The following is a 72,089-nucleotide window of genomic DNA, read 5'->3' on the forward strand; positions in this document are numbered from 1 at the left end:
AGATTATAATGAGATGAATAGTATTTTTTTGAAAAAAGAGTGGTTGAAAATTTTTTGATTTACGTGTAATATTATTTTATTGAAAATTGTGTGGTTAAAAGAAGGAAAGAGAAAAATTTAATTTAATGTAATGAGAAATAATGGGGTTCAAACGAGGGCTGAGTAATATCCAATATTTTAATAAGTTTAGTAACCAAAACTCAACGTCTGAAACTTTAATGAGCAATCAAAGATGCAAATACAAGTTTAGCCCTATTTGAGAGGTATTACTTTCTCATTTTAAGAAGAAATCCAACCGTTATTGGACCCCACACAACCATTATTTTTTTCCTGCATCTCACCAAATCTTGAAAGTTTGTACACCAACGGTCAAAAAAGCCATTTTTATGAGGAAATAATGCCCCTCAAACAAAAGAAAATTTTCCATGGGACAATTGCACCGCCACGGGGTGCAACCGTCATATCATGGTGCGCCACCTCGTCGGGTGGCTCACCACACACCCTTGAGGTGTGTGGGTCATCCACCGAGGTGGCACCTCGACATTGGACAATCGCACTACCCACGTGGTGCCATCGCTCCATGAAAGATTTTCTCCTCAAAGATGAACATAGTGATAATTAGTATAATTAACTCTTCATTCTATGAAAGCTCATTTTTCTCCGAACTTATTTTCAATCAAACATTCTAACAAAATAATTTTACACGAAAATCAAAAAATGAGGCTCAAACACACTCTAGATACGGTTAATCATTTTTTGTATGTGTTTTCCATTGTGCATTTGTTGCATATATTTCTTTGGTTATCAATCTCAAGTCGGAAGAAAATTTTGAGTATAGTTAAAACTTAAAAGTGATCGATAATTTCAGAGAACAAAACTCGATTTGGTAATTGCAATTTTCACCTTCGAAGTCCGCCAATCAATTCCTTAAGATGGAGTCGATACAAGATTAACCCCTGATCCCTCGAAAAACTTCAAAATATGTCCCCCCAACATGTACAAGTAGAACCCAAAATCATACTGATGTAAACAGAATCATTCATCAGAATAAGCCTCGTCCAATCTGTCAAGAAATCCTTTTTCAGCAGTCTTTTGGAGAACATCCTCCCTGAAACGAATCCCATGGGTCGATGCTGCTTCAAACTTCGTCCACAATTCTTTCTTTAATGTATTCTCACCTGGATGCTTTCTCACTCGGATGCTGCTCTCCGGCTCCTTCACCACAGGAGTGCTTTCGTCTATTTCCAATCTACTGCCCACTTCTGTAGGAATACAATGAGGAGTTCACTTTTATCAGTGAACAAATTCGATCCGAAATTTATTAAAACAGAAAGAAAATGTACCTTTTTGGCATATTTTTCCGGCTGCGTAATGGCCATCCTGATGATTGATTTCCTTCGTAGAAGACAAGAGTGCTTCTCGACCATGCAGTAAAGGAGTTTTTGGCGGCAGGCATTTACTGGATATATTTGTCAACAATTTGTCATCAGGAGGCTCCATAATAACACAGGTTTTAGGAGGGGACATGACCAAATTTGGCAATTCTTCTACTCCCTTTGTTCTGTTTCCGAAGTTATGAGCTAGTTTTATTCCAAAGAGTTCCGGGTATTTGAAAGCCAGATTATGCGACATTGGACTGCTGGCGGATTCTGAATCTGCAGATGCAATAGAATCTTGAACTCCAATAGGATAAGGTGTTGATCTTTGGACCCTCTGATTATCCTTTTTCGAAAATTCAGATGCCGGCTCAAGCAATACACAGGACTTGGGGGGTGATACTTTCAAGGATGGAGTCATGACAAGCACAGAGCAATTCATTCTAGAAAACTTTGTGGGAGAAGCGCACTCGCACTCGCACTCAAAATTGTACCCTGTTTTAGTCATTTCAGAATCCAAAACCAGTATTGGAGTTTGCTCCACACATCCTACTTTATGAGAAAGAGATGATGGGTAGGCAATTGCATCAGATGTAATATTTTCAAAAGCAGATTTAGAGGATGCCTGACATTTGGCTGAGAATGCCTTTGGTTGAGGCAGAGGTGTGAGTAGAAACAATTGCCTACCACCCTCAGTATTGCAATCAGTTCGCCAGGACACGAGGGGTGAAGGAGAGATGAGTGACTCCCACTTGGTTTGTTCTGGGCTTTCAACTTCAGCATTTATATCTTCTTTAACGACAGAAACCTCATTTCTTGCCAATGGCTGTTCCAACTTATTCTCAGGCCCTGTCAATTGACCCGAAAGTACCTTTTGGAATCTTGGAACCCATGGCTGCAGATTTATAGATTTCACTTAAAACAAATAAAGAGATATCGAAGGTGTTCTAAATCAGAAAAATCAAACACAGCACCAACCTTCAATGAAGTGTGCATTTCAGACAAGATATCAGCAAGAGGTTCCAACTCTTTCTTCCCTTTCTTGCTCTTCAATTGGAGAGCTTGGACGACTAGTTCATCAATCTGCAAAACAATGCACTAATATTTATGAATTGAAGTAAATCACTATAGTCTTAACACATAAAAGACAATGATAAAAAGTTAGGATTTCAAGTGAGAAAAAGGGTGGTTCTGTTAATTCGAGAGCACTAATAAATGATTCGTTAAAAGTAAGAAATTTCTTAAACTGATACCACTATCTGGTTGGAGGAGGTCCTAATAAAAGCTATTGTTCAGTAAAATTATGTTTAACATCTAAAATTGAACTCTTCAGAAGAGTCGAGAAGAAACACCCTATACCCCTACCCTCGTCCACACGCCAAGAAAAGGAGAAAAAATAGAGAAACAGTCATCATCTCCAAAAATATTACTCATGTAAAATCAAGACAAGTTCAAGTTCTAGTTATTTTTGGGGGTAGTGACAAATCTGTTCAGGCAGAAACAAGAAAATATGAAGAATAGAGCTTTAAGCAAAGGGAATTGGGATGTGGAAATGAAGTGGAATAAGGCAGATGACTCCATTCAAAACAGCCAGGGAAGTATTAGAAGAATCTAAGTGATTTGACAATCTCATGCGGAAGTATATAAGAAGTTGGGGGAGAAAGCTATTTACAATATATTTCAACAAGGGGTAAGGGAAGTAGAAATCTAAATCAAGTAAAGCATTTCAAAAATAAAAACCACAGAGTTCTGTTTCCAAGCGATAAGATAACAGAAAGGTGGAGGAATTATGATAAATTATCTAGTGAAAATGAAACATGGGATTTATCGAACTTCACTAAAGAAATGTTAACTATAGTTTCGGAAAAACAATGAAGAGAAGAAAAACACTTGGTTCGAGTGGAATCTATAGAACTCTGCAAGTGTTCAGGCAAGGTGGGTATGCATGGTTGACATAATTGTTTAATGAGATTTAAAGAGATAAAAAATGTCGAGTGAACAGAGAATAAGAATTATGTTCTCCACTTACAAGAATAAAAGAAATTTTAATATTGTGTGAATTATTGAAATACTAGGTTCATAAGCCATGTTATGGGAATATAGAAGAGGATGACTAAACCTAGCAAAAAACAAATTATGCCTTCAATGAAACAAATAAAACATGCAAGGGTCGAAGAGACAAAGGCACTTTAGCAATGAGAAGTGACATCCAACCAATCAATTCAAACCATCGTGTTGAGGTCACTTGATGCTAAAATTATTAGGTTGTGAAAGTATACCAAATTGGCAGCCAAGGCAATGTGCTTTGTCACCCTCAAACTATTATGCTTTCGAAGCAAGCCATGTGATAAAATTACCGAAGAGGGTGATTGAACCTCGCAAAAACTAAATTATGCTTTCAAAGAAACAAATAAAACATGCAAGGGTTGCAAAGATAAAACAACTTTAGCGTTGAGATTTATTAAGACTTGAGGTTTCATCTAAAAAATCAACAATATTAAGAGGAGTAGTTCAAGCCCTTATATGTTAATCTATATTTTGATAATTAACCGAGATTTCTTGAAACTTTGCTAGGAAACAGGTTGATTATTTAGGTAGATCCATCAGGGATATGTTTTTAGATACCGCTATACAATTACAACCCATTTTTGCTCAATGGATACAAAACATCTTAACACAGACAACAAATTCAGACCACCATGTTGAGGTCATTTGATGCTCCAATTATCAGATTGTGAAAGAATTCCAAATTGGCAGCCAAGGCAGTGCGCTTTATCACCCTCGAACTATTGAATTCTATCTTTTACCCTTCCTCTACAACATGTCAGTAGCACATCTATGAGGCATTTCACTTACTTAATTATTAGCATCATCATACTCCAATACTACTTTTTATTCTTTTCTTTTTTTATTATACTTTAATCTTGACCTCCATACAACATTTAATCTCAATGTCTTATCCCTGATCTCACATTTTTCTTTTTAATGGAAAGGAATGACATGGTATGAAATGCCAATTAGTTTCGGAAGTACAGTCACTTGAACTTTGCATTAGCCGCCTTCAAAATTTCATTAGGAAAATAAGAGGCATGCCATAGATCAGAAATTCTTACTCAGCAACACAAACTCAATTGTAATTTGTAACAAAAAAAAGTGTGTGTGTGTGTGTATATATATTACAATTTGTTGGTAATTTGAATGAAGCTACGATTTTTCCTTATTTTTTTCTGCGCCTTCATTTATTCTTGTACAGATGGCTTCAATCTAAAACAAGCAATAAAAAACACTCAAAATTTCAAAATACTTTAATCCTCATGAGTGTTACTACAATTGTGGTGTATTAATTAAATCGAAACATAATTCCCAAAACAATTAACGCCATATCATCAAACTACCAGACTTGTATTAAAAACAGAAACACCAGGTTCTTGGTATAAAGTCTCAGAGTAAAAAATAAGTTCCAATTTAGTTTATTGTAACTTTGAATTAGTGATTACCTGATGCATGAGGGAGGATAGATCGGAGTGAACGAGAAGTAGGCGATCGAGTGAATCGTCTCCTATTTGTTGTCCGTTTCCCTCTAGGGTTTTCTTGCAATTCTTCGTAGACTTAACGGAGAGCAATGTATTCGTAGTTTTAGCATTGGATACATCTTGCAGAGGCTTCCTAGATGACTTCGATCTCATTTTCGATTTCTCTCTGTTGTTTGGCATCGTCTTCTCTGCGCCACCAACGGTAACTAGGAAAACCTCTTCTCTCTCTCTATATTTGAATTTTTCTTCTGCCAGGCGGGCCATTGTATTGTTTTTCACGGAGAATTTTGCATCCACGGTCCCCAAACGTCACCCTTAGTAGTACGTGGGTCCTCATCCAATTTTTAGCATTCAGCTCCCTAAGTTATCGTTTTTGGTGCACGCCTACTAATTAGATAAATTATCCGTCAACTTGCTTTTGGCCTCTTTTTTTTATGAGTAATGCGATTCAACATATGTATTAAGCATTAGTTTAGATGACAATTACATGACATTAAATTATAAATTCAAATGCAATGAGTCTCATAATTCATTTAATTGAATCTATTAATTGTGGCCACCTAAACTAGTGTTAGATAACATTATTATTTTTTCAATGGTATTTTAGTTTACTTAAATTTATTATTGTTAACCCAACTAATAAAAAAGGAAAGACGAGGCGAGATAGAAGTAGGATTGGACATGGTCTAGTTCGATTCGATTATAACGAAAATCAAATCGAACTCGAAATTTTCGAGTATTTAATAAGTGAAATGGTTGGATCCAAATTTAATTATGGAACGTTCAAATTCGGTTACATTCGGTTTGGTTCCCAAGTTCCGTATTACAATTAATTTTAAAATTTTTACAAAGTGACATTAATTCAACTAATCATATATTCAATCTTAGTTCTTACAAAATAACGTAGTCCAATCTTATGTGCCTTTTACTTCTCTCTTTGCTAAATTCTCACAAATTTGATTGTTAAAATCACGAGAAAATGAAGATAAATAACTCAAAATAATTAAGAAATGCATTGTCAAGCTTTAATTTAATTTCTCCAGGACGATATAAACGACACTACGGTAGAGTAACAAATTTGAATAAAACTTATTTCAATTTAATTAAATTGGCTTTGAACTGAAAAATAGAAATAGGAAAATCATATTTTTGGGGTTTGAATTAAATTATCTAGTTATCAAATTTATTTAGAAAAAATAAAATAATTTGGCTTATTTAAAATAACTTAATTAAAAAAAATTATAATTTGGCTTATTTAAAATAACTTAATTAAAAAAAATTAGTGAGATTTGATTCTTCAATTTTTGATTTTGGATCGAGTACTGAACTGAACCCGTCGATTTTCGATTGAGAGACCCGTTTGAGTATTTAACACAAGAAGAACTGTTCGATTCGATCAGTTTGAGAGTTTTGTCCATCCCTAGAGAGAAGAAATGAATGGATGCATATGCTTTGTCATGCCAAGAGCGAGCAATAGCATAAGATATTGTCCATTGCCTTCTGGCTCCTTTTTGGAAGTTGATTTTCTTGCAAAATACGTTCTGCCGCCAAACAGATCTGGCTTAGAAAGAGGTGACCTGCACTGCACCAAACCAAAGCCATGAGGAACCTCAAAGGCATAGCCTCTCACTGTACAAACCTTTATAAACAGCTTTCACAAGCAAGAAGCAATGCTTATCATACGTTATTCTAAAGATAAGGAAGGGGCCAAAGGTCCCTCCAATTTCTTACCTCACATGAACGTGTAAGGCAAGACGAGCCGACCTAATGTGGTTAGCAAAAGGTAACAATAGGGATGTTAATTCAGCTCGTCGACTTTGATAACTCGATCAATAAAAAGCTCGAGTCAAGCGACTCATGGCTCGATGGAACAGAGCTAAGGCTTGAGCCAAACCTCTTTTTTGGATGACAACTTGAGCCCAAGCCAACTTGTGTGGTTCGACGAGCCTAATGGGTCTCCCCACATGGAAGGCCGAATATACGGCCCGTGTAATAGGGACAACTACCTGCTTGAAGCAATTGCCCAATGCTTGAAGCTGCACAATAGATGCCTACGAGCATACTGGGCCTGTCTGAAGTAGGATGCTTTAGACAGCAGCTACTTGCCGCTTGTCTTAGAGAGAATAATCAAACCAGCTTGACAATCCCCGAACTTAAAGCTCGAGCTAAGCCTCAATTTTTTGACTAAACTTTGGCTTGGCTTGGGCAAAAAATGTTCGGGCCGTTTTTTGCCCAAGCCATGCTCGAGCAGCGATCTTCGGCTCGAACCCACTCGTTTACCTTCCTAACAGAAATTGAAAATAAAGTTTCCCTTTCAAAATAGTAGTCTAAAGGAGGCACATTGTAAAAAAGACGAAGCTTGTTCAAGTAACTGCACGTAAAATTCTACATATATAGAAGTAATATATTAAAAGCTCAAAAAGAATCGACAAGTCGAAGGAAGAATTTTTTTGAACTAATCACACATAAGCTCAAAAAGAATAGTTTATTCTACATAAATATGATTCAAGACGACTACAAAAATATCAAATTCTTAGAATTAAGTATTAACGAAGAAAAAGTTAATTATAGATCATGCAAAATTACGATCTATTGACCCATGAACCGAAAAGTAAAATTAAGAAATAAATACAAGATGGTTCGCTATACTAGCCATGAACCCCAAGACGCAAAATTTTCGTTCGCCAAAATTTGCTATACTCTATTGATCATTAATATCGCTTAATCTTTTAAAATTTAGAACCCCATGAAAATTGGAGAGTGAACTCATTGAAATAGAATGAATTGATATGCATGATAAATTGAGAGAGAGGGCGAGAGTAAAGGTAAATTAGGTAAGTGAAAAGTCTCTTAAATCAAATTACCATAATAACCTCAACACATTTACATGCTACAATGCACCTTCTTTTGTGTGGTGATTAGCTTTCCCCAGATGCTTCATATCATTATATTTATTGAGATTGAGAGTTTACCTCGAGCTTTAGCCATTGTGAGTTCTATAACATGTTAATTATAATATTATTTAGGTTTTATTCTATTCATGCCAATCATGATTGTGAATTCGATATTTGTATATTAACAATAAAAACAATGTAGACTTAAGGATTAGTCCCAAATCGAGCTTTACAGGCTAAGATAGGCCTTACTATGACTTGTAATCATAGATGAGCTAGTCGAAGTCCACATTTAGACATCTTTAAGTTCGACTCATTTCATACCTCCATTTAACAAGAGTATTGCTATTAAGCCGCATTGACCCCAGTTTAAGTGACATTGGGTAATATGCTAAATGAAATGTGATCATTTAATTTCATATTTCATTTAACCTAATGGGGCTAATTAATGTCATTCATTTAAAATTGATGTTCGTCACATCTTTATTTCTCAAGTTGGCTAATCTGAAGAATAAGATAAGGCGAGGGAGCTTCAAAATTCAAGCAATAATTGAGCGTGTACACACACACGTATAGCCTTTGGTTGATTCCCATATTTTTTTAAATACATTTTTCCCCATATTTTTTTCTACCATATATTTTTCAATAAAATAATATTATACACAAATCAAAAACTTTTTCTTCATTTTTAACCACGCATTCTCCATCAATTTACTATTTCAAAATGCATTATACACAAAAATGGGGCTCAAACAGGGCCATAGTGCGAGTTTGGCAAACTTTATTTATTTATTTTTGTCTTTTTGAGGAAAAGCATATCTAAAAAATTAAACACCTCTTTGACAAGGATCAAAAGCAATTTTTTAGTAAAGTTTGATTAAAGTTGTGAAATATATAAAATTTGTGATTAAAATTGATTGTTGAGCTTGGCTTAAATTAAAATCTAAGGCCTTGTTTGAGCCCTATTATTTCCTCATTAAAATGAAAAATAAGATCGGTATCCATCACATTAAGCCACTATATTTGACTTTTTATCTCTTGTGCGGGGCCTATAACGACTATATTTTTCATTCTCATTTTTACAATAATGTGGCTCAAACAAAGGCTAAATTTCAAACATACTAAGGCCCTGTTTGATATACATTAATGTAAAAATAAGAATGAAAAATATAGCCATTACGGGCTTCGCACAAGAGATAGAAAGTCAAATATGTTGGCTTGATGTGATGGATAATTGTCATATTTTTCATTTTAATGGGCAAATAATAAGAAACAGACGGGGGCTAAATATGGGCCAATGTAGAGTTTAGAATGAATCAAGAAGTTGGGAAAAATTCATAAATAAGTTGTTTGCCGAATACAATTTCATTTTGGGTTAATAGCACAAAGCGTCCCTATGTTTGGCACTTGTTACAGAAAACGTCCTTACGTTTCATTTTTTTTACATTTTCGCCCTTATTTCAACGTTTCATTGCGAAATAGTCCTTCCATCCATCTGCCGTCTATTTCACAGTTAAATGCACACTTGACTTACTTTTAATTTCAAGCTTGAAGGGTAAAATGATCAAACACTCCAACAAACTCTGCTTCCCACAATAAAATGGTTATTCCCAAAAAAGAAAAAGAACAAATTATTCTCCACAAACCATTGTGCTGAAGCCTACTGTTCATCATCACCGTGGTTGATGCATTTTTGAAAATTCACTGTTCATCATCACCATGCTGATGCGTTTTCAAAAATCCAGTGTTCATCATCACCCATGTCTAATGCATTTCGAAAATGGAATGATCATCGTCACCATGGTTGATGCGTTTTTGGAAAACAAATTTTGGTTTTCATACCAGCTATCATTCGTCATTACCAAAAACTCACTAAGCTTAGTCCTAGAAATCTGTACCATAAACTAAAGTCGTAAACATGCTTTCCTCAAATTTGGACAATGTTTGCGTAAAATGTCCCTACGTTTTACAATTTTTGCGTATAACATCCCTACGTTTGACAATGTTTGCGTTAACCGTCCCCATGTTTCATTTTGTATTGTATAGAACGTCTCTACGTTTGTTACCTATTTGCGCATAACGTCCCAATGTTTCAATTTTTTGTGAAAATCGTCCCTGTACATCCTGTTTGAAATCCTTTTCGTTCACGGCATCAGCAACTCACAGCAAACTCAACAAGCAACCCCACACACTAATCAAACCACCAACTCCATTTACTGGTCAAACTTCAAATTAAAAAAGCAGCAGAATATACTGAATAAATAGGTCTGTAATGGCACAATAAAAGGCTTAATATCATAGTTAATATTTATAGCGAAATTTGCATCTAATGTAGGCAAAATAAAGATGTCCATTGACATAGCATTCATATGTTTAAACAAAAGAAATTTACAGTTCAACAATTACTTCAAGAGAGTCTCAAACTACATTCTACAGAAACCAAAAAAATGATCTGATTGTCCTTATGGTGCCCCCTTTGCAGCTCCTACTGTTGTGCCTGATTCTCCACATTTTTGACAGCTCTTAGTTTGGCCTGCTCTTTTTTTCACACCAGATATGCCTACTGAAGTTGTCTCCAAAGGGGTTTCATTTTGCGAAGACATTCTAGATTTCTTTGCTTGACTAGAAGACTCCATCTCATTCGGTTGTTTTTTTCTATTCTTTTTTGGCCTCCCGAACTTCTTTGTGTATGCAGGTGGTCTAAGTGGGTTGAGACCTGGACTAGGCCATGAGTCTAGTCCCGTGATTGGAGAGATTGAAGGCGTATACGTAATCAAATAACAGTCCTTTTTGTAGATGGCATGTACATAATCAACAACAATAATGCCTCTTGATACCAATGAGGCAATCACATGGATACAAGGAATTTTCGATAACTGCCACCCACGACATGTACAAGTCCTTGCCCTGAGGTCAACAGAATGTACTATAATGCCTGCATTGTGCCGAACTTGGAACTTCTCATTCCCTACATATTCAGCCCATTCAAACTTTGACAGCTTACAGTTCTTTTCGAGAATTTTTTGGATTTTAGGGCCCACTATTGATGTCCATCTATCAGCTGCCTCCCTACGAGCTACAATTCTCTTCATCAAGTGTACCCTAATCTCCTCAAGCTTAGTTAGAATGGGCTTCTCTTTTGTAGTGACAATTGTGCTATTGAATGGTTCACACAAATTGTTCAGCAGCATGTCACACTGTGTCCACTCTAGAAAGTGGGATTTGCTCCAATGAGAGGTCGATTTTTGTTCTAGCCATCCACACGTAGTCGGGTCGAGGTCCAACATTTTTTACATATGTGAAAGTCATCGTGGCACAATAGTGGCTCTAGCCGCATCCCAAAGGCAATTCTTCATAGCCAGCCCCTTATACGTCATGCTGAAATTATTGTACAAATGTCGAACACATGTTCTGTGCTCCGCACTCTCAAACAACAACTCAATCACATTAACCAACCCTTCTGCTTATCTGAAATGAATGTCTAGTGCATGCCATTGTGTATATGCAAATCATCCTTCAACAACTCTAAAAACCACCGCCAATTGTCTCCATTTTCCACCTTAACAACTGACATACCATTGTTTGCATTCACTCCAATTGCAGACAATAACTGCCCACCATACTCCGTCTTTATAAAGCAACCATCCAGACAATCACCCTTTTACACCCCTAATGAAACGCTCCTTACAATAATCCCATAGTATTTTGTAATGGTCCACCACAGTCCCTCTAATCTTCTCCAGTGCTTTCTCCTTAGTTCTATACACTTGCCAGAGTGATATATCACCTAAACCGTCCCTTTTAACCCTCTCCGTGAATGTGCTGACCGACATAATTGGTTCGGACCTCCAATCAGATAAATATCTATCTTCTAAATACGTGGAAGTTACTCGAAAATTCTTATACACCATCGGGCATGTATGCCCGATCACATATGTTTTAATCACCTAAGTTGTCTTGAAATGCTCATTGGTAGCATACAATACCCAGAGACACTCTCTCTTGCACTTGACTCTCAATCTCGATGGATCGTCCTTCTTGTATTTAATCTCTCTGTTGCTCATAACTGAGTATAAAGTGATGGCAGCCTTCAACACAAATTTGGACTCAAATACCAACCCTAACGATAAGAAAATACAATCATGTTAGTCATCCATAGAGAATGGGCTACAAGTGAGGTAAACAATGTGTTGAAGTTACTTTGTCTGAACTTTGGGTCGCCCTTATCAGTCCTTGAATTGAAAGCATCAGTCGAAGCCCTTCTTCTTGAAGTTGTATCATCCTCATCTGTACTATCCATGCTTCGCAACTCATCAGAGTCTCCATGGTCGGTATCCGAATCCCTAACTTAATGCTCATCTCCCATACCTAATCCAAAATCAAAATTTACCCTTTCACGCTCAATTTCAGCAGTAGATACTGGCTGATCCTCCATCTCATAATCAAATTCTACCAAATTTTCAACCTCAGCTTCAACCCTAACTTCATCATCTTCAACACCCATATGACCCACATTTTGATCTTCTTCGTAATGGTATCGGAGGGTTTCCTCGTACTGTGACCACAACTCTTTAGCATTGTTGTGAAAAACCTGATTCGACCAATCAATTTCAGGCTCCACACCTTCAGTTTCTTCCACAGAAGGTACATAGCAACCTTTAAAAGTTTGTGGTTCATCGCATTGTGCATCATCTTTTGGGATCGATGCATGCAATTGCAATGGGGCGACAACATATATCTACACGACTAGACGGTCACATCTATCCCTAAGCATTTCCTTTATATCTTTCTCACTCTCCAATAACCCCTTCCCTAAACTCATTTTTTGTTTTCTGTAGTAAAACTCCAACATTGAGTCATTGCCAATCGCATCTAAAAACGTCGTTAAATTACCTTTCGTAAACATTTTGGCATGGACGAAGTCGAAGAACACCGCAAATCCATTTTCCTATGACAGATTGTTTAGCTTATCATAGAAGTGGCCTCTATAATGCAATTTAATAGTGAAGTAACCTGAGTTTGCACCTGCATGCAAAACAATATGGAGATGAGGGAATGGAGAGTGAAAGATGCTATGGAAATGAACAAATACACACTGATCAAATTTGGAGAAGAATGGACTACACAGCATAAATGCTTAAAACCTAGCCAAAACCACGAAAATTTGAGCTTCCAACCAATACCGATAATCTCTAATTCATACGTAAAACCCTCCTAAAAATTGCTCCCAAAACATCTGGTTCTCTTCCTATTTCCCATTTTCGATTTTAATCAAGTTCCAAACTTGAACTACACATAAAAATTAAGATTAATGGAGAGAAAACAATTACCAACCCCCACCAATGTTCATACCGTATGTGGGTGTGACATCGTTGAGCCCTCTAATAAATAGAGGAGGCATTTCACTTTCAACAGAAAACCTTGCGAAAAAAAATGAGAACACCCATAAAAAAATAACAACCAAGCGTTGATCAATTAATGTTTGAAATTTTGAACAGTAACGTAAAAAATAACAGCTTCACTGCGACCGACGTGCCTTCTCTTAGTTTGTCTCGACTGCGTGCAGAGAACTGCCCACCCTTCGTTTTGAAATTGCTGATGACATGTGAAAGGGTTAAAGTCGGATGGACGGTAGGGGACGTGAAGAGTTCTGAGTATGAAGACTAACGTGCGTATTTATCGTGGGAAGAAGAGTTTGTTGGAGTGTCTGACCATTTTATCTTTCAAGCTTGAAATTAAAAGTGAGCCAGGTGTATATTTAACTGTGAAATAGACAGCAGATGGACGGAAGGACGTTTTTCACAACGATACGTTGAAATAAGGGCAAAAATGCAAAAAAATGAAACATAAAGACTTTTTCCTGAACAAGTGCCAAACGTATAAACATTTTGTACTATTAACCCATTTCATTTTTAACAAATTTCTTTCAACTTTTCAAAAATCATGTTGTAATTCGGATTCTTTAAATTAATTATATAAAAATAATAATTTTGGTCACAACTACATATCACAATTACGTACTTACAAGTCACAACTTACTGGTCACATTTTTCATCAATTACATATTATACCGATCACATATTACTTATTTGTCACATATTTTATCGGTCATATATGATTTATTGATTACAAATTAGTCAACTTATTGGTCATAATCATCCAAATATTGGTCACAAACAACTTCACCATCGTGCCCCTACCCTACCCATACCCCTACCCCACTCCATCACCACTACCACAACCACCACCATCGTCGCGCCACACCCTAAACCCAATCCACTACAACCAACGCCCCCGTCACTAATATACCACACCTCAAATCACCGTACACCATTACTCTCTGCGCCACCACCACGACCTATAGAATCACTACCTCACTGTCATATCAGCAGCGCTCCTGGCAACCACAGATCAATCTGAAAATGTCACCACCACCCCCATGCAACACCACTGTCATTCACCATTAATTATGCACTACCATGAAATAAACACAAATCTCATAGCTACCTCTGTGTGGCACTATCACTATCAATACCAACGCGATGCCTCTACCATCACCAAGTCACACTTCCCTGTACACATAGATCTGGATCTGATCGCGACCGGAGTTGTAACAGCTACGGATCGGCACTATGCGATGTGTACACATCCAAGCAACTCCATTGCTGCAACTCTATCTCTATATACATTGTTGCACACATCGCTGCTACACGACACTGTGTTGCACACATGCCTGCTACACAGCATCGATCGAAACTTTTTACAAGTGACGATGCGCCATCACCGCTGTGCGGATCGACGTGCACACAGCCATGCCACCTGCGAGCGACGCTGCACACGACGGCAAGGCCGTGAGCATTGCGACGCTCTTCTATCGATAGAGCTCTCTTGGTGACGTAGTGGTTCTCCGTTGATGGTGAGAGAGAGAAACGAGATAAGGGAGAGGGATAGAGATAGAGAGAAGAAAGGGATTAGGGTTTGAAATTGTGGTGGGTAGGTAATATATGGGTTAGGTATATAATTTTTGTGCATGTGGCTCATATAGAGTGGAACATATGTTCTGGATCAAATGGGCCGATGTCGACGCGGAGCGGAGCGACGGCATTGGCCTTGTGCGGGTTTAATTCACAGTCTGGTTGTTAGGGACGTTGAATGGTACGGTACATGGATATTTCCTATATGGGCCTTAAATTTTATATGGGATTAAGCTAGGGTTTGTATAAATAATATGTTGTAACCCTATTTTTCACTACTGAATAAAGATATCTCCGCTTCGCTCTCGTGGATATAGGTACACCGCTGAACCATGTAAATTCTTGTGTTGATTTTCTTTTTCATCTCTTTAATATTGCGCATAAAATCCAACAACTGGTATCAAAACAAGGTTCAGATGGCGAGTTCTTCGATTGCAAAATTCGATGTGATAAAGTTTAACGGATTTGGGAATTTCGAATTATGGCAGCAAAGGGTGAAGGATTTGTTAGCTCAACAAGGGATGGTGAAGGCACTATCTGGGAAGAAACCAGAGGGTACGTTAGATGCCGATTGGGAAGAGCTCGAGGCTCGAACAGTTGGTACAATTCGGCTTTATTTGCGGATGAGATCATGTATCACCTCATGGACGTTGAGTCTCCGACGGAGGTTTGAGAAAAATTGGAGATTCGTTATATGTCGAAGTCTCTCACGAACAAGCTGCATCTGAAGCAGCGGCTGTACAGGCTGAAGATGTTGGAGGGTACGGATCTGATTCAACACACCGATGTGTTCAATCAAATCATCAGTGATATATTGCGACTTGAAATCAAGTTTGATGATGAAGACAAGTCAATGATTTTGTTGTGCTCATTTCCTCCTTCGTACGACCATCTGTTGACGTGGGGTAAAGAGACTCTCGAAATGGAGGAAGTCACATCAGCCCTGTTAGCCTACAACCAGCGAAAACTGCGTACTGGTGAAACTTCACAAGATGAAGGGTTGATCGTAAAGGTCTACCAGAATCGTGGGAGAAAGAATAACAGGGTGGTTCTTATAGAGGGAACACAAGATCAAAATCTAGGAATCAAAATAAAAAAAACGTCAAGTGCTACAAATGCCATCAGATGGGCCACTTTAAGAGAGACTGTCCCAATAAGAAGCAGGGTGATGAAAGAAAAGGTGATGGGTCCTTAAACTTAGCTAGTGTTGCAGAAGGAGACTCAGATTCTGGAGATGGAGACACGCTATCAATCTCTGCAGGTAATTTTGAAAAATTAATGACTGTTACTTGATTCAGCCTATTCATATCACATGTGTCCTCACCGGGATTGGTTTCATTCATACCGTTCTGGTAATTTTGGATCTATGCATCATATAAGGTCATTAGAATGGGGTCCATAAAATTTAAAATGTTCGATGGTGTGGTAAGGACCTTGAAAAATGTTAGGCATGTACTTGAGTTGAAAAAGAATCTAATTTCTTTAGGCACTTTAGACACAAATGGTTACTCTTATAAGTCAGAGTATGGGGCTCTAACAGTGAAGAAAGGGGCTATGATTGTGATACAAGGTCAGAATTAGCAGGGAATATCTACAAACTACTTGGGGATACAGTTGTAGATGGAGTTGCTACAGTAGAATCTGAGTCAAATGACACTCTTCTATGGCATAAGTGAATGGGGCATATAGGAGAACGTTGCATGGTTGAGCTTCACAAGAGGAATTTATTGAAGGGGTAAAATCATGCAAGCTGGATTTCTGCAAGTTCGGTGTGCTTGGAAAACAGTCCAGAGTACAGTTTAAGATGGGAAAGCACAAGATAGGGAGCATTCTTGATTACTTACACTCAGATGTTTGGGAACCAATGAATTAGTTGTCCAAAGGTGGATCTTAGTATTTCATTACTTTCATTGATGATTTCTCTAGAAAAGTTTGGGTATATTTCATGAAGCACAAGTCTGAAGCTTTTGTCAAGTTCAAATTATGGAAAGTAGAAGTAGAGAATCAGACAGGCAGAAAAATTAAGTATCTGAGGACAGACAACGGTACAGAGTATACAGATTCACAGTTTCTGAAATTTTGTAAGGAGCATAGTATTCAGCGGCACTATACAGTTTGCAAGACACCACAGCAAAATGATGTGGTGAAAAGGATGAACAAAACAATTGCAGAACAAACAAGATATTTGAGGTTGAATATAGGGCTCTCGAAGAGTTTTTGGGTGGAAGCAGTGAACATGGCATGTTATGTCATAAACAGATCACCACGAGCAGCACTAGATGGGAAAGTTGCAGAGGAAGTTTGGACAGGTAATGAAGTTGATTATTCTGAATTGAGAGTATTTGGTTGTCTGGCTTATGTGCATGTATCTAGTGATCAGCGATTCGAACTTAATCCGAAATCAAGAAAATGCATTTTTCTGGGCTATGTAAAATGTGTAAAGGGATACAAGTTTTGGGATCCAGAAGTAAGGAAGATGGTGATAAGTAGGGATGCAGTATTTGATGAAGCATTCATGCTTAAAACTTCTCCAGATAAAGAAAAGCTCAATTCAGACGAGGGAAGAGGTAAGAGCCAAGTGGTGCAAGTAGAGCCAGACAACGTTAACACAGAAATTAATGCTTAGGGAGCAGATAGTTCTGGGTCAGAGGTGAAGTAATATCATAGTGTTGCCTTATATAGACCATGTCGCACTACCAAGCCACCAACAAAGTATGGATTCGAGGATTCGATTTCTTATGCACTCATTACCAGCAATAACGATCCTATAACTTTTCAGGATGCCATTGGTAGTCAGGAGAAAGGTAAATGGATAGAGACTATGACGGAGGAAATTGAGTCACTGCATAAAAATATTACTTGGGATTTGGTAAAGCTTCCAGAGGGGAAGAAACAGACATGGTGTAAGTGGGTGTATAGAAAGAAAGAATCAATGTCAAAAAATGAAGGAGAAAGATACAAGACTCGATTAGTAACAAAGGGATACTCACAGAGAAAGGGAGTAGATTATGATGATATTTTCTCCCTGGTCGTCAGACACACCTCCATCAGGATTGTTTTGACAATGGTGGCTAATTTTGATTTGGAGTTAGAGCAGCTAGATGTGAAGACGGCTTTCCTTCATAGTGATTTGGAGGAACAAATTTTCATGGAGCAGTCAGAAGGGTTTTTCGAACCAGGAATAGAGAATCTTGTGTGTAAACTGAAGAAGTCTTTATACGGGCTTAAGCAGTCTCCACGGCAATGGTACAAGAAGTTCGATTCTCATATGATTCAAATTGGCTACAGTCGTTATGAGTATGATTGTTGTGTTTATTACAGAGTTCTTGAGAATAACTCATATATTTTCTTGATGTTGTATGTGGACGACATGCTAATTGCTGCTAAGAACATGGATGAGGTAAACAAATTGAAATCTTTGTTGAGCAGTAAATTTGATATGAAAGACTTGGGACCGGCTAAGAAAATTCTTGGCATGGAGATCAACAGAGATAAGAAAGCCAAAAAATTATGGATATTTTAGAAAAAATATTTGAAGAAAATGTTAGAGAGGTTTAACATGTCAGATGCAAAACCAGTTGCTACGCTACTGGCAAATAACTTCAGATTGTCTAAAAATCAGTGCCCAAAGAATGAAGAAAAAGTTGTAGAGATGTCAAAGGTACCTTATGCCAGCGCAGTTGGATGTTTGATGTATGCAATGGTGCATACCAGACCAGATTTAGCACGTGCAGTCAGTGTGGTTAGTAAGTATATGGCTAATCATGGTAGAGAGCATTAGAGAGTTGTAAAGTGGATTTTCAAGTACTTGAAAGGTACAATGGAGTGCGGGATCATGTTTGAGACACAACATGGTGATATTTCAGTTCAAGGATATGTAGATGCAGATTATGCAGGGGACTTGGATGACAGAAGGTCCCATACATGTTATGTTTTCACACTCGCAGGTGGGCCCATATGTTGGCGATCAATGGTGCAGTCACTAGTGGCATTATCTACAATTGAAGCAGAGTACATGGCGTCAACTGAGGCAGCCAAGGAATTATTATGGTTGAAAGGGCTTGTCAGGGAACTTGGGATCAAGCAAGATGGAATGAAGCTGTACTGTGATAGTCAGAGCGCCATCTTCCTAGCGAAAAATCAGATTTATCATGAAAGAACCAAGCACATTGATGTGAGATTTCACAAGATAAGAGAGTTGGTTACTTCAGGAGAGCTATCGTTAGAGAAAATGCATATTTCAGAAAATGCAACAGACATGATGACAAAGCCAATCATAATGGATTGGTTCAAGCACTGCTTGAACTTGATTAACTTCTCTAGGTGTTAGAGAGGATGTGTCCCAACCCATTGGTCCTAGATGGTGTGGTTTTTCCAAGTTATGTTTTTTTTCTCCTAAGGGGTATTGTGCATAGCTCATATAGAGTGAAACATAGATCTTGGATCAAATGGGCCGATGCCGACGTGGAGCGGAGTGACGGCATCGGCCTTGTGTGAGTTTAATTCACCGTCTGGTTGTTAGGGATGTTGAATGGGTTGGGGGTACGGTACAGGGGTATTTCCCTGTACGGGTCTTAAAGTCTTATATGGGTCCAAGTCAGGGTTAGTATAAATAATATGTTGTAACTCTATTTTTCACTACTGAATAAAGATATCTTCATTTCGCTATCGTGGACGTAAGCACACCGTCCAACCACGTAAATTCTTGTGTTGATTTTCTTTTTCATCTCTTTAATATTACGCATAAAATCCAACAACAATTAATTTAATTTTAAAATTATTATAAATTTAGCCCCCGTTTGGCTCCCATTTGTGGTAATGAAAATTGGTGGAATAATATTTTTTTTTTAAATGAGTGGTTGAAAAAGAAGGAAATTTTTTTGATTTACGTATAATATTATTTTATAGATGATTGTGTAGTTGAAAATAGGAGAGAAAAAATTGAAATGTAATAGAATGAAAATTGATGGGGACCAATCGGGGGCTTAGTTTTTCACCTGATTTTGTTAAAAAAAAAAAAGTTTTATACCTTATGTTTGAATTTGAAAGTTTAATGGTAGGATTTTGTGTAATTTTCCTAAGAAGTTTGAATAGGAGAGAAAAAATTGAAATGTAATAGAATGAAAATTAATGGGGACCAATCGGGGGCCTAGTTTTTCACCTGATTTTGTTAAAAAAAAAAAAAAAAGTTTTAGGGGGGTGTATTCAATTGAAATTTTTAAAGACATTTGGAGACTTTTTTAAGTGGGTGACTTTTGTGGACTTTGTGAAATTTTAAGTAATTTTTATGGATTTGGTAGGAATTAGTAAAAGTTTTTCCTGGATTTGTGGAGACTTTTACTAAAGACTTTTGAGGATTTTTTTTTTTTAAAGGAAATATGCTTTTCATAGTGTTAAATGTGAGATATCGAGAAATATTTATGAGAATTCACAACATTCACTTAAAAATGAATCTTTGAAATTAGAGGGAGAGATAGAGATCAATTAGTGAAAATTTACCATAACCTGATTTGAAGAAAACTCATAGCAAAGATTCAAAGAAATACCTAATTGGAAGAGATAGAGGAAAAACTTAGAGAGAAATAAGAATAGCAAACTCTTTTTAGAAATCTCTCTATGGATGAGAGATTTTGGGAGAAAAATCCTATTTATATTTTCTATTAAAAAGTCTCTGAAAGTCTAAAAAATTTTAAATTTCTTGAAAGTCCCTCTAAATTGAATACCTCAAAACTTGTAGAGACTTCTAAAAAGTTTCAATTGAATACCCCGTAACTTCTGGAGACTTTTTAAAAGTCTATTAAAGTCTCTATTGAATACACCCAAACTTTTAGAGAGTCTCTAAAAGTTTCAATTGAATACACCCAAATTTTTTAAATCTCTAAAAGTTTTTAAAAGTCTCAATTAAATACACTCCCCTTATACCTTATGTTTGAATTTGAATGTTTAATGGTAGGATTTTGTGTAATTTTCCTAAGAAGTTTGAAGGTGTGAAGCTAAGTCGGTGAATCGACTAAAAGGAATTCATGCCCTGGAAATCTCGTCACATCTAAATGGAAGGCTGAGATTTGACTCATTAAAATCTAACGGCTTACAGCAATTAGCTATATCACGTATAAAAGTGAAAAACCCTAGGGCTCCTCAATTACACCCTTGCTTCGGCGCTCGATCGATCTCCTGTACAGGACTTTCTGCATCTGCTCCATTCTCATCAATTCCAAGATGGTGGGGTTACATGGAGATGTGATTACTTTAACAAAATTTGTTTCGATTCTGTGTATAATTAACTATAAATTAATTTGTGGTTAAAGGTTCTTCCAAACGATGTTGATTTGCTGAATCCACCGGCTGAGCTTGAGAAGAGAAAGCATAAGCTCAAGCGTCTCGTTCAGTCTCCCAACTCATTCTTCATGGTATGCTTACCTCTCTAATTAATTTTCATTTTTTAAGCTATTCTCTCTCTTTTTACGCCCTGTTTCTTTTATTTATTTGTTTTTTTTATTGTAGGATGTCAAGTGTCAAGGTTGCTTTAATATGTAAGTGTTTTATGTTTTCTAAATCAAGTCCAGTTTTTATTCTTCTAGGCAGAGATAATTGTTTTTTATATGTATTTGTGTGTCTATTTGCAGAACCACCGTGTTCAGCCACTCGCAAACGGTGGTGGTGTGTGGGAATTGCCAGACCGTGCTGTGTCAGCCAACTGGTGGTCGTGCCCGGCTTACAGAAGGCTGCTCATTCAGGAGAAAGGGTGACTGATTTGTTAGTATTTGTGATACACTCCCTGTTTGCATTCTTGGATTGGTCTAAAGATAGAACCAGAGTTTGGTTTTTGAGGGCAGGGTTTTGTTTTAATTAATATGTTTTCTTGTTAAGAATTATGGAGTGAATTTCGAAAGCGACATTCATGATATTCTTCAATGTTGAGATGCAGTATTACTCAGTATCTAAGTATTGTTTGTTTGGTTATCTTTATTTACCAAGGTTGAGATGTGGGATATTATGATATAATTCTTGCTTATTTTTTTATCCATGTATAAGTATTGGCAGTGTGGTTATTCAGGCATTGTGTGGATATAATGTTAATTTTCCTTGGAGTCTTGACTCTTGTCACAAAATGAACTTCCAATCCTGAGCTTTGATTCAATATGAAAACTCTTAAGAGTTTATGTTTGTGGTGCGCTACATGTAAAATGTTTTGTAGTTGATTTTAATGTAGCAATAGCAATAGCAATAGCATTACAGGATATTGATAATATGACGGTTGAGGTTAAGATGTTCTTGAAAATAGCTGAAATTGTGTTTAGAAAAAGAAAAAAAAAATGATGTTTGTTGTGTTGAATGTATGCAGGTCCAGTGTTCTAATGATGAGAATGGTCGATTTCAAACTAAAAAGTCCATTCTTGGAGAAACTGATTAAAATGAAAGTTGATTTAGAGTTTCTTGGAGTTTTTGATTAACTATAATTTGATATATAGTTTTGATATTTTAGAAATTCATGAAACGAGAATCTAATTTTCGATTTAGACGGTATTTAATGGTTATGCTTGCAATTACATAGATTTTCATCTTCTATGTTCTCATCTTATGTCTCCTCTCTGTCTTATTTGGGCTTCCGTTCTCTTCCCGTCAGGTTGGTAACATATTTATGTGATATACATGGGATAAGATCATAAGAAGTTGCTCTTGATATGATAAAAATACTTGATTTTATTCTGAAAAATTTAATCTCTTGGCATTTACATCATCTGGTCTGGATGAGATGTTGTTAGACATTGGAGTGCCCGAAAACGAAGACGAGTCACAGCTTTGAAAGGTATTTAGTTATTTGGTCGAGTAGATTTTATCGACTTGCTCTAGCTTATGAAACAGACATGGCCTTCTTGTATGACGTGACAGATCACATATTTCCGATAGAGACTACGCAAATCTTGTTCACCTAAAAGCACTCTAAGTCTTGTATGGCTATACCCAAAAAATTCAGTGTCGAAAGTCTTTAGCCACCCGCTCCTCGTTGTTCAGTAGTGGTGGTGGGTCTTATTTTAGAATTTTGGTAGGTGCCGGAGTGCACAGAATTGATCAGGATCTCTCAACATATTCTGGTTTGGTTCAAATGTCGTATTGCAAATGACGGGATTCCTAAAACTGAAATTTCTTTCTCTTGCAGTGTGTTTTGGGGCTTTTCCCAGCTCTCTTCTCGATTCTTCTGTGACTTTCTTCTCGTGTAGTAGAAATGGGGAAATTGAATCCTTCTCATATTGCACTTTTAGTAGTGTTTCGTCAAAAATGAAAGTAACGATAGGGTTATCTGATATTTTCTTTTTTTCAATAGCTTAAAAAAAAATAAAAATGGTTTGAATCCCAACCTTGAGGGCCGTCACGGTCTCGTCCCTAAAGCTTTGTGAGGGAGGTAAATCGCTAGATGTGTCCCAGCAGGTCGGGGAATAAGAAATGTCTCTACACTGCGCCTACAAAGAGTTCAATTCCATGTCTCAGGGATTGAATTTCTACACTGCGGTTGGCAGTAAGGTGTGAGATAATTTCAATCATATCCTTTGTACTACTGGGTTATGTCTCGGAGGGCCTTTTTTTCAATAACTTTGTTATACACTCGATGGTTATTTTACAACTTTAGATTCTTGTTAAATTTTTGGATGAAAATTGTCTGGGAATTGTTAATTTCGACCTAGATTTTTTGTAACACTCGAATTTGTTGAGTTATTTTCTGTTTTCTTTGTTCTGAATTTTTTTTCCTTCTTCCATTTTTCAGGGCGATTCGATGTTTTATGTGCAACAATATTTTGTTCTTTTCGATTTTTTTTAGGTCAATTTCTGAGGACTGTTCTTTTCATTGTAATAGAACAAACGGGTGTGAGAAAAAAGCTATTGCAATAATAGAAGATCTGGCCGATTTTTTATATCGTCAACCCGAAATTGAAAAAAAAATAAATTGAGGATTCCAAGGAGAATGCTCGGTTTCCGAGCACATCCCAGTCGGGGGGAAATGTCGTGATGTCCATAATAATTCAAGAAAGAGGCAATCAGTTCCAAGAGAAAGGCTAAAGTAATCCAAACTAAAGATTTCAATACAAGCCTATCCCTTTCAATAGTTTGGGGGTTTTTTGAATTCCTATTTTTGGATATTATCATATTAAAGTAGATTAATTGAGTGAAGATTGGATTATAAAATAGGGGATCAAAAGTGAATCTAATAAGATACGAGAGATGAATCCAATCATGGTTGATATCACAATAGTCATGTCCTCGAGAAAATTTTTTGTACTCATCATTGGCTAAAGCAAAATTTTGTAACGTACTAGGGTATCCCATTAGTAAGCCGGTTCGGGTTGATAAGTATGAAAATTCAATTGTTTATAACAGGGTGATGATTGGTGTACAGATTAAGGGTTTATAGAACTTTTACCAACACCTCACATAGGAGGGTGGGGGAGGAAAGGGGGTTAATTTTTTAACATTATTTATTCACGTGAAACCCATATCGGTATGAGAGTTTGTACACATTGTGTAAGAAAAAAAAATTCTTAATTGTTTATAATATTACTTAATTGACATGAACCTATCATTGAGTCCTTAAAGTGTGTAATAATAATTGGATCATGCTACATGTACTTACACTTTTGTACAAAAAGTTTTACTTACACTCATAATAGGGGTGGGGACCACACAGTCGGCATTTTTGAATTCATGTGGGGTCCGCATTTTTTATGAGTGTGTGTAACCCATTTTATCAAAGTTTGTAAGTATATATATATTAATCCATAATAATTAATTAATACTTGGCAAGGAGCCATCCGTTCGTAGGGAGCTGAGGACGAAAAGGCGTCCAAGTTATAACAAATCAAGACGTACCCAGGCATAATGAAGAAAAATCAAAGTGATTGAACATTTTGCTTTGTCAGATAATCCCAATAAATAATCCAACGAAACACTGTAATATAAGAAGAAGAAGATAAGTGTAACAAATCTTAATCAAATAAAAATGGCTCAAAATTTCTTTACAGAAATCAAAATTCCGCAGCAAAAAATCTTCAAAGGGCTTGTTTTCCCCAAAATATTATCTCCCAACGCAAGAAATTCAGTAGAATTTCACAGTTTAACTGACGCCATTAAAGATCAGAAGTCATGGCTGGATTCTGTTCTGCATCAACACGGGGCTATTCTTTTCAGGGGTTTTTCTGTATCCACTGCTGTTGGCTTCAACGACGTTGTTGAAGCGTTTGGGTACGAGGAACTGCCGTATGTGGGCGGTGCTGCTCCTAGGACTAACGTCGTTGGCCGGGTCTTCACTGCCAATGAGTCCCCGCCCGATCAGAAAATCCCTTTTCATCACGAGATGGCTCAGGTCTGTTTTGCTTAATATTGCTCTTGTAATTGGGATTACGGCCGAGAAATTATAATCTTGCTTGTGATTTGATGCTGTTTCTTCGTTCTGCCTATGCGTATGCTAGTGGGGTTACTCCATAATCTCATAATTCTTGAATTCTTACGTAGTATGTAGTTGAATTTTCACAATTAATGTATAAAATTTTGAGAATTTGGCTGCACTTAATCAACATCTGTAAACTTATCTGCAGTATTCATAAAATATCACAATTTTTTTTCCCAATTAAAGGCTCCTCCCGCTGTTTGTTCATTGATTGGTAGTGGTTGTAAATGCGTTGGAAAATAAATAATTTAAGTTTTAAATTTTCAAATTAATACTTTTAAATTTGTTGTTTCAATTTTAATATCAATTTAATGCAAAATTAAATTAATATTATTATAGTATAACATATATGTTAAATTGCTTAATTCTCGTAAGTGTGGGGGTTAAATTTATTTATACCCATAGTGTAACATACATGTAAAATAACTTAATTCTCATATATGTGGGGGGTTAAAATTAATTTATCCTTGTGAAAGGGGAATGATTTTCATTGAGATGAAAAAAAAAATAATATTAAAAGAAAGCTTGAGAACTAGAATATAATAACTTGAAGTATTATACTCTCTACACTTTTACAATATACTATTTTGGCAATTCGATAAGAAGCTCGTTCACTTATCTCCCTATGATCGTGTCCATAGAAGGAGAACCGGCTGTGAACCACATGAGTTTTATCTTGGAGTAGTGTAACGTCGAAAGTACACGCACGAAAGGGAGACAACACGACTTTAGAATAGCGTCATTGATGTGACTCCCTAAAACTTACATTTTAACCCTCTTCTTATTGTTGAATTATAATGTTTAAATTGTTATAATATTGTTGTGTTCATACAATTATTGAATTATGTTATTTATATTTTTTAGTTGATATGTTAATTTACGCACAAATCACCCAATTTTCCCAACACTATTTGATAGAATTTATTTCGCTTTGCTGTTTGCTCCGAGTTTCATGGTGGATTCCTACATGCTAGCTATGAGTTGTTAAATTGAAGGTATAGATATTCGGTCATAAGTTTTGATTTTAGGCATGGGTTATAGACACACACAGACTAATATTAATTATGTTCCAAAGATGTTTAGATAAATTTCACGATATATATTAGTTATAGAAGTAGTTTGTTTGAAGCCGTCTATTATCTATAGCCACTGAATTCATTGGGAAATTAGTTGGTAAAATTCGTGCATTGGTGATGACTCTGCAACAGGTTCCCGAATATCCTTCCAAACTGTTTTTCTTTTGTGAAGTGGAGCCTTTAAACGGGGGAGAAACTCCTATTGTTCTAAGTCATGTTGTATATGAGAGGATGAAAGAGAAGTACCCAGACTTTGTTCAAAACTTGGAAGAGCATGGATTAATATATACACGAGTTCTGGGAGAAGACGACGATCCTTCATCTCCCATTGGTCGTGGGTGGAAATCGACATTTTTGACTAAAGAAAAGAGTGTGGCCGAGGAAAGGTTTGTAATCTTCATCTATTTGTCTTCTTAGAAATTGTTCAATTTTTGTGACTTGTACTTTTGCAGTGTTCAGCTTAGTTTCAGTAAAAGCCTTTCCGATGGTAAAACCTGTTGGAATTTTCGTGTTACTTCAGCAAAAGACATGCACTAAACATTTCGATCTAGTTTTTCTCATTTTCTTGATTACATTATCCTGTGCACGAAGAGTGTGTCTGTTCGCTAACTTTAGAAACGGATTCGGACAGCTATAGGTGACTAAGGGCCTGTTTGGCTGGCTTTTGCTTTTTTAGAAGAGTTTCATGAGAAAGCTATATTGTGACAGCTTCTTCTAAAAGCTCTTCTAACACGGCAAAGCACTTTCCCAAGTAGATTTTGGCTTTCCAAAAGCCTTGCCAAACAGACATTAAATTCTCAACATGTTTTACTTGGAAACAGTCAAATAATTGAAGATTAATTTGACTTTTATCAGGGCTGCTAAGTTAAACATGAAGCTGGAATGGACAGAAGACGGAGTGAAAACCATTATGGGCCCTATCCCGGCTATCAAATTCGACAAAACGAGGCAGCGCAAGATTTGGTTCAACAGCATGGTTGCTGCTTATACAGGCTGGGAAGATGCACGAAATGATCCGGTCAAGGCAGTCACGTTTGGGAATGGAAAACCATTACCATCTCATGTCATCTACGACTGTCTAAGAACCCTAGATGATGAAAGTGTTGCCATACCATGGCAGAAAGGTGATGTTTTGTTGATCGATAATTTGGCTGTTCTTCACTCTCGAAGGCCATTCGCTTCTCCTAGACGCGTCTTGGCTTCGCTTTGCAAGTAGAAGTTTTCTAGCTATACTTCGCTGAGTCTTTGTATCTAAATACAGCTTTTAAGTGGCATATGATACAGTGTGATAGAGGCATATCCTATTTAGTAGAAAACTTGTACTATGCAGTTTCAACTTACAAACTAGCGGGTTTTGAGTTTGAACCATCTCATTATTTTAAGAGTATCTTCAAGAGACTCTTTAAATATGATAAATAAAAAGTCAATCTTTAAAATCAGACTCTTTAAATTAAAATTTTAATTTTGAGAGTGAGTTTGGCTTTCCATAACTCACTCTCTATAACTAAATGCATTTAAAGTGTTTCAATTTTTTATGTAGAAATATAACAAAATAAATTAAAGAAAAGCCAGTTAATATAAATGATAGAAAGAAATAATAAATATTTTTAGGAGTAGTAAAATTAAATGTTAAATATGAAGAGTTTTTCAAAAAAATTTCAAAATTTTTTCAAAATTTTAACTCTCTAAATTTATAGATGTTTTTCAAATAATAGAACATACTCTTTAGAAATAGAGAGTTTTTTGAATATGTTGTAACGATTTTTAATTTCTCTATTATTGACCTATAACCCGATGGGTTCCAATTTTTTCCTGTTGAATGGGCCAGTCCGATCAAGTGCAGTTTCGATAACACTCGTATAGACACATGGAATGTAATTTCAAATGTATTATACTAGCGTTTTCGGGATTATATATATTTGATGTGCTTGTGAGAGGCATGTCGAGGACTTTTGATGTCCCCATGAGAGGTATATTTGAAGACACAATTTAAATTAATAAGTATTTCACCACCCTGAACATTAAACTTTTTGATGATGCAATCAAAGAAGCGACTTCGAGGTAAAATGGGAGTAAATTTAATTTTCATAAATTCATCTTATTATTGTTTGGTTCATTGATTTCTCATAATTGGAATCAGTAGAATCACAAGAAGTAATATCTTATCTCGAGGGCTCGTGACTAGGGCTGTCAATAGATTGGATTTTGATCCGAATCCGATGAAATTAATGGGAGATGGATTTAAGGTTTCAATCCGATAATTCGATTAAGATCCGAATTCGATAATCCGTTAACTAAATGGAGCAAATATGGGTATATGTCGATCCGATTCGATTTATTATAATAATATCATATGTTTTATATATTATATCATAATTTATTAAACATAATTTTTTCCATTTTGAAACTTATATTATGCTTTACGCATAATTTTCAAATAATAAATAATATTAGATAATAGTATAATATTTTTACTTGAAATATTCAAAGAGGTCTAATTTTTTATTAATTAAAATAAGATAAAAATAACTATAGTAATTTGTTTTATAACATCAAAAACTAATAATTAATATGTTCAAAAATAATTTACTTTGTTAAAATTGATATTGTTTTTTATTTTAATTTTGTTAAGGCCATGATTTTTAGTGAAAATAATTAAAATAAACTAGTAAACACTTAAAATTGACAATTGAGTAGTATCTCACATTGAAAGACCACTAAAACATTAGAAGAGAAGTACCCTTTAAAAATGTAGTATCCCACATTGAAAGATTATTAAAACATTCCAAGAGAAATCTTCTTTAAAACAAACTAAAGGAGCATCACTTGGATAAAAAATTGATTTGGGCCTTCTAGTATATTAGGTGAGCCCATCAAGATAGTTAAAATATTTTTTTTTTGGAAAAAATTGGTGGAAAAAAATTCGGATCAGATCCCCAATAACATAGCAAATAGTATATGGATTTAACAATCAAATATTCGTTGGATTATCGAATCAAATCGGATCGGATAATTTTTCTTAACGGATCGGATCGAATTTGGACAGATTCGCTCCATATCTGATCATTAACAGCCCTACTCGTGACAAGTGCAAGATAAATTTGTGTTAAAGAAAATTTAAAATCAAACTCTTTGATCAGTGAAATTACAATCCAATATAATTTTGGGTTGACATGAGATTACAATGGATAAATTATGAGTTAGAGTTTCTTCGTCACTTACTATCAAAATTTTGTATATATGTATGTGCTCATGAGGTGTATTGAAGACACTTTTTAAATTGATTAGCTTAATATCAACATGACGATTTAAATTTTTAGATAATGTAGTTCAAAGGTAAAATTAAGATGCCAAGTTGAGGGGTTGTGTGGCCAAACAAACATTGTGGCAATGGTAAGCCAACTTATAGCTTCAATGCCTCACAAGTTGCAATAGAAGTGCAACTTCAGTGCTTGCAATTTCTATTAGGATTTAATCAATTAATGGCCTCTAAACTTTCACCAACTTTTCTACTCACCAATTTTAAATGTTATTCAATAATCACACATCTTTCAATTAATTATCCATCCACCATCCATAAGAAAACAGTTCAAACTATTAACAAAAAGAGCTCACGTGACAAATCGGAATCCAATGTGATAATTCGACAGCGTGAAATTTATCGAAATCAGCCAAATCACAAAGCAAAACGTGATTTTTCTTCCATCTTAGAACACAGGTCTTTGTAAAATGAATGGAAAGTCACATTTTCTTGGGTGCGATTTTATTGACATGGACTGATTTCATGTCATCAATTTGCCACGTGAAACCGTTTACCATGTGAGATTATCTATCGACAATTGGAACCGTTCTATTTTCTTAACGGTTGGTGAATGGTAATTATTTGAAAGATGGGCGAGCATTGAGTAACCTTTTGAAACTAGTTTAGCGACTAGAAACCTAATGTATGTTTAGTGCTCGTTGTCGATTGAACCCATTCTATTACATCCAAAACTATTATGCAGAGAAAGCTGTGAAAGAGTAGCAATGTAGAAATGAACAACAAGAAGGATGTATAAATTCCCACTGAATCACCATGGTTAACCATTCTTGATGCTAGCTATACACACCACTATATCTATAAAAAGTAAGCATAGGAAGAAATGGTAAAATTGAAAGCTCTCGATACGGGTCAACCGAGCAAAGTGGAAATCGGGAATCTAAAAGCAACTCTAAACGAGGCCTTAGTCACCTATCTTCCTTGAACTAGGCCGCTGAAGACTTGGCTGTTCCCAGCAAGAGTTGCTTCCCACTCGATGGATGATAATAGGATCTGTGAAAGCGAGATCACCACTTGCTTCATGTCTGGTCGTAAAATGGGATCATCATCTACACATTGCTTCGCCAACATAGCCATCTATACACACAACAATACACATCAATCCGAAGAACATCAAGATTGATCCAATAAAAGCAAGAATGCTGTGTATTTTACCTTATAAAGACAGTCATGGGGATACAAATCCATCAAATTAGGATCAATGTGATCATTCAAGCTTGACATACTCATAGAGTCGGGCGAGTTCCTCAGAGCAGCCACCATCTGAAACTTAGCCAGCATTAGGAGAACGCTTACCCTCAATTGATTTTAACTATCAGATGAAACCAATTTTATTTGGAGAAACTATCTTTTTATGGGATGATAGGACTTACAATGGATGCCAATGAACGACGTTCAGTACTTTTTATCATGGCCTCCTTTCCAGATATTATTTCGAAGAGCACAACGCCAAATGCATACACATCACTCTTATTTGTAGCCAGGCCATCCCTCAGGTATCTAAAGAAACCAGAGAGTGAAAGCAATAAGAAAAAACCCGAAACAAACTAGCTCGAGCCGAATCATTGATATTTTTACTTACTCTGGAGCTAGATACCCATACGTTCCAACAACTTTTGTAACTGAAGCTTCTCCATCGTTGGTTCTTGAAACTAGTTTTGTCAAACCAAAATCTGAAATCTATGGAAGTCAAATCAATCAGATGCAGTAATTGAACACGAATGCCACATTTTTAGGAAGGATTGATAGTACTAGATAGTATTAACGAAGAAAATGAAGTCAAAATCTTGTTTGGTATACCGTCCAATTTCATATACCAAACATGCAAAAAGAGCATAAATATGAAGAAAAACCTTTGCTCTAAAACTGGCATCGAGTAAAATATTGCTTGATTTGATATCACGATGCACATAATGGGGTTTGGTGTGCTCATGTATGTACTCCAGCCCTCTAGCGGCATCAAGTGCTATCTGAACCCTCATGATCCAAGAGAGTGATGTATGACCTATTTAAACACTAAGATTAGTAACACACAATCTGACCAAAACCCCAGTACCTAAAACCTAGAACCTCTTTTATTTACCTAAAAGAGATATAAATCAAGAATTGTCAACAGAATTGGGGAAATATCTCAAAGAACTGTTTCGAGTGAGAACTTGGATTTGAGACAATAAAAATCAAGCAGTTAACTGTCATCTAGCGAGGCATATAAGTGGATCTCACCTTTGTTTTGAGGATCGAGCAAATGGTTTCTAAGCGAACCCTTTTGAGCATACTCGTATATAAGAAAGAGTTCATCATCACTGGCAGCATATCCAATCAGTTCTACCTTTGACAAAATTAAACCATATAAAGTCAATATTCAATTTAAATGAAATCCGCCACCGTAGTTAAAAACATAGGAATTAGAGTGAATGTGAAATGCTGATCAGTATTACCAAATTTGTGTGATGAACTTTGCACAGAACTTTCATCTCTGCAATAAACTCTTTAGTTTTTGTAGCCGTCATTCTCTTGATCACAACTTCCTGAAATTTTACACTGTTCAGAATAACATTGAGGCACACAACAAATCTGTAGAAACAAACTCGAGAGTTGTAAACCTGGTCGCGGAGCAGGCTATAATACACTGAACCATACTTTCCATTGCCCAAAAGATTTGAATCGGAAAAATCATCTGTTGAAGACAGAATTTCGTCGTAAGCAAAAACCACAGGTTTCTCTACATCAAAGACGTCAGTCCCAATAACTGCAGCAAACAAGAGAAACAAATCAAAATCTCAGGTCTGCAACTTAAAATGATGTTAATCTTCACGTTATACAGAATGTAAAACGAAATGCTCATAAAATTGAAGTTTGAACCTGAAGGAATGTTCATCTGACGGTTGCTAGATTCTCCATTTTGCTGCTTCAATTCGCCGGACTTGCAACAAATGTACCTTCCTGAAGCACAGCAGAAACTAGTGTTTCGTAGAATACGAAACTTAGGAAAAAAATTCTCATCAGATTCTTTGATTTGGCTTCTCGGGGGTCCACCAAAACAGCCCGATGATCTCAAAATAAAAACAAGTACAACTATGACGATCAGAGTCAGACCAACAACCAAACTTCCAATGATCCACCAATAATGTAAGTGAGGCTTGTGACTTACTGAAAAGACAAGAAATAAATATTACAACATGTCATTTTAAATCATTTCTTACTTTAATATGTACAGCTTAAAAAAAGAGTTAGCATGACATTCACGGAGAATTTATTCCTCTAAACAAATTGTATCCACTAGGCAAAGCAATTGCTATGAATCTAAAGGAATGTCCATGTGTAAAAGTTACATACCAACAAAGTTATCAATGGAGGGAGCTGGAACAGGAGCTGGAGAGGTATCGTTCTCTAAGGGATAAGGCTCACCAGGAACTGAAGCATAATAGATAAACCAAAAACAAAAATACATCAAAGCCTCGTTCAAATCTTAAGTCATGTCTATAGATTACAGTGCAGAGTGCCTAGTAAAATTGAAGGATTTTTACTATAAAGATATACAATTTTGGTATCATGTACTCTCAAGTGGTCGGTTCCAAATAACATATTATTACACCGTTGATCAGGACAATAGCAGGTTCATTGATAAACAACCATATATTAGCCTGCATATATTTGTAACAGAGGTGATTCTTTCTATTTGATTGGGAACCGAAAGGACACAATTCGGGCAACAAAATTCAATTGTACTTCTCACAAAATTGTATTGTTCGATTTCAAAAGAGAAAATGTCACGAATACTTGCTCCAATTGATCGTTTCCATTTGTGCCAACAATTAAACAACGTAAACTACTTAACCAAACTCTAAACCCAAACGGCAGTCCCACTATCACTATCCCAAGCCTAATCAACCAACAAAAGGCAAATTCAGTACCAAAAATCATCATAGAGAAAAATCCAATATCAAATGATTAAGCCCATAATCCTATAATAAGCAAAAGATCATCATAATTAAATTTAAAAAATAAAAACAAAAAATTGAACTGCCAAAATCATACCTGAATTCAATGGTATGTAGTAGAGTGCCCCAATAGTGACATTATCAGGATTAGTAATCCCATTAACAGTCTCAATTCTATCCATACTAACCCCAAATCTACTGGCTAAGGACTCTATACTATCCCCATCTCTCATCACATAACTCATCAAATAATTCCACAGTCCACTTGAACACCCACACATAAGCTTCAAAGACACTACAGCACCCTTTCTTGCCTCCCGCGTAACATTCGACGAAAAATAGGCCAACCCATCATAAGCCCTCATCACCATATCATACACAGAACCATTGTTTTCTCTTACAGTAAAAGTAGTACTGGTTAAGTACTTGTTCAAATCTGAAGAACAAGAACAATTCTTTTTAATGAAAATATAGTTCCTTCCATTGCCTTCAATTGTTATGTCCTGTGGCAATACATCAAACATGCTTTGGATCACTTGAAGAGTCTGCTCCGCCGTGGGCTTGAAAGCTATAAAAGAAGTGCACAGCCTTGTGGTGTCTGTACAGTTGAGTGGAGTAGTAGGATTTGCAGCTGATGAAGAGAAAATGAGTGAACATACCGATAAAAAGATCAAGATTTGTTCTCCAATATGATCCATTGTTTCAAAACAAAACCTTGATGAAGAAAGATTGAATCTTGATGAAATAATTACATGAAAATTGGAGAGATATTTTGATGAGAATGGGGAGGGAGAGTGGACAGAGGACATAGAATTTCTGGAATGTGGGATTTGTTTGTTTTTTCTGCTAAGAAAAGGAAACAGAGTGAATACTAGTAGTCTAGTACTGTCTGTTAACTGCAAAAGACTGGACAGTGAAAAAATGAGAAAGAGAGGAGAGAGTCACTTCTTTTTGTTTTTTCATTTCAATTATTTGTTAGCTATCAGTCACCTTAAGATTGTTCAACTGATACCAAACTCTTTTACTTTTATCAATAATCCGCATTTCGACTTTCTACTAATAAAAAATTATATTTGACTAAGAGGTGTTTAGAAGATGTTTTTATGTAAAAATATATTTTTGAATAGTAAATTGATGAAAAATGTGTGATTGAAAAATAAGAAATTTTTTTTATTTACTTGTAATATTATATTAATAAAGAATATGTGATTAAAAAGAAAAGAGAGAAAAATACATTTTCAAAAAAATGGTACCAAACTGGGTCTAAATACATAATCACTAGCATTCTTCTACAGTTTCTTCGTTGAGAATAAATTATTATAAGGGTTAAAAAAATAAAATAAAATAATTAATTTTGTGGGTTGGCAATCTTGCAATGAAGGCTGGCTGAATTGGGAAAAGAGAAGCACAATTTGCAAGAAAAGGAAAGAGAACAGTTGGGGTTGGGTCCTACACTTCAGGCGACTTTATCTCTTAAAAAACTAGCCGAAGATTTCACGGTAAAATGAAAGTTCCGGCTCGGATTGACATTATTTGTTAAAGCGTTGACTGAGTCGTCATAAACAAATCTAAGCAAACCAGAGCTGACACGCAAGTTGACCAGGATATCCTGCGGTTCGGACCACGTTAAGAAACTATTAAAGAAGGAAAATGCTGAAGTGCCCAAATTTTGATGATCGTGAACCCCGCGTGAATAAAATAATGCCCAACTCTCAAGGTGTGAGTGTTCGATCATCCCGTATGTCAACAATTATATTTATGTAGCATGGTTCATAAAAGAACTCTAGTGTACGAATGACAATGAGACGGGGTGAGGGTAGGCATTTTGCCATTTTTCCATCTCGTTACCCGTTTAAGGTGGGTCGGGAGCGAGTTGAGCGGGGTGCGATGAGGCCAGTTTACATACCCCTTATTTTTTTAATTAAAAAAGTTTTTGATAATTCATTTTAATGTCTTTGTTCATTTAAGTAAGTCAATAATATAGTTATTAAATTTTTTAATAAATTTATTTTTAAAAGTTAAATTATTCAAATATAGTTGGTAAATTAACGTTTTTAATTGTTTATCATATTTTTTTGATAATCTTAATTGTCATATTCTGTTAGAATTAATGAAATTTTGTAAAGTTTTTCTATTTATGGCATGTTTGAGTTCCATTATTTTTTAATAATGCATTTTAGGAAGTGATAGAAAATGTGTGATTCAAAAATAAGGAAATTTTTTGAATTTACATGTAATATTATTTTATTAAAAATGTGTGGTTGAAAAAAATGTATTTTAAAAAGAATGGGAATTAAATAAAACTTAAAGTATTGAATTCTTCAAAAAAAAATTAAACGGGGCAGGGGCGAGGGGGGTCCGTGTTACCCGTAATTGCCTCAAGGTGGAATTTCTTGCTCTCTACCCGACCCAATTACCCGATTAAATGGGTAATCTCCGTTCCAAACCTACGGGTATAAGGTTTAATGGATATTTTTACCATCATATAGTGATTGCACTTGGCTTTTGATTTGACTCAGACGAAAGGTGCAGGCGCACTGGGATCGAGATGTAGAGAATAAAATCTCGTTTTTACAAACAAAATTTCAGTACTTATTTTTGGGTTTGATAGGTAGGCCCGCACGTGACTGGAGACAGCTATCAAAATGGACTGTCCTGCAAGGCGACTACGTAAAGCTAAAGGCAACTGTATAACTTTATTTACAAATTGACAGCATGTTTTAGCTCCATTGTAACAATACATTTTGATTGATAAATAAGGTATAATTAAAAAAATAAATAAATAATGAATTTATGTATTATATTTTGGAGAGTACGTGGTTGAAAATAAAATATAAAAAAAATATTTTAAAAATAATGAAGATCAAACAAGGGCTGACTTTCGTTTTATCTGTAACTCATTTTATTCTCCACCTAACTAATTAATAGGTGAATAATATTAAAATTGTTGATGGTTGGCCATTTGTCTGGCTCGATCAAACAAAAGGTTCCGACCTATGATGACCAACCAATGTAAGGTCAAGTCGTCGTTGACTGAGCTATGAGTGATGATCATGATTTGAACTATAATCACAAATGAACAATTTGATCGTTCTTGATATAATATTGCCAAAGATTGTATTTTGTCTTCATTGAAGAATGCTAGAATCATGATAAATCTAGTAAGTTGGAATATTTAGATAATAATAATAATAATAATAAATACATCATTTTTTTTTCATGCTACTGTGATTAGAGCTAAATTTAATTCTCATCAAAACTTAGTATTCCGTCTTAGAAGGTATTAAAAGGTAAAGTCTAATTGCTTATGTGTTGTTTATGTCTTCATCTTTCTCCGACGAGGGAGTTTAAGAATAAATTTCATCTATGTTTATTGGACTTTCTAGAAAATCTCAACTAGGTCACTAAACTTTAATTTAATTCCAATTGAAACATCGTCACATGTACCTCCGAAATTGATTAAAATTTTAATAAGCAGTCATATAGCAACAAATCTTCCACATAATAGTTATGCAGCTATACAACACATTATAAAAAGTGTCACAATAAAACAGACACTCATTTTAACCTTTTAACCTAAAAGATATTGTTAATAATGATGGCATATAAAATAATAAAACGACAGCAAATAATTACAAACACATGATGAACATTATTTAGGACAAGACATTTACATGTGGGATTAGGTTTGTATGATGTAAGATTAAATATTAATAAAAATAAGGAATCCTGTTCTCTTTGTTAATAATAATCCAGACTGGATTTATCGCACTGAATATACTAAAGGCAGAATAAGAATAATAATGCTGAAGGAAAAAATGGCAGCAGCCTATGATTGAGTATTTTTATGATTTTTTTTTCATTCTCCAATGAAAAGTTGCCAAATGGAATCTGAAAATGCTTTTCTGTCATTAACTCAAGCCATATAGCATGATTCACAGAATAATGTTAAAAGGCTAAACCCTAACTTTAAGGGTCCCCCACCATCCCTATTCTGAAGTATCGTGAGGGAGATAAATCGCAGGTTATGCCTCCAAGGGTACAGGATGGAAAGCTGTTTGTACACTTACACTTACTCAAGAGTCAAATCCATATTTCAGGATTCGAACCCTTAACGCAACAGTCTCAAGCAAAGTTGGATTTCTCCACCCTTCCCTTTTATCACTTGGAGATGTGCCCTGGGGGCGATTCACAGAATAATGTTACTTGAGCTTTTGATTTTGTCTAGTACACTACTTGGCCATTGAATTAAAAATAATGTTATTTACAGTCGTTCACTATGGCAGTCCTCCTACGTGACATACGCATAATATGGGATTATTTGATATAGAAGTCAATAAAAAATACCACCACATTAATACATCAATTAATTACCTGTCATGTGTATTCCACGTTGGACTGCTGTAATGAATTATTATGAATAACATTACTCTTGAATTAATAAGGATTTTCTGCCCATTAACTGCTAAATTAATTTTGTGACATTAATGGAGATTTAATGTCATTGATCTTTTGAGTAGTATTATTCGCTCACGTGAATTACACAAATTGCATGTGCTAATAATTGAGGTTCATTAAACATTGTGCAAATGAAATCTCCCGTATATTCCTCACAATTTCTATTTTATGAAATTATTTTTTATTTTCGGTTTGGATTGATAAGTAAAAAAATTGAAATGAAATATTTTCACCTGCGTCAGGTGAAAACTTTGATAAAAAATATGACCGTTTATGTTATTGAAGACCAATAACATTAAAATACAGGTAAAAACGGAAGGAGACTAATTTTAGATTCTTGAAAAAAAAGATTGGATAATGCTTAGTTGGTTTAATTAAACTTGTGTCAATCATAATTCACACGCCAGTAAGATATAAAAGTGTTGAAATAAATTAACACAAGAGAGTGCTACAGAGCACAAAATCTACAGTTTAGTGCCATTCCAGCCAATTGGCCTAGTCATTTGAAATATGAATTGATGTCTAGTGGCAGGTTTACAAATGGACAACTTACAAAAATATCCTTAAAATTAGAGATATTTGAAAGATTATATGAAAAATATTCTGAAAGTAAAAAAAACTGTGTAAAATTAAATGTAACTTTTTAAATTAAGCCATTGTTTGAGATCTATTTTTCTATCAAAATACATTTTTCAACAGTGATTTGACCTAACTTTAACCACACATTTTTTAATAATTGAGATCTATTTTTCTATCAAAATACATTTTTCAACAGTGATTTGACCTAACTTTAACCACACATTTTTTAATAAAATAATATTAAACGCAAATGCAAAACTTTTTCTTTTATTTTTAAACACACATTTTTTATCAATATACTATTCAAAAATATATTTTGTGACAAGAATGGGGCTCAAATAAGGACTAAATGTCACTTTTTATTAAAAAAAAGACATATAGCCCTTGTTTGACCCCTATTAATTTTTATTCCATTATATTTCATTTTTTTCTCCTATTTTCAACCACACAATCTTTCATAAAATAATATTACACGTAAATCAAAAACTTTTCTTTCTTTTTCAACCACTCATTTTACGAAAAAATAATATTCTACTCATTAATTTTTCACGTAATGGGGGCCAAACAAGGGCATAATGTCACTTTTATTAAAAAGTAATATTCATTGCTCAAAAAATTGATAGAAATTTTAAGAACATGACAAAAAAATGATAAAAATTCAAAAAAGTGATTAGAGCATTAAAAAAGTCACAAAATTTAAAAAGTGACACAAATTTTTTTTAAAAAATTGACAAACTATAAAAAAAAGTGACGGAAATTCAAAAAAGCGTGAGGAAAAATACTAAAAATGTAATAGAAATTAAAAAAAAATGACTGAAATAATATGATGGTAATTTTCTTGTTGGATATTAATATATATTTTATTCTGTTAAGACTTTTAATAGAAATTTAGAAATAACAACAGTTTTCAATTTATTTATTTATTTAATAAAAAATGAGATATGGGTAAAAATTATTTAATATCACACATTGACAGCATTCATAAAGGCAAACCAATCAAATGGAACCCTAGAAATTCATCGTTTACGATGCCACCTTTTTTGCCCCTATGATTTTTCTTACAATCATGTAGGATTAGGAATAAATATTTTTCTTTTTCAAAATAACATATACTCAAAAAAAGGAACAAATTCAATAAAGTGACACAAATTCAAAAAAACATGATAATTTTTTTTAAAAAAAAAAAGTGACGAAATTTTTTGAAATAAAATTGAAATAAAATGGCACTCCTTAAGCCCTTGTTTGATTTTCATTATTTTTAAAATGTATTTTTCTCTCTTATTTTTATCCACACATTCTTCAATAAAATAATATAATTTAAAATTTTTTCTCATTTTTTAACCACACATTCTCCACCAAATCACTATTACAAAATGCATTTTTGACAAATAATGAGAATCAAATAGGCCCTAAATCTTATCTCGTATGCATGTTGAATTAGTGACTCAGAAGCTAGAAATTCCAAATGTGTTCAAGTTCTATAAATAAAGCGATAAAAAGGTTAAAAAAAAAAATTGTACAAGAAATTCGAATTTTAAAAGTAATTTGAAAGAGAGATTATAAATATCAGAGAAATTAACCTAAGAACAAGAATAATTGGAAAATATAGTTGTAATTATATTGTTAAGTAACCCAAAATCTTAAATTAGTAATGGGCATAAACACATATCAAATCGACCTCAGCAAAAACAGAGTATAAAACCAAAACAAAGAGAGAAAAATGACTTTAATCTTGGCTCAAAGGGCAAATCAAAACCTGTAGTCTCAATGCCTTATGACAAATCTTGTCAAGGTAAACTAATTGTTTGAGGTAATTAACTAATTATGATAAGAAAAGGATAAAGAATGCTAAATATTAATTCTCTAATTTCTCATTGTGATCAAACTATTAATTCAATAGAAAGAAACTCCACTTCAATATTACAAAGAAAACTTCCAAACAAGAAGCAGGTCAAAAGTTTTTACCATTTTCAAATGTGGAAATTACACAAAATCATACTTTAAAAATACCACATTCTAAAATAGGGTGGAAAATTTTACTATTCAAAAATCAGAAAACCCTAATTTTCTCACTTATTCTCTCTCTCTCTCTCTCTCTCTCTCTCTCTCTCTCTCTCTAAGATTTAATATTGTAGTAATACATTACTAATTAAATCAATTCTTCCCCAAATCAATCATTCTCTCTTTCTCTCTCATTTCCCCATTTTTATTTTTCTCCAGCGACTGACAACTCACTCTGGCGACACTGTGACGATGAAGCCGTCATAGTGGAGTGAATGTCACCTCTAGCAACAACTACGCCTCTACGGGCTGATCTTAACAACGACATTGGGGGGGGGGGGGGGGGAAAACAACAGCAAGTGTTGCCCAAATCAACGATAGTATTGAACAATTGTGAGGAGTAGATACAGCAAGGAGCGTTGCACGAAGTAGATATAGTGAGAAGTAATGATGAGTGTCGTTACGCGACTGGTTTTGGGCTATGGGATTGTAGATGAGGATGAAGGTGGATAGATTTGTGTAGGAGTGGTTGCTAGCGGAGTCAGGAATATTGGTGGACTGGGGAGACATATAGCGGTTTTGTTAAAGGTATGTGGTGGTGGTTAGGCGAGATTTGAATGAGCAAGGGTTAGTTTCAGATTTGTTGGGTGTGGATGAATATGATTTTGCAAATGGTGGTGGTGCAGTAGTGTGGGTAGTGGTGGTGGTGTTTTTTTGGTTGTTGGATTTGTGGTGGTCATTTGTGTTTTGGTGGTCCAGTGAGATGGTGGCGATTTTGTTGCGATGGCGAGGTGGTGTAATCTTGGTTTATGCATTTATGTGTTGTGTGGTGGTCGTTGGTGGCGATGTGGTATGGTAGTGGCGATGGCGAAGTATGTTAGGGTGGGTGAGATCGTGGTGGTGGTGAAGTGGTGTTGTACTATGTTTGTGACCAATAAATTGGTTATTGGTTGAAAATTGTGACTGTGACTCACAATTGATTAAGTTATGATCGAAAAATTAATCGTGACCAATTAGTCCAATAATTTTCAATGAATAAATGAGTTGTGACAAATAAAAGTTTTAATTCTGTGCCTGATTAATAATCTGTGACTTATAAAAATTTTGATTCATAATTGAAAAATAATTTGTGACTTATAAAATTTTTGATTTGTGATCAAGAAAAAAGTTGTAACCAATAAATGATAAGTGTGACTAAAAATTAATTCGTAACTAATTAATTTTTTAATTTGTAACCAATGAACAAATTATGATCTAAAAAATTTTTAAATTTTGATCGTAAAATAATTTTCGACGTAAATTTTTTAATTTGTGATCAAAAAATAATAAGTGACTAATTAAATTATTAATTTGTGATCAAATTGTATAAATATGTGATCTAAATATATTTAATTAATAAATTAATTAATCAAAACATAAATAAATTTTAATAAAAATCTGATTTTTAAAGTTTAAAACTTGTCTTCTTAATTTTGAAAATACTATACTTAATAATATCTTACTTATGAAATTTTCCCTTTCCAAAATTTTCCCTTTCCAAATCCCATAAACCCAGATGAGCAAATGGAAATAAATTACTGAAATGAAAAAGTTAATAAGCAATGACCAACCAAAGCAGATTTGCCAAAATACAAGTTCTCGGTACCCTACTGGAAACAAGAAACGAAACAAAGCAATTAAACGTTCAAAACATGAATTAAAAAAAAACAAAATAATAATAATAATAATAATAATAATAATAATAATAATAAATTTCCTTGGTGCGTTATTATCAAAGAAAATGAAAAAAATAAAATAAAATAAAATGATTTGAGAACTTCTTTCAGAAATTTCCATGATAGTAGAAACAAATTCATGGAGAAATGAGAAAACTGAGATCACTATGCCAATAATTGACAAAAATTATCAATCATATTAATGTTTAAACTTCTTCTTCACATGGGTTAATCGGCTTCTTCTCGACGTGGGTTGGATTTTCTCTTTCTATCTCTTTGATCACTTTGAGGGCTTTGGACGGTTTTGGGGTTTGGTTAACGTATGGGCCTAATTTCTCTTTAGTCTTTACAAATCTAAGGGCGTGTTTGTTGGAGTAATCTAATTGATTGTTCTAAGGGCCTATTTTCTGTTATAGTAGTCTTAATGAATAGCCGATTATTTGATGACTTTTTCACATTCCGGTTTTACTATATAAAAACAGTATTTATGGTTAAAAAAATGTTGAAAAGTATATCATAAATATTTATTAAAAAGTAGGTGCATGGCATAATTTCATCTTTTACTTTGTTTTAGTGTATTAATCTAATTGATTGCTTTTTTAGAATGGTTGGGCTAATTTTCTCTTTACAAATCTGATGGGCCAATAAACCCATATTTGATATCAAAGCTCGGCTTGGCCCCAGAAGGTAAGCCGTATTTTAAGGGCCCATTTATTTGAAGGAACATCTTAGGTTTTTAGTTTAGGGGAACACTGAGAACATCTTACCATGAATAAAGTCAGATAGTCATGGTTAAAAAATAGGAAGGAGGAGATAGACTGATGTTACAGCAGATGGTTAAGTGTTTTTGTTTTAATTTTTCAAACTGTCCAATCGTTGGACGAGACGTGTCACCTCTGTTTTTGAGCCCATTTTTCACCTCGAATGTGTAACACAATTGTCTTAAAATGGATATGATTCTAGTGAAAATGTTTGGGTACGATCGTTAAGAAAACTTTTGGACTGATCAATTCGAGACTTTATAGCCTTACAGTTTGTTCTTCAATAATATATTGTTCCAAACTTATAACCGATTGATTCTACTTTTGTAAGCTGTAATTAGTTATTTATATCAATTAAGTGACGTGTTATTCATTTCCAATTTATCTAATAATAAAAGTTAAGATCATATCCATGACAGAAGAGTACAATAGTAGGTTGATTCTATTTTGCAGTAGGTAATTAAAAATTAATTAATTAAATATGGTATTATCAAACTTATAAACTAAGGGTTGTGTGCTCATATAGCCCCCGTTTGGTTCTAATTTTTTACAAAAAAAAAATAATAAATAAAAAAAATCAAAATTTTGATCGTTACTTAACATGGTCAGCCGTCATTTTTTACTTTTTTACTCACAGGTGGGATCCACTTTTCTCTTTAATGGTCAAAAAATTAATTCTCATAATCATTACCAAACAAGCCCATAGTATTGTTTTGTTGAGGTAAAATATAATTTCTTCATTTTATTGCATCTATTTAATATTGAACATGCGAATAAAAGTGACATGTGATCATTATATAAAGTAATATAGTGTGACACAACTTATATTTTGATGATAAATAAAAAGTTTGTGACCAATGTATGAGTTTTGACATCTTATATTGGAAGGTTGTGGTGTTGAGTAATTTACTATTCATGATTAAAACTTATCCCTATCTCAGAAATAGTTCAACGTAATACCAGTACACTTGAATTATATTGAACGAATTACACGTTGAGTTTAATTATACAACAAGAGTGAAGGGAATTATATTTCACTTAATATACGAATATTTCATTTGAAAGCCTGTTCGTTTTTGTGTGCATCTTTTCGTGAGTTAATAGTTTTTTGATTCATCAATATGTGAGATCAATTTGATTAATTAAATATCTTGGTGAGTTAGGAGCTCGAGAATTTGCGAAATAGAGAGTGAATTTTAACTATCATCGTGAAAGGTTGAGTGGCTGCTTAAGGTGTTTTTTTGTTAAACGATTATAAATATGAGTTCAGTATTCAGCAGCGGCTAAATTTCAACATCTATGATTCGTTCATGGGACATGCGAATAAATTGGAGACTTAAGTTAGTGAGAATAATTAGAATGAAAAAAAAGTCATTTGCACATGCAACTAATTATTGGATCTTGGACGGTGGTGAAATATATATAGGTATGCAAATGAATTGGATTTTGATCTGAATTCGATAAAATTAATGGGAGATATATTTAGACCTCAATCTGATAAGCCGATCAAGATCCGAATCTGATAGTCTATTAACTAATGGTTCAAATATGAATATAGATCAATCTGATCCGATTGAGTCGGTTAAATATTTTTATGGCATGTTATTTGTCATTAAAATAAATAACGGAGAAAACAAAGAAATTTAAAATAAAAAAATCATCAAATTCAGAACATAAAAAGAAAGAAAGTCAACCCACGTATACATAGTGTTCTAAAAAGCGTAATGCGTGGTGAAGCGTGATGTGCTTCGGGCTCAGTGAGTCTAGACGTAAAAAAATATATAAAAATGTTTTCTTATTTTAAATTTTATTCAATCTAAAATTATTTAATAATATATATAAATATATAGAACCAAATGCAGTTTCAAGAGCTTAACAAAATAAATATATTCGATAAACAAGATATAATATAATAGTGGTAATTGAAATGTTTGGAGATTTTTAAATTTTATTAATTAGTAAATGATAGGAAAAAGATTAATTTAATAAAACATAAATAATTATTTATATAATAGTAAAATACACTACAATCAAATCAAATGTACAATGCATTACAATCAAACCAAAGGTAGAACGTGCCACAACCAAACCAAGTAAATTCTTATTTCACATCGAAAGTTTATAACAAAATGGAGATGTCCTCTATAAATAATTAAGTCTATAAATGGGTAGCAACTTTTTGTGCATTTCAATCCAGTTGTTTAAAAGTTAAAAAAGTTGAAAAATTTATAATTATTATACCCGTTTAAGAATTGGAAAGAAGAAGAAGTTAATTTTAACATTGATTTTATTTTTCTAATTTCTTTGATTTTGGATTGGATTATTGGATCGGATATCCGATAACATAACAATTTGGATATGGATTTAATAATCAAATATCCGTTGGATTATCAGATTGTATTGAATTGGATGTGGACATATCAGGTCCGTATTCGATCCATTTACAGCCTCAATGGTATTTCAAGGACAGTATTACATATATTAACAGCTTGTGTGATTTTATTTATTTCATGAGTGCTATATTTTTTCTTTAATGAAAAGTAAAGACAAGTAATTAGATTGTATAGTTTATACTTGAATAGACATGATATAATTATTGGAGTTTGGATAATATATCATCAAACAAGTCTTTATGTTATCTCGGAAATATTTGTACTTAATAACTATTACTTGAAAAATCTTGTGACACATTTTCCAATACCAGAAAATTATGGGTTTAGTATATTATTTTTTTGTCCATGTTGTCTAGAATTTGTTTGTTGATTTAATTAAAAGAACGTGTTTACGAGTCGGTTTGAAGACTTTAAGGTTTGAAGGATCGAGTTCTGAAATAAAAAAATAGAAGTTCGTTATTCATATACGGTAAAAAATTTGATTCAAATTTTAGGAAATTCTAAATCTATATTTCTTGATTATAACAAATAAGTGAACATCTAGAAATGATCTTGAATTCTTGAATTAAACTTTTTTTTTATTTTTTCAAGTAATTCTTGTTCCCTATTCTAACAGGAGAATCAAATGGTCCAACTACACATGTCGTGTTTAAACTAATTTCAACCATAATCCTTCTTTTTATAATTAAACTAAATTTTAAACTATGCTTTAGAAGAGAATAATTTGAGAACATAGGCCATTCCGTTTATTAAGGCTTTATTTTTATGATAAAAGGCGCAATGGTCTAATCATCATTACACTAAAATCCTAGTTTTGTACTTGTGCATAATATCATTGGTCGAATGTTTTACGCCTATTGATATAGATCGAAAATCTAAATGCAAGTTCTTCATTAAAATTCGATACATGCAATTGTTAATTCATTTTATACAGAATAATTGAATCTTCTTCAATTCAATCTAATTCTAAGGGGTGTTTGATATGCATTTTTACATAAAAATGCATTTTTACAATAGTAAATTGATGTGAAATGTGTGGTTGAGAAATAAGGAAAAAATTTTGATTTAAGTATAATATTATTTTAATAAAGAATGTGTTGTTGAAAAGAAGAGAGAAAAAAATACATTTTGAAAAAAATGACTATCAAACGGGGCCTTAGTATGTGATCGATCTTGCCTAACTATACTATATAGGGTGGGTCAAATAATTGAAAGATACTTTATGTATATTTGGTACTTTACAATCTCCATGTTATAACTACAGAATAATACTCATTAAGGTTGCAAGGATGATAGAAATGATTAATTCCATTGACAATTATTCATAAAATATCAGTCTTAATAAAAAAATAAAGGTAAGTAAGACTTCATAAGTCCTAATTATTGGTGAGATCAATTAAATAATCCATTTATTATTGAAATTTACATTAAAGAAAATCTAAAATTGGGGTGGATATGATTCCGTTTGGTTCTCGTTTCAAAAGAATCAAATCGAACCATTCGGTTCTGATTTGGTTTAGTTCTACTTTCATTATTGGTTGAGAAAAAAAAAACAAAGAACATTTGAGGAAGAAGGATCGAAGGTTGAAGCTTCAATTTCATAAATTCATAAGATGGTTGTAGTTGAGCGCAACGTTAGATAGCATGCGATAGTTGTTGGTCTCCATATGAAAAAGAGGTCAGTGTATAATTAAAAATGAGAGTAAAAGATAAACGAATTAGAGTCTAGATCCCCCTCTCCACGTTGAGAAATAAGAAATCGAAGGTACATGATCTTTTTTTTTTTGGTGCGAATTGTAATTCACCAATTAAATATTGAGTTTGGTTATTGATTCTAGAATTAGAATCAAACCAGAACCAAATGTTCTCAGTTCTAACAATCATAACCATTATTATTATTATTATTATTATTATTATTATTATTATTTATTTATTTATTTATTTATTTATTATTAATTTTTTTTTTTGTAGAACCGAATCAAACCGTTCAATTTGTGTTGGTTTGATCATTTTATCCACACCTAACTAAAATTGGTTTTTGCCTCGAGACAACCTTTTATACTTTTCATGGATACAATGCATCATATGTAACAAACACAAATTAAGGAATCACATAGAGTCTGTTTGGGAGTGATTTTGAGAATTGATTTTTTGACCGTTAGGATAAAAGTGGGGTCCACTTGTGAGAGAAGAAGTCAAATATGATGGCTGAAATAGTGAAATAACGGTCAAAAAATCAATTTTTTGGACAAAAAAATCACTCCCAAACAGCTTGATAATTAAAATAAGCTTAGTGCTTGTTTGGAAAAAATTTAAAAGTTGATATTAAAATTAACAATGAATTTTAACCACATATTTTATAAATCTACGTCTTTTATGAACTTTTCTTCATTTTTTTTTTATCAAAATTTGCTAAAACTTTTACCAAAAACTTTGTCAAACAAATCCTTATTACATGATGCTTCTTATCAAAATGTGACCCTCCTAGAAATAGAAAAAATATAAAAATGCTTCTACTCAGCAGAATTGGCATTTGCATAGCACTTCATAGACTCGTGATATGTAGCACGTTTCACTTTGCTTAAAAGCCAAAAAAAATGGGGTTTCTTTTAAACTTTTTCCATGTACGAAAAGTCTCATGGTCGAAAGAAGAGGGTAAAAGGCTGCTTATTTCTGTCATTCTAAGTAAAGCCAAAAATGCTTGTCTGCCTTTCCCCCACTTTAAATTAGAAACACGACATGAGAAAGGATTTTTATTTTTATTTTTTTTCTTTCAGGTCTCAAAGCTTCAATTTTTAGAGATGAATATGTCTTATCAGTTGAGAACCATCCAAAAATACGTGTTAAAGAAAACAATTTCGATAGAAGCCATCAAGAAAAATCAGAGCACGAGTTTTTCCGACCCAAGTGTATCTTGTCTTTACCACGAATCATTTTCCTTGTTTATTTAGCAGGAAAAATAAAATTGGGAGTAAAAAATGCCAAAAAATAGCTTAGTTCCAGCCTAGTGCCAACGACTTCAAACGTTGAAGGTCAAAATTGCGATTTTTCAAAAAAAGTTGTAAACTATATTTAGATAAAAATATTGAGTATGACTTATCTACTTGTCAAATATAAATTAACTGAAATCACGTTTTCATTAACACGAGCAATTTTGTCTTTATTTAAATCATCGTGTCAATACTTATCATTTGGTAACAAGTGGCATAACTAGAACAATAAGGAAGACAATGCATATGCAATTATTTTAATCTTTATAGGATGGTGAATTAGTGATGGAGGCAATGAGTGGAGTCCAAGGAAAAAAACATGAAAAAGAGAAGAAAAGCAAAAGGCTTTTTGGTGATGATAATGCACAAAGTGAAAGATTGAACATTTGAGATGGCTCCACTCCACCCAAGTGTTACATCAATTAAAAAGATGGATCTATTTATTTAAAATATGGGGCTCTACTTCGTCTTGAAATTTATGTAGGGGTGAGAATTGGATGAGACGTTCGTACATCGTCGTAGCTCATAAGCGCGTGAAAATGCAATTTTTTTGCAAGAAAAAAAATTAACCAATGCAAGCTAGCTCAACTTGTCCCACCAAAGGGCAAGTAGACTCGTGTGGTGGGCTGAGCAGATTCCACGGAGCGATCATAGCCTAAGTTAACGTCAGGCCAATCTCGTGGCCAGGCAAATGAGGCTTGTGCCTCAGGCCTAAAATCAATGAGGGCCTATTTTGGCCCAAATTTTTTTTCCCTCAATATTAGAAGAAGGAAAAGGAAAATAATTTTTCATTAATTGTGAGATGATAAAAATATTTGTTTGTTATTTTAATGTCAAATTTTAAGTTAGCAATACGTTATAATACACCGTTGAATTTTGTATTTACGTTGATTTTGGGGGGCCTAATCTTTGGACTTCGTCTCGGGCCCTGATAATCACGGGACCGACCTTGATTAACTCCCCTAGATATATATGTGAAAAATTTGAGGAAGAAAATTATACAACGAAAAGCGTCTTCTATCACCAAGGTTCAATGCTTCATTGGTGTAAATGTGCGTGTTTAATGAGGAAAAGTCAGCATTGATAATGAATATAACACGATTTCTGAAGTAGGTTTGTTCGTTTTCGAGAAAAGAAACTATGGATTGACTTGGTTTTAGTGCAATATGCGTAGTTACCTACTTAATAATTATCTTTTACGAAATTGACATGCACTCATATTTTGATTTGAGCTATAATTATATATAAGTTGTCTTCTTATTAACACGACACTAATGAGTGGAGTTGTAAATTGTACATTGTAGAATTTTTTATTTCTTTTCACACTTGTGCTTCTTTGGCGCCTATTTAATTTATAAATATAATCATCTAACGTATTTTTTATATATACATTTCTAAGATGCATAAATGAGATTACCAATTCACCGCATATTTCTATCTATGAATAATGCCGACGTGCCCGAAAATGGGTGACCGACCCTCACATGGAGTGTGGACCCTGTATGAATAAAATAATGCCTGACCTTCCGAGGTGTAAGTGTTCGGTCATTCCGCATGTCAACCATTATGTTTGTGTAGCATGGTCCTCTATTTATTTATAGTTTAACACCAATTACAATCTATTCTCAAACAACCATATATTATATTTGACAGAGCTTAAATTATAATCAAGACTTAAAAACATATTTTTTACTTAAACATTTCATATAATCAACTAACATACAAATGTTTAAAAGCTTAAAATTATTACAGAAAATAATCAAATAATGAATTAGATAATCTATTTGAGCTAACAATAATGCTACCGGTACATTTATTCCCTTACATTGAGGGATGACATTCTTGTATGATCTAACCGACTCGAATCGATCCGACCCTCTTAAAATGTCCTTTTGATTGAGCTCTTCTCCCCTCTATTTCGAAACTCTCACCAATCAAATCACAACCGTTGATCTCTTTCCATCAAATAGATGAGATCTTCTGCAGACGCGTACGATTGATAGGGATTTCCCACAGATATTTAACACATTTAAAAAATGAAATCCGTGGAGTTTGACACGTGGCTTTCAGTGCATTAGGGATGTTGGGCTATGGAGTGTGGCGTCTCATAGACACTAACCAGTAACCAGGAGAGGACAGGACAGGCAGACGACAAAGTCCAAAACTCCCTCGCATGTTCGAAATCTTCTTACGTCGTGCATTCGTTCTCATTACTCATTAGCTTTTGGTAATTGCAAATAAGCCCCAAACAAAATTGCCAAAATAATTCTCTATGATTAGTTTTGGATTAATTAAGGTTAGGATCACTAACATTTTAATTAGTGTGCCTTCTGAAGTGAGGATTTGAATCTTCGACCAATTTACATATGTAAATATGAATTTTCATGCGATAAAAATGTCAATGTGGACATTATGAGTGCACTGGGTTAAAAGTGGATGGATTGAACAATAAAATATTTAATGTGGAGATCCAAATTCACACATTTAAGGTGATTTTTACGGGGAATTTTAACCTTGACATTGATTGTTATCGTCTTGTGATTTCACGTATTTAAATAGGTCGAGGATCCAAAATTGTATTTTTGAAGGTTGGAAGTGAAAATCACACTAACTAGAAGATGAGAAAATCCAACCCTTATTATCTCTTTTTATTTTTCTAGAAATGTTTGAGCTTTTCCTCAGTATTCCACGTAGAAATTGTTGAGAAATATGACAATTTGCACACAAAGATTGTGTTTCCATGGTGAGGGTTGTAGCTGCATTCAGTTGTTCATTCATTGCGCTCGATTATTTGTGTTGATTTATCTCGTTATAGAGTTCGATAGCAATTAGGCTCGAATGTGTATTTGAAAATTTGAAATAGCACTTGATACACACTTAGAGTTTGTTTGTCTCCCATTTTGGGAGAATATATATAGTTTTGAATAGTAGTTTTTGGAAATGTATGGTTGAAATTTTAAAATTTTTTATTGATTTGTGTGTAGAATATTTTATTGTATGAATGTGTAGTACAAAATGTTAGTATGTTACTGTAGCAAACAATTTATTTTGTTAAGGGGTGACAAACAAGGCTTAACTGAACAAAAAAATGATATGATTAAAGAAGATATGCATACCCTTGAATTTATTCGTTGATCTAGTTAATCTCATTCAATTAAGAGCATATTTGATTCCCATTAATTTATTTTATGATTTACTACAAAATCATTTCTAACTACACATTCACACAATAAAATATTCTATGCATTCTCTCAAATTTTTTCTTACTTTTTAATAACACATTCTTCTAAAATACTAATCAAAACTTATTTTCTCTCCAATAAAAGGGAATCATACAACCACTAACCTACATAGTGTATGCTCTTGAAGTACAGAATGACTTTGTATATTTTGAAAAATTATCACTTATAATTTAGAAAAGAGAACTAATTGTCTTGCCAAAATGATATACTTACCCCTGTCTGGTCCCCATTTTATGGCAATGAAATAGAGTGGAATATTATTTTTTTCAAAAAATGGGTGATCGAAAAAAAAAGAAAAAATTTTGAATTTACGTGTAATATTATTTTATGAAAGATTATATAATTAAAAATAAAATGTAACAGAATAAAAATTAACTGGGCAACACAAATTTCCCATCAAACATTGACCAAAAATCTAGAATAAGAAAATACACGGATATAAGTACCTTTTTTTCTCTATAAAGTACTTGACTTCAATCGCGAATTCATCAAATTTGGGAAACAATTATTTAATACTATCCTTTGCCACTTTTAAGGCGCAATTCCATTAAGGTTGTTGACTTGAATGAAACAAGAAACCTACTGATTGGACTAAATGTATATATTTGATTTTTATTATGATAAGTCCTTTAGGAATGTAAATAAATTGAAGCATTTTTATATAAAACTATTTACTACGTTCTTGAAAAATAATTTTAATTGGTCACTCATTACGATTTTAATTTTTCTCTTATCTCTCAATAGTATTCAATATAGTCTAATCTTCAGTACTCCTAAACATGCGCTGAGTGTTCGCTTTACAATAATTCATACTTGGCTCCAATTATTGGAAGTCATCACCTCTATTATTTTATTTTTATTTTTATTTTTTGTCTCTCTACAAGTCCAAATCAAGAGTTTGAATGTTAACATGAAGAAGGTCAACAAATTGTAATAATTGTTAGTATTATATTATTGGAGATGTGGTAGTTTAATAACACATTTTATGCATCCACTACTTTTATTAACTTTAGACAAAAATTTACTAACATTTAATTTTAAAAAAAAATCAAATAAGGACTAATTATATAAAAATCAAGCTCTCGAGTTAATCTCATTATAAGATCGTATGCATACTTGACTAAAAATTACGAGTTCGAGTGTTACCGTTATTCATTAGGTGCATTAATCTTGATGTTCAAAGGCATAGAAGTTGACCATTATCGATTAACTTCGTGTCCCTTGATTTAAGATTCAATAATGTTTTTTGTGGGTAATGTGCTAATTCCGAGGCATATATAGTCCCTATTTGAGCTACATTATTGTAAAAATGAGAATGAAAAATATAATCGTTATGGACCCTACACAAAAGATAAAAAGTCAAATATAATAACTTAATGTGATGAATAACGATCATATTTTTCATTTTAATGAGAAAATAACGAGGTTCAAATAGGGCCATAGACTTTGTATATATGCACATGACTTAATATTTATTCATGCATGCTCTGCTCTGCTTTGCTTACTGAGCCAAACGACATTTCTGATGAGGGGTTGCGTGCACTGTGTTCTAATTCTATGTCCAATTTTGGGGGGTTGAGCGAAAGATTCTTCTCCCTTTCAGGGTTCTTGTACCATAATTCTTCCCTATCTCTTCACAATTATATCAAAGGCCTAAAACAAACACTACACTAGTCGGAGTTAGACTATATAGTGGATAAAGACACAAAGTAAATATATATATATATAGAGAGAGAGAATTTGATCAGGCTGGCAGTACTCTCTCTCATCCTCAGCGTGCCAAAAAGCAAGATCACGATCCTGGAGCTATAATAGCTCCTTGCCTGACTTTTTTCTCTTAGGTTTTATCTTTGTTTCTTGGTGGGGTTTCTTTGTTTTATATTTCTGTTTCTTTTTGCGGGTGTTTTAGCTTTTATATTTAAGATAAGAAATTCCCTTATGTTCATTTCTTGAGTTTTGTGGCTTTGGAGGAGAAAAGCTTGTTTTTTTAATGATTTTGGAGATGTGGGCTTCCATGAGTCTAAGATTTGGTTAAGCATTTCAAGGTAAATCTTTATCTTAGCTTTAATCTTTGAGTTCTGTGCATTATGATGCAGGTATTCTTATTAAAGTGCATTTTTTTGCAGCAAGAACTTCGTATTTGATTACTGATCCCTAAGCTAAAACTTGGAAGAGAGACTGCTTTAATTCAAAAAATAAAAAATAAAAAAAAATGGAGGGTTATTCAAGAAAAGTTATGGGATGTCCTCAGTTACTGGATTTGATTCCAAAAGAAGAGTGGCAAGTGAAAAGTGCAGAAGAAACAAGCCATGGACTTTCAGAGGAGAAAAAGCTTGAGCTCCGACTTGGTCCACCCGGGGGAGATTGGACCATCAAACAAGTTAATGGTCCCAAAAATGAATCTCCTCTCCCCTTTGGCTACTTTACTAACACCACTCCATGGAAACACCAAACAAAGGGCACAGTTTATCCCCTTATGGGGAAGGAATCATGTAGAACAGTAGAGTTGCAGGATGCAGAAAAGAAGGCATTTTCACCTGCAAATACAGCTGTGCCTAACAGCGGCAGTGCTCAGAAAAGGTACCTCAGCTTTTTCTTTATTTTTTTTCTTGTTTTAAGCAGAACAAACAAATATTTGAATAGCAGCACAACTCCCAGAATTTCCCATCCCTGCTTCATGCTTGTAGATGTAAATTAAACTGAGAATAAATTTTAGATTCTTGTATGTTTGCCTGCTTCTCTATCATGTATTTGTCCTATGCTGTTACCCTGTGAATTTTTGGTTAATATGGTAATAACTAGTCATTTATTGTTGCCTCTGCTTAACTTCAGTAAATGGTTTATGTAGTTAAATTTCAAATTAGACACTCCTTCCTGTATATATAATTTGGTTGATCCTACTTGGATCCCTAAAAATTATCCCCATAACTTACTGAGAGCAAGATAACAATGGAAAGCAAAACGAAAAATTATTCTTATTTTATGTGCATTCATCCATTTGATCAATTTTTATGGAAAAATCCATCGTGTTATTGAGTCAATTTGACGTGACATCATCACCTGTATTGGTTCTTGATAATTTAGGAAGCTAGATTTTGATATGCAGAGTTTAGTGTAATTTTTCGTTGGCCTAAAGCAAACCTTTTGAATAATTAATTACTTTACACTAAACTTGTTTTTCATTTTTAATCTGCCTTTGTGGTGTTACATTTGTAATAAACAATAGAACCGCTCCTGCTCCCGTGGTGGGATGGCCTCCTGTTCGTTCATCTAGGAAGAATCTTGCAAATGGCAATTCTTCTAAATTATCCTCTGAGTCACAGAGTGTGGTCCCCAACAAAGATTTCAGCAAAAAACCTATTGAAAGTTGCCCTAAAAGTAAGTTTGTGAAGATAAACATGGATGGTGTTCCAATTGGAAGGAAAGTGGATCTTAAAGCGAACGATAGCTATGACAAGCTTTCCTCTGCTGTTGATGAACTCTTCAGAGGCCTTCTTGCAGGTTATTATACAGCACAAGACTTTTAATTCTGCTTTTATCGAGCAAGAGTTGTATGATCATCATAACTCAATCAATTCTATTCGTGTACAAAGTTAAAATACAACCACATCTTGTCTAGTACATGATGATTTATGTGTAGCATACGTGTTTAGCTTTTCTGATTAAGTATGTTTAACTAAGCTTAAAAAGTTCGCTTTAGTAAATATACTTACGAGTAAAAATACCTTTGAAGAGTTACTTTTGAAGAATGTGACATAGAAGTTAGAAAAGAATACGTTATCCACTTAAAAGTATCTTTTCTTTTTGTTGGCTTAGTCAAACATGCTCTAAATCTAAAAATGGATGCATCTTTGGGTAAAAAATTCTTACTGGTTCACGTTGTTTTTCATTTATCTGCGTAGCTCAAAGTGATTCTTCAACCAATTGTATCAAAAACGAGGAAGAGGGACAGAAAGCGATAAGTGGTTTATTGGATGGAAGTGGGGAATATACCCTTGTTTATGAAGATAATGAAGGGGACAAGATGCTTGTTGGGGATGTCCCTTGGGAGTAAGCATCTTACCTCCTTGGATCTGATGCAGTTTATTTTTGTCTTGTTATTTTTAATATTCTGCCACTTGGTTATGAGGCTTTGAGATTAGAAGGGATGGCAGATTTGCTTATTCTTTTGTTTCCTAAATTCCCTTTTTTTTTTTTTTTTTTTTTTCAAAATTCCCCCCCCCCCCCCCCCCCCCCCCCTTTTTTTCTGCATGTTTATTATTTAAAACATACTCAAGAAATTTACTACTTTCGATAGCTAAACAATTCAAAGTCATCATTCTCAGAAGTGCCAAAACATTCTTTCCGTCATGCAAAAACATCACTTGAGAGTGCTTATTACTATCAAGTTCACTTGGAACTTCATGACTTGGTTTTCAATGGAATTAGACTGCTTAAAAACAATCCTTTTCGTATGTTTTGCTCGCAGCATGTTTGTATCAACAGTGAAGAGGCTGCGAGTACTGAAAAGCTCTGAAATCCCAATGTTATCCCGTAAGTTCTATTTTCAGTCCCCTGGATGATTTTGTAGTTTGAGTGTAACGAATAGAACACAACTGTGACTAATAGAACATTGGACGATTGTTTTTAGCAGGTGGAAGTAAACCAGGAAAGCTCTCTCTTAACGGTTCAATGAAATGAGGCAGAAACAACACATTACAGAATCTAATACAGAGGTTGCATGGCAATATTTTGTGTTTATTTAAAACTTATGGATAACAATTAGTATGTTTAAAAAGCCAAAAAGGGTCATTGAGCATTTGCTCTATCTCCCAGTACTTGTTATTTTCTTGAATTTTGGCCTTTAGAATGCTGTAGAAAGTAAAGATGAAGCTGCATATTTTTCTTGTACATGTTCTCTTCGATGAAAACTTGAAATTAATATGGTATATTCTAAGGCTTTTATTTCTTATGTTGACTATTTCTATGAATCTCGATTTTAAGTGTGTACCGGAATTAGGCGCATGTATTAATCTTGTACGCTCCAACATATGTATAATCTCGACCGCCTATGTATAGTTTCCCATCACGTCCTTCAGATCAACTGTAATGCAACACTACTTCAGTTTCATAAACATAATGTAATTAAGCCCTTGTTTGAGCTTCATTCTTCTAAAAATTCAAATTTTTTGAACTTATTTTTAACCACACATTCTTCGATAATAAAATATTAAATGTAAATTCAAAACTTTTTCTTAATTTTTAACAACACATACTCCATCAATTTACTATTCAAAATGCATTTTTTACCCCAAAATGGGAATAAAAAAGGGCTAGTAGTTTTTATATACATTGAAGGGAAAATGGCAACCCCGATCCCAAACCTTTCATTTCACTGCAGATTACATCCAAACCTTTATTTTTTGAGACCGGAGTCCCAAACCTTTATATGTAATTGCAGCATTGGTCCATTTCACGCATTCTGTCCAAATTTTCGTCAGTCAACAGGAAAATCTACATTTTGACTCCAATGGAACGTTATTTCATGGATAAAATGGTCAAAAGTGAATATTCCACTACCCAACAACAAATCACGTTTCCCTCCCTCCCTTTTTATATCCTTGCCTTACTCTCTCTCTTTTACATTTCAGATGACAACCATGGAATTGAACGTGTGTAGATGTGGAAACCCTCTCCAGATGAAGACCTCCTGTACCAAGTTGAATCCAAGAAGGCAATTTCTGACTTATTCACACAGTGAAAATGTGGAGGGATGTAACTTCTTTGCTTGGTTCGACCCACCAATGTGCAAGAGGTCGAAGGAGTTGATTCCTACTTTTCTTCGAGTAAGGAATGAGATGGAAGCTGAAATCCGGACCCTTCGATCAACGGGAAATTATGTGTGGAGAAATCGGATATTAGGATTTGTGATAGGGGTTGTTGTAACTTGGATCTGTAGCTAGATCTATGTTTGTGTTATTGTTAGATTCCTTGTATGCTGTCTGTAGTAATGGATGTTTAGTGTTTTGGATTTGTTGTTTTGATGGCTGTATTTTCCATATTTGGGAGCCCAATATTAAGTACGTAATGAAGTACGTGGTTAACTTAATAATTTGCTTTGCCAGTGGTATGCCTGGTTCGAATTAATTATAAATGCAGCAAAAATCCCAAAACATTTGTTGATGGTGCAGTACAGGTACCAAACCTTTTGTACTTGGCATAGTATTGGTCCCAAACATTTTGTAACTACATTAGCACATGTCCTAAACCTATATAGAATTACTCAACATAGGTCCCAAACGTTTGTCCAAAAATGCAACAGAGGTCCCAATTGTTGACTTCTGAATATAGTTGTGATGACAAAAAAAATAAAAAAATAAAAAAGAAAAAAGAATACAAGTAATCAACAAGGTATCAACACTGCAATATATACCTAAAAACCATTGTCTTTAGCAACAAAAAGACATTTTCAGTCATTCCCCAAAAACAAAACACATTAAATCATACGGTATCAAACATCAAACAAAATCCACATTGACTAATTACATTAGTTTTTTCAGCCATTCCCCAAAAACAAACAATAAATTTTTCAGTACTAGTATTACTTCACTTCACTTTCATCAATTTGTGCCTTTCCCCTTGGACTTTTTCTTTCCAACAGGTTTGTTAGTCTATGTAGATGCCCTTTTCTTTTACTACGAAGGCTGTGGCTGTGACTGTGACTGGAAGATTTGCTTTTGACAATTTTACCCATGAAGTAATGTTCCATTGGAGTCAAAATGTAGATTTTTCTATTGACCGAAGGCAATTTGGATAGAATGCGTGAAATGGACCAACACTGCAATTACATATAAAGGTTTGGGACTTCGATCGCAAAAATTAAAGGTTTGGGTGTAATCTGTAGTGAAATGAAAGGTTTGGGACCGATGCTGCAATTTTCCCAACATTAAATGTTAAATTATAACATTTTATTGTGAACTAATGATTACTGCATTAGACCATCCTAAGTTGTTATGATAGCATCATTTGTCCAATTGACGAGTAGTTATCACATTTATATTTCTCGTGATTAATTTATTTTACAGTGAAATGTGCCTTGACCAACCTAGATGACGTGCCTGTTAATTAAATTAAATAGTTATGAACCAAGCTATGAAGTAAATTAAGTCAAATGATGGGAATTTGGCCCTAAATGGAAGCAACATTTCCATAATTTATGCTTTAAAATTACAATTAGAGATTTGTTGATGCACTTTTAAAGGAAATAAATCTTTATTTACTCATTCACATCAAAATTAATGTTGAGCCTTTTATACATGTTACATATATTCTTCTTTGAATAATGCTATGTGTACATCTCAAGGTATACACACAGTATTACACTTCCTCATATGGAGCGAGGCCCACACTATGTAAACGATTATGTACACGTAGCATTACCCCTCTTCTTTTACTTTATCTTCTTTAGCTGGGGATTTTAACACACGTGGTAATATGATTTTCAATTTTATTTTGTGTTATCATCTTATCATCAAATTATCTTGATGCCTTTACAAATTATGTTTGGATCATTGAATTAATTGACCAATTCAGTTTTTGTCAAGCACACGTATTTGCAGCGTGTATATGTGTATATGTGCCCTCATTCAACATACAACTTAAGGATTAATGCAAATCCATTTAAGTATAAGTTCAATTTAATTACTATTGGTTTCTTGGGTTTCGCTTAATTAAAATCTAGACATTTATTCTCCAAATGAATGGTTAAATGAGTGAAACTTTTATTCACATGAGAATATATATAAAGTGTGGTTTGATTTATTTGTAATCGTAGCATTCTCTTTGTCTGAAAATCATGAGTTGCATTTGTCAGTAATTTTATTATTTATTTACACCCAATTTTCAGTTTTCTCTTAGTTTGGGTTATGAAATTTAGAAGTTAACTGCCTTATCAATTGAGAAAAGAAAACAAAAAGGGGCACTTTGTTTCTTCATTAAAAATCTAGTTTCAACTATTAATATTCTTTATTTACATAATTTATTGTATTAAGTACCATATGAGATCATATTATTGCATTATGTCAAAAAGCCTTTAGATTGACATCCCTTCAATAGCACAGTAAAAAACGTAATTATATTCTAAAAAATAAAAAAAAATAAAATAATAATAGGTACGACCTTTATGAGTCGAGTGATTTTGACAACAAGCTTTGCTTCAAAATCTCCTTGTGATTTTGAGCACTTTTTATTTTACACGCTCGGTTCTAACAAGAATAACTATTTTATATTAGAATAAGGATTAATTGTCAAGAATGAATATTCTTGAAATTTTTAAATGTATGATAACCACCTTGGATTATTAGCACGTAGATCTCATGGGCGGTTAAGGACATCTCCACTTCTCACTCTAAAATAAAATTGTTAAGGATTCCACGTAAGTAATTCTCCCATAATATTCTAGGGCACATTACATTATTAAACGTATAAATATATTACCAAAATCTGTTATTACGTGATCTTGATATTTGATTATTAATTTTTATGTTATTAATGCTCTTCATGATATATTCATACACGTCAATGCATCCATAAGCATATATGAAATTTTAAGGAATAAAAAATTTTCAAATGTCATGAGTTAATGAATGTTTTTTTTAAAGATATATATCCTGAATGTTTTTATTATGAGGTGTATGTCTATGCCATGAAAAGTGTGAGTGAGAAATAGAGCGTGAGGGATCGGCGCACCCGACCAATGTTTAATGACAATGTTAATGTTAACCGCTTTGTGGTACTATCGGTAGGACTCGACCTGGTTCCAAATAATAATTACCCACTACATTTTGATTGGCTAGGTGACACCAAATGAGCTCACGACGTCAATGGTAAGTTTTTAAAGAAATGAAAAGAAGGCAATACATATTGAGAAATGCCTTCTATTTTATTGTAATAATTCATATGCATATCATAAGCATGAATCATGGACATGAGGTTTGCTTACTAAGCGTTAGCTTATCCTACATTATCCCTTCCTATTTTCAGATGATGAAGACAATATAATTTGAGACGACTATTTGTGGTGAGACAGACTCGATACTAGTACATTTAGTGTTGACTCAAGTTGAAATAAGTTTAACATTTAATTTGATCATCCTATATTTTTAAATATAAAAGTTTTCTAAAATTCTTTCCTTAAATGAAAGTCGTGAATATTTTTATGTTAAAGAAAAATTTTATAATCAATATTCCGCATTTCTGGTTTTAAGAAAAAAATTAAATGATAAGACTTCTGAATCTAGGTATCTAGATTTGGGGTGTTACATCAACCTTGTCTAGATTGTGCCATGAAAATTCATCTTTACTCCTTGAACTGAGACAGTAGAATCAATGTTAAGTTTGTGTAGTGCCACCCAAAAATCTGCCCCTCGATTCCTTTTAACTTTATTGGATTTCCAGTTAGATTTAGTAGAATTTCAGCTGTGCCTGCCTTTTCACATTTAAGCCAGTATTTTTGAGTTGTTCTTTTTAGTAAATTTTTGATAAAATTTGGTTAAAAATGGAGTTGAAAAGTTGTGAGTTTCGTGAAATGTATGATAAAAAATGAGTTTGAGAAGAAAATGAATTTTAGAGAATGGGGGCCAAACTTGGGCTTCATCAATCTTGCTGTTGAATCTCCATTTTTAATGGAGGTTTGTGCATTCTTGCAAAATTGGTTTCATGTTAGTTTCAAGATAATTTTTCTAATAAGCAAGTTAGTTTTCAATCATTCATTATAGTTGCACGATTTGTCCTCAATGATGAAAATTGTGTAAATCCTTTGAATTTTGGCATGACTTACGTGAGTATGTCTCACTTCAAATTTTAGAGCATCGGTTCAAGTTGGAAAACAAATCCAACTTCGCAAAGTTAGACACATGAGAGCAACGTGATAACTTTAACAGAGATTTGAGGATCATTATCGTTGGTATTGATTTTGCAAGTAGTGTCTTTACTTTAGCATGTTTGCTATCATATTGAACCACTCGGATGTTAACTAGAAAGAATAATATGCTTTGTAGCGTAAATTCTACTTCCTAAGGCTAGCGATGAATAAGGACCTTGAAACAGTTAGGAGACACTTTTTGAGTTTTGAGCCAATACAAGAATCTTTGGCTTAATCACACACCAGAACCTCTTTACTATCTTTCGAAATAGATAGAGAAAGATTGAAGAAAAATTTGTCATTTCCTACATATACAAAAGAGTGAAACACTCCAGGACACGTGTCGAACAATTGTGCTCCTTCACCAATTTATTTAATTTTATTCTCTTTAGAACACTAAACTGATGCAGAAATCTCCTTGCTAATTGACTCAATTGTGGAGAAGTAATTTGTCCTAATTGCAATCTAAATCATTTTCCGATAGAACTTATTGCATAAGGAGCCCTCATCTCAGTTTTATTAGGAATATTTCCCCTTCTTTTTAAAACGCTTTTTTCACCAAAATTTATTGTCGAATTAGGTCTTTAATTACTATAGTAATTTGATCAACTCAACAATATTTTTGGAGCGTTAAAAAGTCATTAATGCATACAAAAAATTAATTCTGTAGGTTACGAATCCACTATAAAAAGGTATTGCCCTTGTCACTCTTTGCCATCACCAAATACCGAGTATGAGTACTGTATACTTTCTTGTTCTGCTTCTAGGGCTCGTTCTTCTGTGTGTTCCCATTCTCGCTAGTAGTCAGGAGGAATTCTCAACATTAGGAGAAAATGAAGTAATTTTTTACCAAGAGGACATCCAAAAGGCACACGCTCCCAGCCATCACAAACATGGCCACCATCACCATCACCATCACCATAACCATCACCACCACCACCATAAGGGCAAACACCACCACCATCATGCTCATCCACCTAAGCATGGTCCTAATTACAATGCTCCTGGACCTGCGCCGACAAGCTTATGAAAGAGATTAGTTGCAGGAAATAACAAGACTTCTTAATGGATCTATTGATGTATTTATCGCATGGAAAAGAAGTTTTGTTTTCATTGTTTACTCTTGATAGCATGGCTATTAACTTTCAATAAATGCGATTTTTTTTCCATAATCTTTTTAGTTATTACAACGTGAGCAAACGTTGAACTTAATTAAATTTTATTCTTTTGCCATTACCAAAAAAGTTGATACACAAGAGGCGCCAAGAAAGGATATGTTATTTTTTCAGAAAAACATGGTAAAAATTAAGCCAAATTCTAATAATAAAACTTGAACAACAAAATTTATAAGAATTTTTACAGATATAGAATGGGTAAAGATCTCACAGGCCACAAGTATCGTACTTATGCATTGGAAGGATCCTAAATCCATGTGTCGTTTACCAAAAAAAGGATTACAGGGATATATTGTTTAATACACATATGTGTAGGGTTGAATCCAGTGTTCGAGATCATTTGAAAAAAAAATTAATTGATCGAGAGGAAAAGTTAACAATAATAAAAAAAATCCTAAAAATGATTGAATTTTTTTTAAATATAATTTTTTTTTCAGATTTAAAAATAATCAAGATGAAAATTTAGTATGACAATTTATAACCCCCATGAAGTAATAAAAATTTTATTAAGAATTTTTACATCCAAAATATATAAAATTTGACTTCATACCATATATAAAATTTCATAATAAAATGATGTAAGTTATATTGAAAAAATTCTTACACAAAAAGAATAAACATTAATAAAATAGTTGAGTTTTTTTTTTTTTCAAAGAAGACAAGTTATACGTCTCTTTCTAGCATAAAAGTTTGACGTACGTTTATCATTCGATATGTTTATGATATAGTTTTCGAAATGAGTTTCGAGAGGATATAGAAGATTTATGAATATAGCTAGAGTATAATCGTTGAAATTTTTTTAAAGTTAGCTTGTTATCGAAATTCTCAAAATATCAGTTTGGAACTGCCTATTTGGACGCATCATAACATTTGCTATGATTGGTCATTTCGCACAACATTAACGACGTGAAAATATTTGGCTATGAATACTTCAAAATGATATTAAGAATGTAATATTTCAATTTCGTTTGATATTTCATAGTGAACCCGAAAAAAAAAACTTGAAAAAACTGGAGGGTGACCCCCTTGGGTCTGCCCCTGATAAGTGTAAGTATTTATAGGTGAGATAAAGGAACACAAGCCTCCTTGATGCTTGACATATAATCTCATCTCAATGATTAATTGGTCAAGCTCCATGACATCACAATGTTGAAAACTCGGTATCAATAAGTTTGCGACTCTACACATTGTCCAAACGGGGTAAAAGAATGTATGCAGTTAGTTATCGTTAGAGTAACGTCACATTAGTTACTTTTCACGTGACTCCATAAGTTAGAATCGTCATTTACACAAGCGCTAAGAATTAGCCTTCACCACTTCAATTTTAGAGACCCATGTTATGTCGTTAATTTTTACAAATTCAAAAATCATCTAAAAAAAATTGAGGATTTGCGATTAATTTTTTCTTTCACAATGATTCTTTTTTGCTTTTAAAAGTTTTAAAAAAGTTCTTCCACTTTTAAATCCAAAACGAAACATTACTTTCTAAAGTTTCAAATTTATCGAAAAAAATAATAGGATATTTTATTAGTCGTCCTCAATAATAACGGACATAGAGATGCATTTGGTGAACAACGCTGTCATGATGCATGAAATCCAACAAGAACATCCTTGGACAGGTGTTGAACGTCGGCCGCCACGACTCACAAATGGCTACAGTTTCAATAAAAAAGAAGAAGAAGCTCAAAGTACAAAAATGCCCTCATATATTCGTAGCCGTTTTAACCCGTTTGAAGACCCCATACAGTTTAGGACACATTCGTCATTTCTAATTTCTCCCTCCCTCTTGTAGATTTCCACGTCACAGGAAAAATCCATCACGCACACACTCAAAATCACTTTGATTTTCTCTCTTAGGGTTCCAAAAGCTTTCGCCATGGCTTCCTCTTCCTCAGAGCCTAGTAAAATCGAAGAATTTGGTGGTGGCAGAGGAGAAGGAGAAAGCTCGAAAGCGGCAGCGTTCTCTCCTTGGACACCGATAAACTTTTATTGTATAGAAGCCCGAAGAAAGCAAAGAAAGAAAGATGTTGTACTACAAAAGATCGGATCAGTAAAATGCCCCCTTGCACCATTGGCTCCATGCATGCATGCATCATGCATGGAACCACGGAGCAACAAAAATTTTTTTTATTTTTTATTTTTTTTTTACTCCGTCAAATAGATTTTTTTTTGTTTTTGTTTTTATATTTTTCTTTCTCATGCAACCATCCTTACAGTAGCATAAAATCTACTTCCATCATATTTTTCCATTTTCCTCTTCAAATCAGATTCTTTTAACAAAATTTATTATTTTTATTTTTTCTACGATTTCATTTAGTTAAATAAAAACTATCTCTTGTTAGGATTTAGTTTCTTAATTTGATTGAATGCCTGTGATGAATTAATAGTTTTTTTCTTTGGTTTCATGTCCTGCAAATTTGCCCTTTTTAATTCTCTTAACATATTTTTCTCATGGATATAATAGACTAATGGTGTGTGGGTTGTAACATATTACCAATCAGTTAGGCAAATTAACTTTTTATTAAAGATTTATAGAATTTAAGGGAGAATATAATTTCACATGGATATAGGGAGAAAAGCGAGATAAGTTGATGGTCAAAGCTCATATTTTGTGACTATGTTTTTAACGTTGATGCAGTTGGTATTGATGGTCAAAGCTCATATTTTGTGAATACAATTTTGATTGCCTATATTACATTTAATTTTTTTTAGCTTTTGTGTAGGGAATTATAGTAACTTGAAATTTAAAGGTCCATTTTCTGTGAAATTAGAATTAGTGGATTCTAAAAGACTTGATCGATTTTCTTACAATTAGTTGTGAGTGATCATTTAATTATTGATGCATCAAAATCCAAAGACTATTTTCGAGGTTACTATTCTTTTTCCCTCATTTTGGCATTGTTGCGTTGATGGTTAGTGTGGTTGTAAGAAATTATTGTATTGTACATGATGGGTTTTCCTTGGAATATAGGACGTTGTTAAGGAGAGTGGGCTTCTTGGTGATGATTCCAAGAATATAGAGGAAATAATAGTTCAACAACTGAGTGAAATTGAGGTAAATATTATGTTCTGGCTAAAATGTATTTAATTTTTTTTTCCCAATATCGTATGGTTTTTTCCATGTTCAAGAGGGGTAGGAATTTCCAATTTTTTGCAATATGAATTCACCTTTTTTTCCATTTCCTTTTTTTTTTTAAAAAAATTTCAGGGAGTTAATCTTGAGATTTTTACCCAAATTCCGATGGAATTTTCATGAGCTAAGAGGAAGAATAAATGTAATCTCGTCTCCTTTCAGTATTATTATGGCTTATCTGTCGTTTTATTAATGCATTGATTATTTTGTTTTTTATGCTGTATATTCTTTTGGATCCTTTTTAAAATAAGTGGACTTATTTTTCCCTTTTGAATACGAGTAGCTCCTCTACATCGCAGCAATTCAGCCTGAACGAGGTGGTGGTTGAAGGAATGAACCAGCTAATGGAGCAGCGGAAGAGGCTTTCAATTCACAACATGATGAGCAAATATGACAAGATTTTATCTGCTGCTACAGAATTGTCCGTAGAGGTCTTAATGAGCCTTTCTATTTATTTATATTGTTATTGAAGTTCTAAAATCACAAATGCAAAAATCAGTTCGTTTTAGCTGTCAAATGCCACTGTCTATATAATCGTTTAATCTAGATAGTTGCTAAATAGATAGGAACTCAGTTTCTATTTCTTCTATAATTTCATTTCTTGCTGGATGAGAATTGATGACTCGATGAGTTGTTAGATTCTTTACTTTAGGCTAAATTGAGAGAGCTGCCTTCATTGGAGGGACATGTCCCTTTGAAGAAGCTTAGGGATGCATTAGAATGCTTGAAAGGACGATTGGGGACTTAACAAAGAAGATGTCGAAAAGGATATTTCTATGGTTAGTATCTTGTTACAAACTAAAGCTTTTAAAGTGATTTTGTTTAAATTCCTTAGTGCCTACTGTTCATTATATGGGCTATTTGAAAATCCATTTTCTATATTGAATATGTTTTACATGTATCTATTGTCAATATTAATTGGGAAAACCCAAGAATGCATTACATCTTAACTTATTTCATTCTTTCGAACACAGTGCAAGTTGAAAATTAATTTAGCACTTTCTTCTACCTTGTTAGATATCCCTTGGCTCTTTGCAACCTTTTCAAAGCAAAGATGCATTACAATTTTACTTATTTAAGTTTTGACTGTATCACTTGGTATTATTTTTCACTTTGGGTTGGGATGGCATACTTGTAAGTGTTTCATTTTCTTCTTTTCAACCTTTCGATCTTCTGATGGCCATAGATTATAAAGGATCTCATTGAAATTCATTAAGAGACACTTAAACTTTAATGAATTTCATTTGGGGGACACTTAAATTCGGAAGTACTTTTAAAATTCATAAAAATATCAATGGAGGATATCCCCATTATCTATCAAGTAAGAGTTGTCTAATTGAAAACAATCTAGTTTTTAAAAACTTGAAAATTGTGCAGTTGTAGGATTATTAATTAATTATATTATTTAAGATTTTAGATATTTGATATTCATAAATATTTAGAATAATTAAATCATATTATTATGAGTCTTAGAATCGTAAAATTCGAAACTTGACCTTACCACCAACCACATTTTACAATTTTTAGAACACTAAACCGATACAGAAATCTCCTTGCTAATTGACTCAATTGCGGTGAAGTAATTTGTCCTAATTGCAATCTAAATCATTTTCCGATAGAACTTATTGCATAAGGAGCCCTCATCTCAGTTTTATTAGCAATATTTCCTCTTCTTATTAAAACCCCTTTTTTCACCAAAATTTATTGTCGAATTAGGTCTTTAATTACTATAGTAATTTGATCAACCCAACATTATTTTTGGAGCGTTAAAAAGTCATTAATGCATACCAAAAATTAATTATGTAGGTTACGAATCCACTATAAAAAGGTATTGCCCTTGTCACTCTTTGCCATCACCAAATACCGAGTATGAGTACTGTATACTTTCTTGTTCTGCTTCTAGGGCTCGTTCTTCTGTGTGTTCCCATTCTCGCTAGTAGTCAGGAGGAATTCTCAACATTAGGAGAAAATGAAGTAATTTTTTACCAAGAGGATGCAGAGGCTCTTTTTCCTCACATCCAAAAGGCACACGCTCCCAACCATCACAAACATGGCCACCATCACCATCACCATCACCATCATCACCACCACCACCATAAGGGCAAACACCACCACCATCATGCTCATCCACCTAAGCATGGTCCTGATTACAATGCTCCTGGACCTGCGCCGACAGGCTTATGAAAGAGATTAGTTGCAAGAAAAAACAAGACTTCTTAATGGATCTATTGATGTATTTATCGCATGGAAAGAAGTTTTGTTGACATTGTTTACTCTTGATAGCATGGCTATAACTTTCAATAAATGCATTTTTTTTTGCGATAATCTTTTTAGTTATTACAACGTGAGCAAACGTTGAACTTAATTAAATTTTATTCTTTTGCCATTACTAGAAAAGTTGATACACAATAGGTGCCAAGAAAGTATATATTATTTTTTCAGAAAAAATGGTAAACATTAAGCCTAATTCTAATAATAAAACTCGAACAACAAAATTTATAAGAACTTTTACAGATATAGAATGGGTAAAGATCTCACAGGCCACAAGTATCGTACTTATGCATTGGAAGGATCCTTAATCCACGTGTTGTTTACCCAAAAATGGTTTACATGGATATATTGATTAATACACACGAGCAGGGGTGAATCTAGTGCTCGAGATTAGTTAGGACGGATCACGAATGTTAAAAGCTTACTGTCGATGGCCAATGTCCGTGATAGCTGTGTTGTTTTTTAATATTTAATTAAATAATATTCAAAAAAACGTACGGACTAAAACTAAAAGAACTAGATATATCACTAGAACTAGAACTGAGTACAAACTTTCATTTCGAATGAAAAAATTGTTCCACCATCTACAAAATGCCCTAATTTATTTTTCAATTAAACATGCAATATATATTAGCAAAATGCTAATATTCTGTTTACAATTAATGTTAATTAAACAAGCATTATTATATTAACAAAGTTAAAATTATTTATGTGCTTATATCAATTTTATGTGGTTGTATGATTCCACTTTTTTGTAATCCCTTTTTTTTTCGTGAACGAAAGGTGGAACCTTTTATTAATTAAATAAGTTTTGAAAGACTACTAAAGCCAATTTTCCTACAAATTCATTCACCATTAATTGACCAAACTTCAAATCAATTGATTAGCGAAAAAAATCAAGAAGAGAGACAAAGCACCGATTAAAATGTTTCTACTCGATAAAATTGAACATATATTATTTTGTTACATTAAGTGCTAAAGATCAATAAATACTATGATTGTAAAGTAGTCAATATGTTTAAGGAGGATAGCGGGTTCGAATCACTTTCCTTGCATTTGTTTTTGTAAAAATTTTGAAATGCAAAAATTATAAATCATATCACTATTGAAAAGTTTTGAACCTAGGACCTCCAATTCAATAATGGAAGCACTGACCAACCGAGCTACCAGATATGTTTATTATTAGGATGAACTATCGGATATATGATCTAAATATTTTATTTATTGTCAGCAAAAAAAAAAAAAATCTTCCTAAAACAAGATTTAAAATTACTTTTCAATATACACTTGAATCAATAGTTGAAGGTGTTTTTAATATTTTGTTGTTAGGTTTTGATACCCAATAAAGCACGGACGATGATGTTAAATTATTGGATTATATTTTCACAAGCCTCGACCAATGGGAGAATTAATTATCAACAACCAAGTCCAAAGGCTCGATCTGTAAATAACGTGGACCATTGGAATTAGCTTAAGATATTAATGTTGCTTACGGTTTACATACACTTATTAGACGGCTCTTGTGCCTTGGACCATTTAACCTCTCTTTTAACCCAATTAGAGTCTAACTCATTCCTATATATATACGCGTTGATTGCTTCCAGCCATTTTTGGTGTGTTATTTGTTAAAGAGAGAACAAATGTTGCTGTGATTTGTGCTTGCTAGAAACCGATTGCTGCCCTTTCATTCTTCTTCCTATTTGTGCCTTGTTTCATTGTTTTCTTCTTGCCTTTGTTGCTACAAATCACTGCCAGTTTTATGTCCTTTGTTGGTGAAATTGAGTAGTAATCGATATGAATATATTGATTGTGAGTTGAGTGGTTTAGATTGGTTGTTGATAGAGAAACGTAACATGAAATGAGTCCCAAAAATCACAAAATCAAAGATTTTGGAGTGAGCTTTCACAGCATGTGGAACAAAATAAAAAAGGAATGGACCCACATAACATTTAAATCATATTTTTATTATATAAACATTAATTATCTCCTTATTACATTTGAAATCATATTTCTATAAAAAAATTCTTCCTTATTACTTTCACCCTACAAAACAAGAAGAAAATATTTATCTCCTCAAACACATGGAGCCCCTCTTTTCCATTACATCCACCTGTTTGCTGCAACAGGTGGTGATGTGGTGGCTAAAACAAGATAGAAGTCGTTTTTTATTTTGGATATATGCCAGAAGTATTAAGATTATACTATAATATTTGTCAATAGGTAAAATATTAATTAGTTATTTATATCATTTAAAAGTTTGTTGAATTTTATATAATGAGCACGTGAATATTATGTGCATTTTGTTGGATAATATTGAGCCTTCTCAATTCTAAAAACTAGCTCAAAATGTGAGATTTTCGCTCACACTTATAAACTGACCATTAGCCCTTTCTACAACCGATATAGGACAACCTCAACAATCTCCTCTTTACACATCGAGCCTTATGGGAGACTAAACCTGTCTCCCCCTCACAAGGCATGTACTGCAACACTGCAATACGAGTGTCTAAGAGAATGTTCAAGATGGCGCTTATCAAACTTTCTTATAAGCTCACAATGTACGGTGCTCTAAGCCCATGTTTGATGGCTATTATAAAGAGAAATTGACAAAAAAGTCGTTTTGAATAGTTATTATTATTTTTTTTTTTGAAAAACATGTGTTTAAACAGTAGGGAAAAAATCTAAATTTACGAGCAAAATATTTTTTTGAATTTACGTACTCACTAAGTCTCAATGTCTTTTTGCTCTTTTTGTCAACACTAGTGAGGACACGTGTGTTGTACGTTAGTTGGGTGAATATGAAATATAAGAATGCGATGATTGTTGATTTGTATTGGTGTAACTACATATGTATTGGAGTAATGTAGCAAAATAGTTTGGAAGACATTCATGAGTTAATTGGTTAATGTTGAAAATAAATGTATGTAAATTTTAAAGAAATTTATTCGTAAACGTGAAAGATGTTCTTGAGTTAGTTCAAATAAACTTGTCATCTATTTTCTTTGTATATTTACGATGCTTCATATGAACATTTGGAATTAATTGTACTGAACATTTCATTATGAATGTATTCTTAACTAATATAAACAATGTTTTAATGATTTTTCTTTTATATTAGGATGTAAGTTTTAGGAGCTTAAATGAAGAGTTAATTGCTCATGCTCGGCACATTTTAGCTAATTATTTGTTTAGATTAAAGTTGTTCATGTTAGGAACCTAATTACATTAGTTTAAACTTTAGAGGAGCACTTGGAGAAGAATCAAGTGATTCAATATTGGTCATCAAACTCTAATTTATAAGTTTGATTCATATTAGTCGTCAAACTTTAATTTATTAGCCGCACAGCTACTCGATGTTGCTTTATTAGTGCAATTCATCCTTGTTATCTTTTGCCATTAAGATCACCACATTGACAAGGAAAGAAGTGAAATATACACTATCTTGGGAATCTAGAAGCAACAATTACTCCCTTCTGAAAATTAAATATTTAAATTAGGCTCTCAAGAAAATCAACTCACCCCCAAATTTAAATCAAACGGAATAGCAATTTTGCCTAAAGCTGTCAGTTAAGTCACTGCAACCTATCGTGAAAAGCTGTGAGTTCTACTAAGTAGAAAACAAAACAAGAAAAAAATTCACTACTAAAAAACATTGCTTCAGGCACATATTTTTCGTTCCTAAAATCTCGATATCCGTTGCTATTATTCTTTGCCAACAAAATATTTGCAACCGCAAATCAGTTGCTAATTTAAGTGTCGCTGATAGTTACCAACGGATCCTGCCGTAGGTAAAGAGTAAACATTTTACCAACTAAATTTCCGTTGTAAAGTGTGAATCTTTTGCCAACGAAATTTCCGTTGGTAAAAATCTTAATTAATACCGACTTTCCGTTGGTAAATGTCTGCTATTACAATT

General features: G+C 33.6%; 5 protein-coding genes across 7 annotated transcripts; 3 read left to right on the forward strand and 2 right to left on the reverse strand.

Annotated features, from left to right (window-relative positions):
- Positions 1-862: 862 nt before the first annotated feature.
- LOC111377653 lies at positions 863-5,158 on the reverse strand. Its single transcript, XM_023000777.1, has 4 exons — positions 4,874-5,158; positions 2,355-2,459; positions 1,344-2,271; positions 863-1,262 (listed from the first exon to the last, which is right to left on the reverse strand). Exons 1-4 carry the CDS (start codon positions 5,087-5,089, stop codon positions 1,036-1,038), a joined length of 1,476 nt encoding a protein of 491 aa, XP_022856545.1. The 5' UTR covers positions 5,090-5,158; the 3' UTR covers positions 863-1,035.
- Positions 5,159-20,863: 15,705 nt separating this feature from the next.
- LOC111377654 (40S ribosomal protein S27-2) lies at positions 20,864-21,750 on the forward strand. Its single transcript, XM_023000778.1, has 4 exons — positions 20,864-20,999; positions 21,086-21,187; positions 21,282-21,310; positions 21,404-21,750. Exons 1-4 carry the CDS (start codon positions 20,997-20,999, stop codon positions 21,528-21,530), a joined length of 261 nt encoding a protein of 86 aa, XP_022856546.1. The 5' UTR covers positions 20,864-20,996; the 3' UTR covers positions 21,531-21,750.
- Positions 21,751-24,701: 2,951 nt separating this feature from the next.
- Positions 24,702-27,672, forward strand: LOC111377655 (clavaminate synthase-like protein At3g21360). Its single transcript, XM_023000779.1, has 3 exons — positions 24,702-25,134; positions 26,427-26,680; positions 27,150-27,672. The coding sequence occupies exons 1-3, from the start codon at positions 24,772-24,774 to the stop codon at positions 27,508-27,510; spliced, it is 978 nt and encodes a 325-aa protein (XP_022856547.1). The 5' UTR covers positions 24,702-24,771; the 3' UTR covers positions 27,511-27,672.
- Positions 27,673-30,321: 2,649 nt separating this feature from the next.
- Positions 30,322-34,490, reverse strand: LOC111377656 (lysM domain receptor-like kinase 3). Its single transcript, XM_023000780.1, has 11 exons — positions 33,652-34,490; positions 32,950-33,027; positions 32,476-32,763; positions 32,217-32,362; positions 32,052-32,141; positions 31,837-31,942; positions 31,467-31,618; positions 31,196-31,293; positions 30,987-31,113; positions 30,769-30,876; positions 30,322-30,690 (listed from the first exon to the last, which is right to left on the reverse strand). The coding sequence occupies exons 1-11, from the start codon at positions 34,361-34,363 to the stop codon at positions 30,526-30,528; spliced, it is 2,070 nt and encodes a 689-aa protein (XP_022856548.1). The 5' UTR covers positions 34,364-34,490; the 3' UTR covers positions 30,322-30,525.
- An 18,686-nt stretch (positions 34,491-53,176) lies between these two features.
- Positions 53,177-56,644, forward strand: LOC111377657 (auxin-responsive protein IAA26-like). Of its 3 annotated transcripts, none has more exons than XM_023000783.1 (6): positions 53,177-53,738; positions 53,820-54,273; positions 54,920-55,194; positions 55,596-55,743; positions 56,162-56,226; positions 56,302-56,644. In XM_023000783.1, the coding sequence occupies exons 2-6, from the start codon at positions 53,906-53,908 to the stop codon at positions 56,334-56,336; spliced, it is 891 nt and encodes a 296-aa protein (XP_022856551.1). In that variant the 5' UTR covers positions 53,177-53,738; positions 53,820-53,905; the 3' UTR covers positions 56,337-56,644. The 3 variants fall into 3 exon arrangements, with proteins under 3 accessions (XP_022856551.1, XP_022856549.1, XP_022856550.1); XM_023000781.1 differs by having other exon boundaries at positions 53,178-53,738; positions 56,324-56,644; XM_023000782.1 differs by having other exon boundaries at positions 53,178-53,738; positions 56,327-56,644.
- Positions 56,645-72,089: the final 15,445 nt, after the last annotated feature.

This window comes from Olea europaea, unplaced genomic scaffold (assembly GCF_002742605.1).
Source record: "Olea europaea var. sylvestris unplaced genomic scaffold, O_europaea_v1 scaffold1701, whole genome shotgun sequence".
NCBI classification, from domain to species: Eukaryota; Viridiplantae; Streptophyta; class Magnoliopsida; order Lamiales; family Oleaceae; genus Olea; species Olea europaea.

Excerpts from the sequence above, each read along its gene's own strand:
- LOC111377653 (XM_023000777.1), bottom strand. The coding sequence starts at position 5,089 with ATGCCAAACAACAGAGAGAAATCGAAAATGAGATCGAAGTCATCTAGG. Across the intron at positions 2,460-4,873 it reads TATCCTCCCTCATGCATCAG|ATTGATGAACTAGTCGTCCA; the intron begins GTAATCACTAAT and ends ATTGTTTTGCAG. Across the intron at positions 2,272-2,354 it reads AAATGCACACTTCATTGAAG|CCATGGGTTCCAAGATTCCA; the intron begins GTTGGTGCTGTG and ends ATAAATCTGCAG.
- LOC111377654 (XM_023000778.1), top strand. Across the intron at positions 21,188-21,281 it reads CTCCCAACTCATTCTTCATG|GATGTCAAGTGTCAAGGTTG; the intron begins GTATGCTTACCT and ends TTTTTATTGTAG. Across the intron at positions 21,311-21,403 it reads TGTCAAGGTTGCTTTAATAT|AACCACCGTGTTCAGCCACT; the intron begins GTAAGTGTTTTA and ends GTCTATTTGCAG.
- LOC111377655 (XM_023000779.1), top strand. The coding sequence starts at position 24,772 with ATGGCTCAAAATTTCTTTACAGAAATCAAAATTCCGCAGCAAAAAATC. Across the intron at positions 25,135-26,426 it reads TTCATCACGAGATGGCTCAG|GTTCCCGAATATCCTTCCAA; the intron begins GTCTGTTTTGCT and ends ACTCTGCAACAG. Across the intron at positions 26,681-27,149 it reads AAGAGTGTGGCCGAGGAAAG|GGCTGCTAAGTTAAACATGA; the intron begins GTTTGTAATCTT and ends GACTTTTATCAG.
- LOC111377656 (XM_023000780.1), bottom strand. The coding sequence starts at position 34,363 with ATGTCCTCTGTCCACTCTCCCTCCCCATTCTCATCAAAATATCTCTCC. Across the intron at positions 32,764-32,949 it reads CTCCATTGATAACTTTGTTG|TAAGTCACAAGCCTCACTTA; the intron begins GTATGTAACTTT and ends TTGTCTTTTCAG. Across the intron at positions 32,363-32,475 it reads TCAGATGAACATTCCTTCAG|TTATTGGGACTGACGTCTTT; the intron begins GTTCAAACTTCA and ends TGTTTGCTGCAG.
- LOC111377657 (XM_023000781.1), top strand. The coding sequence starts at position 53,906 with ATGGAGGGTTATTCAAGAAAAGTTATGGGATGTCCTCAGTTACTGGAT. Across the intron at positions 54,274-54,919 it reads AGCGGCAGTGCTCAGAAAAG|AACCGCTCCTGCTCCCGTGG; the intron begins GTACCTCAGCTT and ends AATAAACAATAG. Across the intron at positions 55,744-56,161 it reads GTTGGGGATGTCCCTTGGGA|CATGTTTGTATCAACAGTGA; the intron begins GTAAGCATCTTA and ends TTTTGCTCGCAG.